At 43.3% G+C, this 67,870-nt stretch overlaps 3 protein-coding genes across 6 annotated transcripts; 1 reads left to right on the top strand and 2 right to left on the bottom strand.

Moving 5' to 3' along the window:
- The first annotated feature begins 7,690 nt into the window (after positions 1 to 7,690).
- On the top strand, positions 7,691 to 54,372 carry LOC131246806 (pentatricopeptide repeat-containing protein At3g07290, mitochondrial). Of its 4 annotated transcripts, none has more exons than XR_009171508.1 (4): positions 7,691 to 7,931; positions 11,894 to 12,324; positions 12,871 to 12,930; positions 53,430 to 54,372. XR_009171508.1 is itself a non-coding variant. In XM_058247220.1 (4 exons), exon 1 carries the CDS (start codon positions 8,552 to 8,554, stop codon positions 11,273 to 11,275), a length of 2,724 nt encoding a protein of 907 aa, XP_058103203.1. In that variant the 5' UTR covers positions 7,938 to 8,551; the 3' UTR covers positions 11,276 to 11,354; positions 11,894 to 12,324; positions 12,871 to 12,930; positions 53,430 to 54,372. The 4 variants fall into 4 exon arrangements, 2 of the variants coding, with proteins under 2 accessions (XP_058103203.1, XP_058103204.1); XR_009171509.1 differs by lacking the exon at positions 7,691 to 7,931 and adding an exon at positions 7,938 to 8,153; XM_058247220.1 differs by lacking the exon at positions 7,691 to 7,931 and adding an exon at positions 7,938 to 11,354.
- On the bottom strand, positions 25,229 to 51,860 carry LOC131246808 (adenosylhomocysteinase 1-like). Its single transcript, XM_058247224.1, has 3 exons — positions 51,074 to 51,860; positions 26,424 to 26,960; positions 25,229 to 25,614 (listed from the first exon to the last, which is right to left on the bottom strand). The coding sequence occupies exons 1-3, from the start codon at positions 51,782 to 51,784 to the stop codon at positions 25,405 to 25,407; spliced, it is 1,458 nt and encodes a 485-aa protein (XP_058103207.1). The 5' UTR covers positions 51,785 to 51,860; the 3' UTR covers positions 25,229 to 25,404.
- An 8,631-nt stretch (positions 54,373 to 63,003) lies between the features above and the next one.
- On the bottom strand, positions 63,004 to 66,476 carry LOC131246807 (adenosylhomocysteinase 1). Its single transcript, XM_058247222.1, has 3 exons — positions 65,529 to 66,476; positions 64,301 to 64,837; positions 63,004 to 63,491 (listed from the first exon to the last, which is right to left on the bottom strand). Exons 1-3 carry the CDS (start codon positions 66,237 to 66,239, stop codon positions 63,282 to 63,284), a joined length of 1,458 nt encoding a protein of 485 aa, XP_058103205.1. The 5' UTR covers positions 66,240 to 66,476; the 3' UTR covers positions 63,004 to 63,281.
- Between the last annotated feature and the right edge of the window lie 1,394 nt (positions 66,477 to 67,870).

Below are 67,870 nucleotides of genomic sequence, written 5' to 3'. Positions count from 1 at the left end.
ATTCCATCCATCTCCTTTGCCGCATATTTAGGTCATTTTGATCAAAAAGATACTTTAAACTCTTGTGATCCGAGTACAGTTCAAACTGCTCACCATAAAGATAATGCCTCCAAATTTTTAAGGCAAACACTACAGCTGCAAGCTCTAAGTCGTGAGTGGGATAATTTTGCTCATGAGATTTCAACTGCCTTGACGCGAATGCTATTGCTTTACCACCTTGCATCAGCACACATCCCAACCCTTGATAAGATGCATCAGTATATACTACAAATATTTCCCCTTCTGCTGGTAAAGAAAGTACTGGGGCTTCTGTTAATCGCTTCTTCAATTCAGAGAAAGCCTGCTCACAACTTTCATTCCATTTAAAAGAAGTGCCCTTCTTGGTCAAGTTAGTCAATGGCCTTGCTAACTTAGAGAATCCCTCAATAAACCTTCTATAATATCCAGCTAATCCGAGAAAACTGCGCACTTCTGTCACATTGGTGGGCTGTTCCCAATTTAACACTGCTTCGACTTTCGATGGATCTACTGACACTCCTTTTTCCGATACCACATGCCCTAAGAACTTTACTTCGTTCTTCCAAAAGTCACATTTTGAAGCTTTGGCATACAACTGATTGTCCTTTAGAGTTTGAAGAGCTATTCGAAGGTGTTCAGCATGATCTTCTTGCGTCTTGGAGTAAATTAAAATATCATCTATGAACACTATCACGAATCGGTCCAAATACGGTTTGAAGACCCTGTTCATGAGGTCCATAAATACTGCTGGAGCGTTCGTTAGTCCGAAGGGCATCACTAGAAATTCATAATGGCCATATCGAGTCCTAAAGGCAGTTTTGGGTACATCATCATCTCTAATCCTCAACTGATGATATCCAGACCGTAGGTCTATCTTTGAAAAATATTTAGCTCCCTTCAACTGATCGAATAAATCATTTATCCTCGGCAACGGGTACCTGTTCTTGATAGTCGCCTTATTAAGTTGACGGTAATCGATGCATAGCCTCAAAGAACCATCCTTCTTTCTTACAAATAATACCGGTGCACCCCACGGCGACGTACTAGCCCTAATGAAGCCTTGGTCTTGGAGCTGCTGAAGTTGCTCTCTTAATTCCCTCAATTCAACAGGTGCCATACGGTATGGTGCTCTGGAGATTGGTGCAGTCCCAGGTACCAGATCGATTGTGAAATCCACATCTCTCTTTGGCGGTAATCCAGGGATATCTTGAAATACTTCTGGAAATTCATTAACAATCAAAATTTGTTCTACTCCTTGAGGTTCAACTTCCGAGATGGCTGACAAACTAACCGGTGCTCCCTTCCTTCGCGTCCCATGAAATTGTAACGGTGCTCGCCCATCGATATTTAATATGACCATTTTCCTAAAACAATCGATCTTTGCCCGATATAAAGATAACCAATCCATCCCCAATATAATATCGTATTCTCGCATCGGCATAACTATGAGATTAGCTGGTAAATTTACGTTCTCGATAGTGATCGGACAGGATTTACAAATCTGACTTAGGTCCACTGAATTACCAAGGGGGTTTGCTACCGTTAACCTTTTATCTAAAGGAGTAGGAGATAACTCAAGCGAGCATAAAAGGCAGTAAGAAATAAATGAATGCGATGCTCCAGAGTCAAATAACGCTCTAGCTAAGGATGAATAAATGACGATGGTACCTTCGACTACATCGCTGCTAGCTTCGATGTCAGGCTGAATAATACCATCTGTTGGCGGTGCTGGATCCTCATATAAGAGTGCGGCATCATCATAAGTCTGGGTCGCTCCATCCTCAGACTGTGCTAGAACATCATAACTTTGAATTGGGCCCTCGTATTGTTGCGCCAAGTTTTCGTACGGCTGTACTGTGTCGTCTCCTGACTGTACTAGAGCGTAGACTCGGCCTTGAGCTTGTGGTCGTGGTGTCTGAACTCCCTGCCTTGACTGCTGGTACTGCTGAGGTTTAACCTGTGGCGGTGGTCTCTGATATACCGATGAAGGTCCTTGCTGTGGTGGCCTCGAGTATGACTGTAGCGGCCTCTGTGGATATGGCTGAGGTGGTCTCGAGGAAGGCTGTGAGGCGGAAGGATGTAGTGGAGGTCGTTGTGACATAAACGGCGGCGTCTGTTGCTGGGGAGGCCTGAAAGACTGATGTAAAGATCCTGACCTTTGTGGATACTGTGTGCGCTGTGGTCTGGAACAAAAACGAGAAGTGTGGCCCTCGAGTCCACAATTATAGCAAAATCCTGAAAATCGTGGTGCAGGAAGTACTGTCGTCGGTCTGGCCATCGATATCGATGTTGTTCTCTGCCTCTTAGCTGCATCTTGCTGGGCTGGAGATATATGTGTTGCAGTTCTAGCACCACTCTTTACGTCCCTCCTCTGATCACGATTCTTCCAGTATTCGTTGATGTCTTTCTCCACTGCTAAAGCACGCTCCAACACTTCGGCATAGGTCTTTTGTACGAAAGGGGCTAATCGGCTACGAATAGAGGCTCTCAGACCTTCTTCAAATTTTTGTGCCTTACGGGTTTCATCGGACACCAGAAAAGTTACAAATCGCGATAGCTCCGTGAACTTAGCATCATACTGGCGCACCGTCATATCACCCTGCTCTAATTTCATGAATTCTCCTGCCTTTTGATTTTTCACATACAAAGGAAAATATTTATCATCAAACTTCTCACAAAATTGAGCCCAGGTCCAGACTTCAACAATCGGGTTCATCCTAATGACTGAGTCCCACCAATGATCTGCCTCCCCTTCTAGCATGTAAATAGCCAATTCCGCTTTCTGGTATTCATCGCACTTCATAACCGTGAATATTTTATCAATCTGTTTCTTCCACACCTCGGCCTCAGATAGGTCAGGCCCACCCTTAAATACAGGCGGCCTCTGTCTTTTGAACCTTTCCAATAAACTTCCTATCCCTTCGTTAGCTACATGAACAGTTTGGGTTTGACCTTGAGCTTGAGTCTGTCTTATCTGATAGCCCACAAGAGCTGTAAGATCACCTATGGCCCTAAGAATTCCACCCATAAGTGACCCATTTTCAGTGGTATCAGGACCAGGAACTCCTGATGTGGCTCCGACATCAATGTTTTGATCCGCCATAATCTACGATTAATTAAACATATAAGCTTAGTGTGTGATAACCAAGGTAGGTTGTACTAACTAAATTGAATTCTGCGTATCATTAATAGAATGCATATTATTTAACATCCATAGAAACATGAAAATTTATTGGATTGTAAGAAAGATTTGATGATATAAAATATTAACTCCTGAAGATTAAGAGAATTCAGACAATAACATATATCAAAATTGTAGTGCAGAATATTCAGATTCTTATGCTACTATTCCCACTAATGATTCTGGTACTTCTAAGTGTCGGATTGATCTAAAAAGTTTTATGAAGATACATATATAAGTCTATTATAATTATATAAAATTTTAGCTTAATACAAAGTCTACAAAAATTTCTAAAATTCGGATAATTAGGTCTGTACAGAAACAAACGATTTCTAACTAGTGTACACATAACTTAATATTGGTAAAGGATAAGTCTATATTTATATTTTTAAATTATTTTTTAATGAAACTATACTTGTTAATATACGACTGAGATTTTGAATCAACTTAAAAGGAGTTTTAATTAATTAGTTATGATTTTTGTAAGTTAAGTAATTTCTGCCTACTATTGCTATCCAATTTAACGTAATATGCTAAAAATCTTTTAAAAATTCCTTTGGGTCTAGATTTAGTTATTAGTTCAGAGTTAAGTCTAAATAAGATTATATATGATGTCAACATAATGTAATGATCCCTAAATTTATATCTCTATTTTTTTTTATCATAAAAGTAAAGGGATTTATGTTTGGGTTACTAATTCTAAGGACAACCCTAGGTCCACAATTTTAATCTAACCTGGCTCTGATACCAAGTTGTCACGCCCCGAAATTCGAGTACCCGAATAAGGTCTTCGGGACCCGAATCTCAAGGTGTGAGTTAAATATAATACATTAATTACAATCCAATTGATTTAATTAAATTCAATCAACACTCAACATCATCTAAAAGGAAATACAACTGAAATGTTTATTTAATTCAACCCTTTCTATATCGAAATTTGAACATAAACTAAACCTAATAACAAAATGCTTTGAATTAAAACTAAACCTGATAAAAAAAAATAAAATAAAATAAAAATAAAGCTAATAGTAGAGACCCGCCTGCTCGTAATATTCCAGCTCTGCACCTGTGCATTTGTTTTAGTAGGATGAGCATAACAGCCCAGTAGGGTCGTTTCTTACCCAAAATTTAACATGTTCAGATAATATCAATTTTTAAAAGAAGGAATCGAAAACAGATAATGGAATTTAACAACAGAATTATGAAATGCAATACATGTAATATTTTCATGAATACGCCTAACATTTGTATTATTTCTTACAACACCGTATCCAAGTGGATGGTCACGTTGCATTAACGCCCATGCACTGGTACCTCATGGTGAGAGACCCATTTATACGTTAGCTAGTCAAACTACTACTCCAGTTGTACTTCTGACGTATGTTCACACACATAATTATATTCATACGCCGTACACAAAGGAGCCTTCAAAGGATCCAATGGGTTCTAGGGTCTTTCACCCAAGGGACACGATTGCCCTACTTGCTGACTTTAGGGTCTCTCACCCAAGGGACACGATCGCCCTACTTGCTAATACAACCATATATACATTTTTTTTTTACAATTTAACTAATCAATAGATAAGCATGAATAACATGAACAATTCTAATATCAACAAAAATAAATGATTAATAATTTAATAAATTCAATTTCTACACTATAATGCAAGTTCTATATGAAGTACATAAATTTGTTAAAATATCAAGTTCTATACGAGCTCCACCCTTGAGTAATAAATCTCACATTGAGTGGCTGGGCCTACTAAAATTCATGGTTACTTTCGCATTCTCAGCTCAAATATTTTTATTTATTTATTTTATTTTTGTGGCCCACCATCAAAAGTTGGTTCGGCAATTTGGACGGTCTGATTACCATACCAACATTTCATGGTGGACGGTTGAGGAGTCACCACCATATTAAAAATGGCAGTAAACTATCATGATATTGTTATTTAATAAAGAGGCAGATTGTGGAAATAAATCCATACAACAAACCGAGTAAATGGTGTATCCCAAAGTAATAATTAAAAATGCAGGTATATGATGAATATATACACTACAGAGCCGGAGGGGTCATGACCACTTGCACAAATCCAAAGCCGTTGGTTGATTTCTAGAATACATGCAGCAACTCCCACCATTCAATTTTTCATGGAAAAATGGGAAAGCTACTCGCGCGAGTAGGATTTGAATCCTACTCGTGGGTCATGTGCCACACAAGACACGTGTGTGATATCTATTCCATTCATTTGAGAGGTCATGTTTTCTATGTTCCCATTACTTGAAATTTAGCAGTTAAACTAAATAGGTGGACCATACTTGCAAGTTGAATAAGGAACGTTGTTAGCTTTCATTCATTCATGGTGCCTAAGAAAATGGACAGACCTTGCTCTTTTATTTATTTATTTATTTATTATATTTATCTGGGCACGTTGAAAATGTGGATTGCATGGTACATTTCTCAGACTTACAGTTGTGTGCTATGTTCCGCATATGGAGAAGAGTAAGATTGTAGTCATACTCGCCTATCCCGCACTAGCAAAGTCCCATTATAATAAGAAGATCTCCAGTTCAACTAGTTGGAAACATTACGGTCCATCAAGTAAATAACTTCTAACCTTTAATTTACAAGTAAAATCTAACCCATTCAATAGGTTTATTATACTAATAGGATCACTTACAAGAAAACACTTACATTCACTCATTAAATGGATAATACTATTTATCAACAGTTATAACTTATTTTCTATTTTTGGTGGATATCCTGACTAGTATATAGGATTGATTTTTCATATAAATGTTCTTCATGTTGTTTTAAACGAATTGAAAGGGTTGGATTTTTAATGAACTTAATATGTCATAAATCTATTGCTAGGTGGACCGAACTTGTGGTCCAGCTTGATGGACTTGAAACATTCTCCATTAAAGTAGTTTCTCATGGTACATCTCCTGACTTTTCATGAGGAGTTATTTGATACTCTGGTGGAGTACGACGATTGACATGCACACACTCTGAAATTGCAAATGAGGCATATGATAACACAAATATAAATCAAAATATAAATTTATTTTGCAAATTTATTTTTATATAGAATTTATAAATCAAAATATAAACTTAGATAATTGGTTTATTTTATTCGGTAAATTTATTTTATTATATATATATAATTATTATTTCAACATTAAATATCAGGAATATATATATAATAAAAATAAAAATAAAATATAAATTCATGAATAAGTAGGATTTCCTACATAAAAATCAACTGATAATAATATTCCAAAAAAAATAAACATAATAATTAACTGAAAATATTAAATCTCAAGAGAGATCACCTACCTTAAAGTTTGACGATCCGCCTCCGCTCTAATCTCCCTCTCTCTTGATCTACAGAGCTTTCTCTTTCCCCCTCTCTCTTGATCTACCCGGTTTACTCTCCCTTTATGATACGATTGAAACTTTGTTTATATCTTTCCTTTCTTTTTAATGGATATGAGGAAAGAGGCGGAAGAGTGGGAGATGTGGGCAGTTTCATTTCGTGGGAGGGTTCGGCGGCCATTACCGTACAAAACGGAAGGAAAGTGGAGAAAGTGGTTTAGCCGTGCGGAAGATATAACTTTCATTTTTATTTTCTTTTAAATTTTTTTTTAAGATATAGTGGGTCCCACTAACAATAATTTAAATCCACTCCGTCCATTATCCCGGCTTGGCCAAGAGAATATATAAGGTAAAAAAAAAATGAGGTTAATCTGAAACTCAGGTGGGCCACACGCAAATGGACGGCGGGGTTAGTTCCCATAAAAAAAATTGGGTTGTTACAACCTACCTCAAAATCGTATAGGGTACGTCAAGTAACTAATTTTAGTTTAGAAGATATTATTGTTAAATGAATCAAGAGAGACATGAAAAAAAGAGAGAAAAAAATTTAAATGCTTATATATATATATATATATATATATATATATATATATATATATATATATAGATAAATATGTACTAAAGAAAATTGTAGGTAGAATAAAGTTTTCCATGTAAAAAAAGAAAAAGAAAAAAAAAGCATAGATTGGTGTTGCAGCAGTCCATATGTGGCTACGGTTATAATCCGTAGCCATAGGGGGCCGCCAAATGGGCATGGCCCCACCGGACAGGCCAACATCGGGGGGGGGTGAGCATCAGCGCTCGTCTTCAAGCACTAGCCGATCAGCTTGAAGGAAAAAGTAGGGGGCATTTTCGACCTTTGGCAAGTCGTCCGTACATCTGGGGCTTATTCTGGTCAGGGAAAAAGGAGTGGCCTAAGCGGGTAAATGGGCCATAAATGGGTCGTACAATGGTAAATTTCTCTTGCCAAAACTCCCTTCATGTGGAATGGGCGGTGCTCCACGCGCGCGGGATTAGGAAACATCCCGACTTCCCCCAATTCCATGCTTTTACCGCCTTCGATTTCATTTTCCCCCTTTTGTTCCCTCTCTCTCTCTCTTCTCTCTCTCTCTCCAACAGAAAAAACGCGATAAATGAAAAGCAGAAAACCGAAATCAAACCAAACAAAAATCCAAGTAAGTCAATCATCGAATAGAAATCTCCCCAAAAGTCCCATTTTCATTCGAAAATCTTTCTGAGTTTTTCGCCAAACACAGTAGGGAAAACGAAATGAAAGTAAACACCATTTTGTTCGCGTTTGGATGTCCAACGGATTTCGCTTGCAATACCTAAAGTGCAACAAAACAGAGTTCAAGTGAATTATCACTTGGTTTTTTTTGTGATTGTTTCTGTTTCAAGTGGGGGCAATCCAACTTTGGCTATTTCACTTGGTTGCACCTTAGGCCGCGTTTGGATGCAATATCGAATCGACTTGCAATAACTGGTTTGATGAAGTGGCGATGGCCCAATTGCAGTTACCTTCTTTAGTATCCATGTTGAGGGGTTCGGCTCGAAATTGCATCTGCTTTGGTTCCAGGTTGGAATTGAAAGGAATTTAACTGCAAATTTGTTCGACCCTGGATATTTCACTTGGTTGCAACTTAGGCTGCGTTTGGATGCGATATCAAAGGAACTGCAATAACTAGTTTGATGAAGTGGCGATGGCCCAATTGCATTTTCTTTAGTATCTGTGTTGAGGTGTTGAGCTTGAATTGCGATCGCGTTAGTTCCAAGTTGGATTGAAAGGAATTTAACTGCAATTTGTGGGCTGCTTTGTTGTTATGAACATGAAAGGGAGGTAATTACAAGTTGGTTGTTTCCTCTATATTGAAGTAAGTATTGCAATTCAATTGAATAGTGCATCCAAATGCAGCCATAGTTATTTCAATCTGAACTGATTGTACATCCAAATGCTGCCTTAATATCTCCTCTTGCATGTTTCCTCACCTACAAAAGCTCCCTTTCACACCCTTCAAACATTCTCTCCCCATGATAGTATTTACTTCGATGCTATCCTCTCCTTCTCTTTCATCTCTTTCTTCTTCTCATGTTGGCAAACAAAACCCAGAACCTGTAACACACATTGTGAATCAAATACACCGTTTGATCAAACGACCCAACTGGAAATATGATGAGAGTTTGAAGCCGCTGGTTTCGCATTTAACACCTGATGCTGCTGTTAAGGTTATAGAGCTTCAGCGTGGGAATACCAATTTGGGTCTTAACTTTTTTAAGTGGGTGTGCAAGCAGTCCACTTATTGTTATGATTTGGATAGCAAGATATGTTTCTTGAAGTTATTAGTTGCTTCAAATCTATTTAGAGTAGCGGAACGGGCAGTAGTTATGACGGTTAAAGAATGTAGTGACAGTGGTAGTGAGGGAGATGAGATTATGAAGCTAATGGATGTGCTTTACGAGCTGCGTGGAGTGGGATTTAGGCTTAGTTACCCATGTTATTGCACTCTTTTGATGTGTTTGGCAAAGTTTGGTAAGGGTCTGGTAGCTTTTTCAGCCTATTCGAGAATGTTGGTAGATGGGCTTGTTCCGGGGTTTGTTGTTTACAAGACCATGATCAATGTGCTTTGTAAGAGCAGTTGTGTTCGGGCAGCTGAAATGTTCCTTTGCTGGATCTTGAAAGCAGGTTTTGATCCGGATACTCATGTTTATACTTCTTTGGTGTTGGGATACTGTAGGGCGGGGGTGCTTTGTGAGGCGTATCGGGTGTTTGAATTGATGTCTGAAGAAGGGTGTCATCCGAATTCTGTTACATACTCAATACTAATTCACGGTCTTTGCAAAGATGGTAAGCTTGAAGAAGCCTTTCAGTTGCAGCGGGAAATGATTGAGAAAGGCCACAAACCAAATGTATATACGTATACAGTCCTCATCAAGGTCATGTGTAGTATTCGATCTATCAATCAGGCATTTTCTTTGCTAGATGAGATGGTTGGAAGTGGATGTAAGCCGAATACCCATACTTATACAATATTAATAGACATGTTATGTAGGGAAAGAAAGCTTGAAGAGGCTTATGGAATGTTCAAGAAAATGCTTGAAGTTGGCTTATTTCCTAGCACGATTACTTACAATGCATTGATAAATGGCTACTGCAAAGAAGGGCGGGTTGCTTCTGCTTTTGAGCTTCTTAGTATGATGGAGAAACAAAACTGCAGGCCTAATATACGGACATACAATGAGCTTATTGATGGGTTGTGCAGAGTGCGGATGGCATACAAAGCGATGTCACTGTTGAGAAGGGTAGTTAATAATGGTCTGCTACCCAACAGCATAACTTATAATATTCTAGTAGATGGATTTTGCAAAGAAGGCCAACTTGATATAGCTTTCAATCTATATAATGTTATGAACTCTGTCTGTCTAGAGCCCGATGAATTCACATTCACGGGCCTTATTGATGGGCTTTGTAAAGAAGGGAAACCGGATGAAGCACATGAACTTTTGAGTGAGATGGTAGAGAAGGGAATTTGTCCCGATGAAGTGACTTTTACTGCTTTAATTGATGGTTTTTGCAAGAATGGGAAGATGGCAAGTGCATTTTCACTACTCGAGAGGATGGCTGAGAGTGGTTGTCCACCCACTACTCATATATTCAACTCATTTATTGATGCTCTTGGCAAAGAAAATAAGCTGCTCGAGGAACACATGATGTTTGGTAAAATGCTGAAGTATGGCTTAGTTCCTTCCGTGGTCACATATACAATACTAATAGATGGGCTTTTCCGTGTGGGAGAGGTTAGCCTATCCTTCGATGTTTTAGAATTGATGAAGCGAGCAGGCTGCCCTCCTAATGTCAATACTTATACTGTCTTGATCGATGGTCTTTGCCGGAATGGAAGAGAGAGGGAGGCGGAGATGCTTTTCCATAGTTTATGTGATTTGGGTGTACTTCCAAATCATGTGACATATACTGTACTGGTGAAAGCACATGTTAAAGCTGGGAAATTGGATCGTGCCTTCGAGATTCTAAATATCATGATTCAAAAGGGTTGCCGACCCAACCATCGCATTTATTGTATGTTGTTGAAAGGATTACTTGTGTCAGGTAAGGGTGTTGAAACGGGAGCAACTCTAGTATGGAATGTAGTGAGTGGATTAGATATAGAAGAGCATGGAGGCAATTGGTATTCCAAACATGTCTTCAGGGAAATAAATATCGAACACGCGCTCGAGCTCAGAGACAGGATTGAGAGGTGTGGCGGGCCTACTGCTGATTTGTACAATGTGTTGGTGATTGGGTTATGCAGGGAAGGAAGAATGACTGAAGCAAATCAAGTAATCCAAGATATGGTGAAAAGAGGGTTCATTCCTGATATGGCTGCTTATGCTTCTATTATCAAAGGATATTGCAACGCGTGTTCTTTTGATCATTGCCTTGAATTTTTGAACCAAATGCTTGAAAATGGTCATGCGCCATCCTTTTCAACGTATTGTGTTGTGATTCAAGGACTTTGTAAAGAAGGGAAAATCCAAGAAGCACGAGCATTGGCTGCCAACCTTTTACTGCACAGTGGTGTCACAGATGATGCTGCATTCACACTGTTGATGGATTTTTTGATGAAGGGAGATGAGCCTGGTGGCTGCCTTGAGCTTCTGAAGCAGATTGAGCAAATGCACCGTAAAGAGAGGCCAATGATCTAGTGACTACGATGTCAGTGGGAGAATCTTTGATATTTGAGATGATTTGAACTTGATTTCATGGCCATGGATTGTCTCGATTGTATGTTTCTTTGTCCATCTTAAGTTGTTGAAAGTGCCAAGTTTTCCATGTTACCCCTTACTCCATGAGCAATTACATGACCCTCTACATGAGGGTTATATACTATCCTTGGGTCATTAATTTGTGCAGATGGGGTTCTTGATCCTGTTATCCAGACATTGATCTAATGGCCCCACCATTCATGGACCATGCCCGAAAATCCCTCTGATAGGAGAATTCTGACCCTTTAATTCATGGCCTGCAACTAAAAAGTTATGAAACAAAACAGCAATCAGTGCGCATTCAATTGGATGGCCAGGATCTTCTAAATGGGGAAAAATTTTGGGAACTGAGCCACCAATGTTGCTATCCATCCAATTAATGGTCTGGAGCACCAAACCATGGCCCCCACCTATTCAGACAGAGGACTCAAGGAAACTGTGCATATCCATATCCTCGGGTTGACAATCATATGATTCCTCTTACTATAGTGAGTAAACACTGATAATGCGTCTTCCTTTCATGACGTTACATAATTCATGGGTGTATTCTTTTGATAGATAAACAATGGCAAAGGATTTAAAGAGACTTGGTGCCTCTGCATATCAGGAACATGACCAAAGAACTATACTCTACATGGTTTTTTGACTCGGTGACTCATCTTGATTAGTTTAGCTTCGAGTTGATTCGCGACTTGCCTGAGTTGGGGGTGATTAAGCCCAACTCGCCCGAGTTGGTGTTGAATCAGTTGGTGACTTGTGGTAACTTGTTCACGCCTGAAACCGAGTCGACATGGGCAAGTCAGATGCAACTCGAACAAGTTGTCAAAACATGATACTCTACCACTGCAACTGCTTTGTGCCAGCAAGTGGATTCGCACCACAGCAGGTTTACATTCATACAGTGGGTTGAAATGTATCGGCGTGTATGCAATGCAATTGTCAAAATATCCTAGATGAGAGATGGATTGACCAGACTTTAGCTCTTTCAGGTGACAATGCGTTTTCTTACTGCACTGCCACATTGATACTCAAGATGTAACTATGAAATGAGGAATAATGTGATTCTTGAGCTGAGAATATGTATAGTAGCCTTGGTTCATTGTGCAAATTTGGGGCCCATGGTTTGGTGTCCCAGATTGTTGATCTTGTGGGGTCCATAATGGGTAGACAATGATTCAAAATCTCCATGATGAAACAAATGATCCTTGCCTGCAAATAGATGATTAAGAAAAGAAACATAGCAGTAGTCTGCTTTCAACTGGAGAAATGTCAAAGATTGGATGGCTAAGGTCTTTTGATCCAGGAGATTAGTGGGCCCCGGCCCATCCACAGGTGCCTTCATTAGATCAACAGTGTGAATCACTGACCATGCACCCCACTTGTACAAACTGCAAACCCAAAGATACAATGCATATCCTCAGGTTGAGGATCATATAGTTCCTCTTCTGAAACAGGTCATGCTAGAACTTGGGTTTTGTTTTTCCCTACCCACTTTCGAAACATTGCTCATTGTTGCCTATTCTACCAAATGACAGATCTTGGATTTCACACGGATTATGAGTTGTTGGTGCCCGACGAGGCCTTCTGATTCGAAGGTATGATCGTACTCCCCCCCCAAACCCCCCCCCCCCCCCACTCTTTGTTTGCAAGAAGAATCTGCCATATGCTTATATTACACAGATCTACACCATTGAAGATTGACAGAGTCCCGTAATCTCACATGAAATTAACATGTATTGGCATGGTGCTCACACCTTCTATTTTGTTCGTGGTGTCTTGTTTTGAACCTTGATGGTTGAAATTCCTATCAGCTCTTATAAAAAGAGATGCTATTGTATGGATCACATCATGGAAGTTCCATGTAGCCCCGTCCTCACAGCACATGTGGCAAACATGTATGATGATCTATACCGTGGATCTGTTGAGCCAGCACGTGGGATAGGCGATATGCCAAAAGCGCGGGGATGGGACTGTACATCACAGCCTCAGCCTGCAGAATGAATGGTTAAAACTGATTGTCCAAATTCAACTTGGAAAACCCACCACCAACTGGATGGCCAGGGTTGTCCAATCACTACTCACACACCTTGTTGTAGGCCACCACATCAATTGTGCTGGTCACCACTGGGGTTGGCAATGGTCTAAGTTTGGGCCTTACAGTGCAAGGCCTAAGCCTAGCATGGGCTTAGCAAAGCAAGCTCAAGCCCGAGACTGAAAATAGTTTGGTTTGGCCTGGGCCTGACCAGGCATGTAAATTGATAAAATCCCTTTTTCCCACTTGAGGTCTCCTAATCTCTCTGGTTCTCAAGTGGGCCACACATGCATGTTTAGAGGAAGAAACTGACAATGTGCATTCAAGATGCATGGTTGCCTAACCGCGGATTGGAATGGCATATTTGTAGGATATAACACATATACATATGAAGCTGGCTAATGCTGGCCAACCCCAAGCCCAGCCCGAAAATTGGTCTGGCCATGGTTGCCTGGCCCAAGACTGGCCAACAGACCAGGCTAATAGGTCTAAGCCCAGTGAAAAGCCGGGCTGGCCTTGGCCCTCCCAGACCATTGTCACCCTTAATCTCTTCACATGTTTGCCACATGTACTGTATGCAGAGAAACTGCAAAGAAATTCTGTGATGCAAGCTGTGTGCGTGTGCGTATTTGTGTGCTTGTGTTGCAATTTGTTTTAATTCAAATGAAAAGAATTTCCATTTTGATCCACATCTGGTTTTAGAATTCACTTGATAGTAGAGCGAACATCAAATTCATGGGATGGAAGAAATTCTTGATTTTGTGTTTATCATACAAGTTTTCATCACTTCCGTCCTTTATTGCTCGACCTCCAGATCAAAGCATATGTTTCTTCTCAGCCCCAAACCATGTTGTCTTCTCGATCCTTCATTTTGCTCTCTTTCTCGATTTCTCTCCTTTCTTTGGTCCATCTTGGTGAGTAATTAGTCAACATCTTCTTAACCATTGATCTTTTCCTGAAATCGAGCGGTTAGGATAGTCTGACCAGCCTGATGTTTGGATATGATCACATTTTTGATGGGAAGCACCTGATGGGCTGCTTAAATCTTCCAAATGTGTGCACTGTTCATGTGCATGCTGTGATGATTCGAGAACTTGACTTAAGAGTCGTCAAGTTGAGTTGAGTCAAAATTCAAAACTCGATAATTAGTAATTTTTTTTTTATAAAGAAAAAGCCTTTCCAAAAAATGTTATTATTTAAAATATAAACAAGAGTTACAAAAAGCATATGCATAACATCTGAAAAAGTTAATAAAAGAGACCTAGCAAAACCCTGAAAATCATGTTTGACTCAACTCGACTTAGTGGAGCTTTCTACTCAGCTCAATTAGTCTTTTAATTCCTCATGACAAGATGGAAACAAGTTTCTCATCTAATCGACTCAAAATGCAGTTGAGTGGATGAGTCGACTAAATGAGTTTTTAAGAAAAAATGCACCACTAATAAGGAAATGCTAAGATTAGCATTTCTCTCAGTTGTATATAACGTTATTTATTTATTTATTTTTCTATAGATGCACAGAATTCAGTTTCCCACACATACAAGAAAGTTCTTGCATACTATTCCCTGCTGTATACATCCTATTTCTAATTACACATAGTCAAAAGCTTGTTCGTTTGGTATCAAGGCATGTGACGGATAAGAAAGTTGTTTCAAAGGCTCGAGTAACTTGTATTTTTCACATTATCTTCGAAGTAAGTATTCGAACTTGAAAAATGTGATTTAAACGAATTCCCATATACCTATCTAGAATATTAAAGGTCCCTATATAATAGCCACAACCTTTCTTTTGGGGTTTTGTTCCACAGAACTACAAGATATTGTGTTCCTAGTATAGGGACATTTGGAATGTTGAATCAATCAATTTGGACCAAGATGTTTCATATCCATTACCATACGGCCATAAAGGCTGATATGTATAGGTAACAGCTGTGATCGTTATGCGATACGGGGGTGAAATGGGGACTTGGTTTTTCGGGACTATATCGGCCATTACGGGGCATAACGACCGTTACTCCTATAACGGTTGAAAATGGCCACTTTTTTTTCTATTTAAGTTCAATTTTCTCTCCATTTTTCACTTTTCTCATTCCAAGAACTCCTAAATCATTCTATAACAAATTTCAACCACTCTTACTATAGTTTTTTAGGATTAAAACTGTAGATCGAAGCAGTTTGAGCGAATAGAAGCTCCGATGACCTTTTTGTTAAAAAAAAAAGAAAAAAGAAAAAAGTGGCATTTATGCCCCCCCCCCCTTTTTTTTTTTTTTTTTTTCGATTTCTAGTTCTAATGTTTGATTGTAATGTGTAAACATTAGAAACATATAACCATGTTTATAAATTCACCAGACAACCCGATACAACACTCTCATTAAAGAGTTGACTGTTATGCTACCATTAACATGTTCTAAACAAAAAATGAATACATATTTGAAATATCTACATTATTTTGGATTTTCAGATTTTTTTTTTTTTTGGCTTTTTTTTTTTTTCCAACTATTATGGGGGTCGTAATAATCGTTACACCCTTATATCGGCTGCTATGGCCGTTACCCGTATTGATAATGGTGGTGAGCGTTATGGCCACCGTTACCAATACAGAATTCCTTGATTTGGACAATCCATTAGGTCCAAGTCTTGCCCACATGTCATGGGTCACCATGCAAAGATCATGTTGGTTAGAGAGTTCTAGCCTTTAGATCAATAGCCTATAAAATTGAAGCTCAAGGTTGTTTGTGGAAAATAGGTCCAATCAATAATCTGAGCCATCTATTTGCTGGGCCCACATGGATTCCTTTTGGGTCTAAAGAATCACTTTCATTAGATGTCCTAACCATCACATTTGTGTCTTTGAAAATAGATGGCAACAAAAAAGAAGGCCAACTTTTGAATGGAAAGAATTATCTAATTGGAGTCCCTTTTTTTTCTTCACAGTGGCCCGTTAGTAACGGACCTAATGGACAGTCTACATCAATGGTTTAGATTGCTCACATGCCTTGACACAACAAGAGCGCCATTTCTTATAGCACGCTGCAAGCACATGAACATTTCTCTTATTTTTCTCTATATATTTTATTATATATTATAGATCGCAGAACACAGGGGCATTTCTCTTATTCGTCTGTGTGTATTTTTTAAACAATATTATTTTGTTCTATTTCTATATTATAAAATCCATTTGTTGGTTTGAAGCCCAACTTACACCCCATTAAATATGATGGTCATTTCAATAGGATTGTCATGATCGCCTTCGGTCATAGTTTGCAAACCAGGTGGGCGTACCTGAGACTTGGCCAAGTCAACCTGTCCCAGACCCCCAGACGATGACCTGGTCACTGGGTTGGGAAAAACCAGGTCTGCACTGGTCAACATGTGATTCGAGCTTGGTTTCTTGAGTTCACCAGGGATTCGGTTGACTAGGCCGACTACAAATGGGTCAGCCTAGTCTCCCTTGGCATTTTGGTAAAAAAAAAAAAAAAAAAAAACAAGAATGATAAAGAAAAGCTAGGTATTCCGTAACGGCCACCATCGTTATCTTTAGAATATAGGCCATAATAGCTGTTATGGTACCCTTTTTTATTGAAAAAAAAAAAAAATCCGAAAAATTTGTATGTGCCCATTACAGTCCTTACAGGGTGCGTAACGGCAGTTAGGGGACATTTTTTTAACATTACAGCTGTTATGACCCCGTAACGTGTCATGGTTGCCACCATTACCTTTATGGCCCCATAACAGCTGTTAGGGCACACCATGAGCTAGAGAGATGCCCATCACCCTTTTTTGTTCTCTCTTTTTACTCATTTCCCTTTCCGTTTCCAGTGAAGAAGAAGAGGGTATGCTTCTTTTTTTAAATTTTATTTGCCATATTTTTCTGAATTTTCATTTTCTCAAAGAAGAAGAACTAATACATTTTTTTTTTCCCTGATTTTATGTATCTTATTTTTCTGTATTACTAGAAGAAGGAGAAAAGAAGAGTTCTCTGTCTGATTTTATATTTTGAATGATTTTTTATGTTTTTGTTTTTTGTGATTTTTTTAGACGAAGGAGAGGAAGTTGTGGTTCTATTTGTTTTTTAAAAATTCATTTTTTGAGCAGCCGGGTCAACTCACTGAGTCCCAGCTGACCCAGACCTGGTAATCGAGTGAGTCCTGAGTCGAGTCCTCCCTAGCAAACTATGCCTTGGGTGATTCAGAGAGATAACTCAGTGACTCCCCTAGCCAACCCTCTTTATACTTTTCCTTTTTAACTTGCTGAATTGCGACCACATGCACGAGTCACTTGGGCAGTTGGGCCAGTCCTGAATAGTTGCAGTTTTTTTTTTTTTTTTTTTTTTTTAAAATTATAATAAATTGCAATTTCTTCACCTCTTGCACACTTCTAATGGATGAAATCAATCTCATTAATCCGATGAGTCAACTCAAGTGACCACCCGAATTTTATCTTTCTTCTCGTCTTGAATCTCTGAAAGTCTGATTGTGCACACAATCCAACTCAATCAGGTACTCGATTGACTATGCACTGAAGCGAACACCTACAGAAGCATGCACACCAAAGGTATTCCGTAAAGGTAACGGTGGCCGTAACATCAACCACTGTTACCTTTATGATAAAGGGCTGTAACAGCCATTACAGCCCCTGTAATGGTTGTTATGCTCTCTCTCTCTCTCTCTGAAAAAATCTAAAAAATCTGTACTGGCCTCGTAATGGACCGTTACAGGCCATTCTGGTCTTTACGGTAGGCATAGTGGGTCATCATGGGCCATTTTTTCCGTTACGGCCATTACAACCCCATAACGTGTAATGGTTGCCGCCGTTATCTTTATGTAACAGCCTTTGTTATCCCATAACGGCCATTATGGCAAACCATGATGCACGCTCACATTTTCAAGCCACCCCAAACACATGGAAACAAACTGACGCTTGTCCATATTGTACAAAGCAATCACTTCACCCACAATTTGGGTTACAAGCAAACAGTACCTAAATCTAAAACACAAACATACAAGCAAAAACTAGCTTTTCCATTAATGAAAAATTCAAATATTATCCAATATATATCCTATAGCATCCTTGTAATTATTCCATAAGCTCATAACCATTGTCCAGGTTGTCTGAGAAGCATCCTCCATGATCTCCGGTAAGACCTTCACCAGTTCTTCGAGCGCCGTCTTTGTCTTCTCCATGAGATCTCCAACTGCAGAGCCAGTCGAACTGATAGACCCCGAAATGGCTTCGATAAGAAGATTGAAAGCAGATGAAATGAGAGAGGAAACTGCATCCATCAGAAGCTCTAAAAGGTATTCAAAAACTGCCTTCACAATATTTGATGCGTACTCAAGTAAGGTGCTGATGCCTTGGCCTGGGGCCCGGAGCCCTTGAATGGCTAGGATTAGAAGGTAGGCTCCACCCTTGAAGATTACAAAGGATACAAGGTCAGTCAATGAACTCAAAGCCCAAAACATGAATTTTATGAGAAAAACCGCCATTTTTGTTTCAGCTTTGCTAGGATTAGAGAAGGATGTGGTTTTTTAGTATAAGCTGCGTTGAAGTCTTACCGTGCAAGAATCAAGTTCGGTGTCAGTTAAGTTATAGTTTATTGAGATGAATTATATGATTCGTGGCCCATGTCTTTGCAGTGTCTATGTGGGTCCAATTCTAATAGGTGGGGCCACTTGTTTCGTAATCCAAACCATTGATCCGTTGTCTCCCATTGCGGATGGACTATGTCCAAAGTGTCTCCTCGATAGGACGATCTTTAACCTTTTGATTTGTGGCCTAGATTGATGGTTAAGAGAAAAATGACAATGGTTGGGTTTCAATTGAAAAGAGGTCCCAAGATTGTTCTTTGCTATCTTCAATGTCGGAGATTTTTTAGGTGGGGTCCATCTGCAGTGGGACACAACAGACCAATGGTTTGGATTCGAAAACTGTGGGGCCACTAGACTGGAAACCCATGTGTCCTATAATTTCTCAATTGGCTGAGGGACCACATGATCATTCACCCAATGATTTCCATTGTATTTTCGGGCCGTTGGTTTGTAAGAGTGGGGCTGTGACTGGGAGATCCAGACCATTGATCCAATGTGGTTCACAGAAGATTAAAAACGTCCTCGATTAGATGGTTGTGACCTGAAAGTAGAGGGGAGACAAGATGAGTCCTTGAACTAGAAAATGGACTAAAGGCCATTGGTAGTATCGTCCACTCCGGGAGGCTTTTGGGGCATGGTCCATCTATTATGTCGCCTGTCTGATCAATGGTCTGGATCACCAAACCATGGGCCCCACTTGTGCAAGTTGAAGGCCTGTGGATACTATGCTATACTCAGGCCGAGTATCATATATATTTCATCTTAGTCTTTCGTAAACGCATGCCTCTTGCTTTGCTAAGTCCACACGCGTGGCAATAAAGCTCACGTACACGCCACACGTGTTATCATGACTAGATAGGTCTGAGATCCAATCCACCCTTCAGAATGGTACCACTATATTTGATGCCCTAGCCAGGAATGATGTTGATCCGCTGGTCCGGTGGGCCACAGTTAGCAAAACAAATGTACGGTTCTGAATAACTTGGATGAACTTTTCTAACCCATCTATTGGTTTCCAATAATGGGGTACACATGTTGATTGCCAGATTTTGTTTTGGGAAAACATGAACAAGGTTGAACAAACGTGATGGATGGATTAGATCTTGCACATGTGTTCCATGCTGGCACATGTGTGGTGTGTACACAACGTGGATTTCCTGCGGAAGGAAGTTCCTGCGCTGGGATGCAAGGTGGGGCCCACTGTGATGTTTGTGAGAAATCTACCCCGTCCATCCGTTTTTCAAGTCATTTTAGGATGTCCTTTAATATAGATGGTCGAGATTCGTTACGCAAAATAAGTCCAATTAACATTTTGATCCATCTATTTGTTAGGTCCCATCATGGATTGCTTATGATTTTAGAGAATCGTTTTTGTTAGGCAATCATAACCATCCCATCCATGGCTTAGAAAAGGGATGGCCGGATAAAATAAGGCCAAATCAAGGATGGATTGGATCATCTCATCAGTGTTGTTTTTGCATGGTAGTCAATAAAATGTGTTCTTGAGTGTATAGACGGTTCAGATCGATTGATTGGACTAAGTAAATGGATGCAATTACTCTGAGAGGACTTGGCCATTTCTGTATTAGGTAGTTGTTTATTATAAAGATTATTTTATAATATATATATAATATATAATTACTGTTAACTAAAATGAGATCAATTCATTTTGAATTGGCACCCAAACAGGCTCTTGGCTGTTTGGGGAGCAAACTATCATTAACATAGCTCTCAATCTCTGATTGACTTATGTCCGGCGCGTACCTGGTCACAAATGGCATGTGTTTTGGGTCACTTCCTATATAAACCGCCTCCATCGGCCACATGGACCATGTCATATTACAAGTGCCCTGGCTCAAGTACATGAGCCGAGTTAGCTCGGTTAGCTCGCTTGATTCGACTCGAAAAAGCTTGGTTCGAAGCTGAATTTGAGCTCGAAAAATTTCGAATTGAGTTCGAGCTTGCCTGAGCTCGACTCAACTCGGATCAAACCCCAAACTGAATCGAACAAGTTCTGTAACTCGGTTACTTTGATATTTATGTTGCTCACTGAGTGTTTGATGAAATGACTCAACGATGTCGGCTGGTGGCAAGGAAGATATGTATATGAAACAAATACTATTTTTTCTTGATTTTGATGTTGCCTACAAGGTGTTTGATGAAATACTTGTAAACAGCTGCTGTTGTTTTACATACAGTAAGAAATTGAAAGTGCACTCCATGTGTTTGTGAAAATGCCACACAGGCTCAATCTCGGCTCGAACTGGCCCGAGTTGTTAACCGAGCCGAGCCAAGCCGATCTGTGTTTGAGCTAGGGTCAGCTAGTGGCCGAGCTGAGTTGAGCTTGGCAAGTTGTGTACACCTCTAAGCATAGCATGCGCTGGAAGGTTTTGTAAGTGCTCCGATCATTGGTGTACCCTGGCATATGTTTTATTTATTTATTTATTTATTTTTACATATACCTCACATATGCACTTGAGCTCATTATCTATGTCGAAATATACTTTGTACCATTCACCCATGGAAAGGGACCCTACTTTGGCATACTTTGATCATGCCATGTTGTAACTTGCAAGGATGGCCCTTTGCTCCTGAGTGGTGGTCGGATTCTCTATGGCACGTTTGGATGCTCAGGCTAAAACGGTACAAATGAATTTTAGATGAGATGATCAAAATAGACAAACCAAAAACTGTCATTTAAAAAAGTTGGCGACTAATCTCTGCACAATCAGGACACACATACGGCAATCCACTCCACCCAAAATTTAGGTCACGTTGCCGATGGAGCACATCTCTAATATCATAGCAATTAAGTAGTTCTTAACCGTTGAATTGATGGCTATCAAATGGATGGCTAGAGGAAAATAGCAAGTCGTCCAAATTCGGATAGACCAAGTGTCCTAATACACCTTGGAGCATTATAATTTATATATCTCCTGTTAATATAATGGTTGAATGAATAAACAAGTAATAGAGCTAACTACAACCCAATTGACTAATACAAAAAAACAACTGATTGAAATAATAATATATGTTCTTTTCTAATTATATAAAAACAATTTCTCTTTATTCTAAGCTGTCCATCTAATCTGACATTGAGACATGACAAAAAATCATTTTCAGCTACTAACCCGGACCTAATAAAAGACTTGTAATCTAAGTCAACTTACAAACTATGGATATAAATGATGCAGTGGGCATGTGTAAAATCTGGGCCATTCATTAGTAGGGCACATCCTGAGGTTTTTGTGGACCAAGTGGGAGAATGTTAAAACCATATAATATAATGGTGTGGCTCATATGTAGTGCATGTGGGCCACACCACGTGATTGAATCTAAGTATGCTATATCCCACTAACAAAAGGAAAATAAATAAATAAATAAATAAATAAAACAAGAGTCCATATTAAAAGTTTGTGTGGCCCACCTGATGATTGACCGGGCAAATGTGCTCTACTAAAATGAATGGCCTGCGACTGGCATGAATACATATTTCTCTACTTGTATTGCATCTGATAACTGCTGAATTTAATCTCATTCCTTGCGAGTGATTTAACAAGGGCCGTGAAGATAATGGGCCCAAATGCTACAATGTGATGTAAAGATACAACCATTCAAATCATCTGTAAAGAAGCCTCAGATTGAGAGTTGAGTTGGTTAGTTTACTGTGGGGCCCACCTTGATGTATGCATTGTATATCTGCGCCCGTTCACCATTAAAAACTTCCTAGGGTCCACTGTAATCTTGATTTATCATCCAATCTGTTGATAAGGTCACACAGACCTGGATGAAACTAAAAAATAAATATCAGCTTCATCCAAAACCTGTGGTCCACAGAAAGTTTTTAACTGTCATTCACCACTGTTTCTTTTGGTATAGTCCACTTGAGATTTGGATCTACTTCATTTTTGGGCTCATGCCATAAAATGATCTGACAAAAATAGATAGACGGCATAGATATAAAACAAATACATCAAGGTGGGCCCCACAGTCAAGGTCCCACCTACATCGTTGGATCTGGGTTGCAGCTAAGCGACATCCAAATCTAGCTGATTCGAATTGACCTGGCTGAGTTCTTTTCTAACCATGAGTAACTCACCGTCCCAAGGTGAGACTTACCCTGGTTGAGTCTATAGGGAATTATTTAATACTCTGGCAGCATATGATGCCTGATGTGCAGCCACTTAGAATTGTACACGTAGCATAGATTAACCCACATTAAACTTACTTTATTGTGAAACCTACCTACTGTATCTAACTTAATGTCCCAAAATAGACCATAGGATATTTTTTTTATCTGAACCATTCAATAAATGTCCACCATTCACCAATCCTATCAAATAAGCCTAAGTTTTGGTTCACGACAGCCTTAAAAAAATGGGACACAACTTTGATAAGTTACTTTAAATATTTTGTGTCACTTGCACAATTTCTAAGTTATTTTCAATATTTTACCAGAGTATTAATGATTTTCTCAAGATCTCAAAGAAAATAAGTAAAAAAAGGTTGGAGTTCATCCAAGTGGGCGGATTGGGTAACCTAGTTAGAGACGGACGGTCCTGTCAGGGCCTCTGTAGGGCCCACCGTAATGTGTATGTTTTATCCACACCGCCCATCCATTTTGATGTATCATTTTGGAACATGAGTCCAATAAGAAGGCAGGTTGAAGGTTCAATTGGACCACACCATAGAAAGTAGTGGGGATTTGAAAGCTCTTCAGGGGCACAAAACTAGTTTTGGATCGAGCTAATGTTTCAATTTCATGTAAGTCCATGTGATCTTACAAGTTAGATGACAAATAAACATAATGGTGGGCCGTAAGAAGGTTTCAACGGTGGGAATTTAATCCCCGCTACTTTACGTGGTTTGGTCCACTTGAGCCTTCAATCATGTTCGATGACAAATAAACATAATAGTGGGCCCTAAGAAGATTTCAACGGTGGGAATTTAATCCCCACTGCTTTACGTGGTTTGGTACACTTGAGCCTTCAATCTGCCTCCCTTTTGGGCTAATACACTAAAATGACAATATATCACAGTGGGTCCCGCAGATCTAACACCTTTTGGGCTAATGCACTAAAATGATCATATATCACGGTGGGTCCACATAACAGGACCGTCAGACAGGTCCTGGTGAGGGTTGTACCCAATCACCGGTGGGATATGGGGGAGGGTTTCCCAAAAGGAATGAAGCTATGAGGTCGTTTGGTACCTTGGATTTACAGGTAAATGGGTGTGTATTTGAGAGGCACCGGTAGGACACTAATTCACCTCCTCACAATACAATTATAGCCGAGTGTATTTGGAAGGCATCGGTAGGAAACTAATTCACCTCACAGTATAATTATAGATGCAAATTTAATGATCCAAACCATCCAATTGTTGAACATCTTAATAGATGGTTAAAAAAATGTCAATGAGTCACTTGTTTGTAATCTTTATAATTGTGGTCCATCCAAGGCTTCAAATTTTCTTATTTTTTGCCAAAGTATATAATTCCATAGGACTTATCACAATTATTCTATCAAATATCAAATGTATATATTAATTTCTGATATAAAAGCTAATTTAATTAATCAAATTTAGGTCTATGAATATGCCAAAGAATTCCAATGCATTGCCAAATACAAGCTCTCAAATAGAAGATTTGGATTACAGTGCATTTCAACCAAACACACCTTGATTCCAATGTAATTGTGATTTAAATTTTAGTGCATTCTAAGTCTAAGCTCCCAAATAGGCCATACATATTTAATTCCAAAGAATAGCAAGTGACACACCTTGATTCTTATGTTATTGTGATTTGGATTCCAGTGCATTCCAAATCTATGCTCCCAAATAGCCATACATATTTAATTCCCAAGAATAGCAAGTGGAACCTGCAACTGCCAAATTACATTCTAAAACTCGGTTTGGTTCAACGACACCTGTATTCTGAACTGCATCTGACATTTTTTTATTTTTAACCGTCTAATAGATGTCCACAAATCTATTTGTTGGGCGACCAAGGTAATTCTGGGTACTCAACACATTTACATATCTAATTGTTAGATAACAAAATATTTTTGGTACATGCATAGTTTAAATTAGATGTCTGCAATTTCTTAATAATTTCTAACCGCCTGCATATCATCCCTAACATTCTACTCGAGTATGAAAGTATTACTCAATGATCAAACCCATTAACAGTACCACAAAAAGCAGTACAGTCGCTAGCACGTGATCAGTTCTCATAAGAGGGAGACAAAAAAAAAAAAACGGGGGTGACACCTGATTGGGGGAGAAGAATCACACAAATATAACACAAAATATCTCAATATCAACTCTACTACATTCTGCTGATGATGAGACGTGGTTTTAATCCCAACGGCAACTCTGGATTACTATATCCTTTCATGCTTTTTTTTTTTTGCGTAGATCTCTCCACCATCTCTCTCTCTGTTTTGTTGCTCAGTACCTGTAGTGAAGAGGCTTGTAAGGGCCCTCAACAGGGACGCTGATGTAGTCGGCCTGCTCCTGAGAAAGCTTGGTTAGCTTAGCTCCAAGCTTGCCAAGGTGGAGTGTCGCCACCTTCTCATCGAGGTGCTTTGGCAGCACATAGACCTTCTTCTCGTACTTGCCCGACGACCTCTCCTTCCACAGCTCCAGCTGTGCTATCACCTGTTCCAATTCCATTTTTCACATTGCACGGTTCAGAACACACCCTATTTACAACCCCCATCTGCATGGGCAATTTCTCCTTGCGAATCATTTCCAACCATCCATCACGTGGACAGACAGAAAATGGTTCACAGCGCTCCTAATAAGTGGCCTACTTAAAATTCAATCATTTAATATGGAGAGTGAAGAACCCAGTAGATGGACAGTCCTGATTGATAGATCATCCCACCACACATACTATGGAGATATGGCCCATACAGTAGTCCACTTCTACTGGATCAGTGATATCAAGCACAGCATTCTCCGTGGGTGGGGGACCAATATGTGTGATTTTGAAACATAAGCCATCTATTTCAGGCCCGCTAAATGGACAGCCCAGGTTGATAAATCATCCTGCCATGTATACTGTGGAGAGATGGCTCGATGGTGTTACTCTTTTACTGAATCGATCATCTCTACACAGCATTCTGGACTGGTGGGGAAAGCCTGTCACAGATGAACATGGTTGGAAGGAGCTACAATTCCACCAGATAATCCTAGCCACATGATGTGGGCCTGCAGATAGATGGTTAATAGATCTAACCAATAATCCATATGCAATGGATAGTTGTAATTGTTCAATGGGATAGTTATAATTGTTCAGTGGGGGCATGTTATTAGTTCACAGATACATGCCGGGAGCCACTGGACTGGATCACTGAAAAGGGCGGTCCATCAATCAATGGACAGGATGCTGGTGGGCAAACAGAACACCACTGATCTGAATCAACATTGAATTTTTAAAAAGAAAAAAAGATCTGTTCTTTTACCTGGTTGGTGAAGGAGCACGACATGACAAAGCTAGGGTGGCCAGTGCCACACCCAAGGTTCATGAGGCAGCCCTCAGCAAGGACGATGATGCCAACCTTGGTTTCAGGGAAGACCCACCGGTCCGTCTGTGGCTTGATGGTGATGCGCTTGACGCCAGGGTACGTCTCCAGCCCCAGCATGTCGATCTCATTGTCAAAGTGCCCAATGTTGCACACGATGGCATTGTTCTTCATCTTCTTCATGTGGTCCACCATGATGATGTCCTTGTTACCAGTTGTCGTCACAAAGATGTCTGCCTCTGAGACCACGTCCTCAAGAGTCAAAACAGGGATGCCTTCCATCAGGGCCTGGAGAGCGCAGATGGGGTCAATCTCGGTGACGATCACACGGGCACCAGCCTGCTTGAGGGCAGCAGCACAGCCCTTGCCGACATCTCCGTACCCACAGACTACAGCAACCTTGCCGGCAATCATGACATCGGTGGCCCTCATCAAACCATCAGGGAGGGAGTGGCGGCATCCATACATGTTATCGAACTGATAAAGAAATATAGAAATAGCAAACACTATCAAAGATCGGCCAGCAGTGGCTTCAGATCTCAACCAATGTAATTGCAGTGACTTTCTAAACTAACCAAAATCAAGCAGTAAAATCATAGCATTTCATAGTAAGATCCTGATAATATGAAGCGTGAATCTCCAGATCTAACCACAATTAGAGTAGCCAGCTACATTATCAGCAACCCAAATCCCGCTTGCACAGAAAATTTCTGAATAGGCACATGATCTATAGGCACAAGATTCAAATGTTGTTCTTCGTCTCCACTCAATTGGATCCGAAATGTAAATGGATCTGATCTGGACCGTTCATTGGGTGGCCCAACGTTAGACGGGCCCATCCAATCACAGGACTTTAGCCCATCAAATCTGGACTATCAACTGGATCTATGATACACCACTAAATGGCCAACCAAATGAACGGAACAGATACGATCCAAACACGCTAGGCCAGCAAGTCCGGATCAAGTGCTTTAAAGCTTCATTCCCAACTTAAAAGCATCAAGAACCCTAGATCTGCATCTCAGAACCTTAGAAAACCCTAGATCTAGAAGGATACTCAAAGCAAGCAACTTTACAGATCTCAAACAGATCAGAAGAGCAAAAGAAAAAAGGAAAAAAAAAAAAAATCCCTAAATCCGGGGGCTGTAAGCTGTTGAGGTCAAAATCTGGACCGCCCTCTCGGTATGGCGAACCCTGACCCTGTATAAGGATTGAGCAAAGGAGAACCTGACTTAGCAGGGGACCCTCCGATGCTTAAGTCAGGTCAAGGGAATCTAGGTCTAAATTGAATATAGAGAAAGGGGGCAAGATATCGCGTAACTGTATCAATGGAGTCCCCTCATATTTATACCTACGTGTTGAGTGATCTGCATCTCTCAATCTCGGCACGATTTACTTGATCAGTTGGATACTATGATCGTGGAGATTTCGACTGCAATCCAGGGATTATGTAGCGTATCGTGTCTTAGAGGAGCGTATTCGCGGGTGGGATATCCGATCATTTCCGCTTAAGGCAGTTTCTTAGTTAGGCGTTCGGAACGTACACGTATAGCCTCGGCCTCGGATCTAAGTCAGGAACAAAGGTACTCTCGACCCCAAGCCTCGGACCTTGACTAGTGAATAGGTATGACTTTTGTCGGGTTATCAAGCGAGACGGCTAGAGGCCGAGGCTTCGGCTCGGACCGAGGGTGGACATGGGCCCCTCCCTTGTTCACCAGTCATACACCTCCGAGGTCTCTTCTCCGAGCTCCGAGGTAGGTAGCGGACTTGATTCATTTGAGTTGGATTTCCCCATAACAGAAGTCCCTTACTCTTTCAGTCCGAGTCCGGACTTAGAGAGTAAATGTATGGGGAAATGAGACGACACCCTCGTATCTCTACTGTCGATTGAGATGATCGGTGCATAATTAATGCGATTAGCCATTCTCCGATCTCGCATGTGGCGTAACGGTTGCGTCTCTTTAGTTTCCATCCTATCAGTAGAGGACACGTGGCGACGGTTACATCTTGCAGACGGTGGGGTGAAGAGAATGACGCCACGTGTGCCAGAGGATCGGAGAGACGCCTGCATTATTAAATGCTAGGAGGATTCTCACCTTGAAGCACGGGCTCGAACGTATCATATCCTTCCACGTGTCTTGTGGCGCTGATGCTAAGTCGCATCAGCCCTTGGTACGATCGCTAGTAATGATAGCGTTGAGCGATGAGGCGGCTATATAAACCCTTCCTCCCCCCGTTCTCCTAATTTTCGGCATTCCATTTTTCCTTATTCCTCCTTTTCGAATTGCCTTCTGCCGAAAATCGCCTTCGTCGAAAATCGCCCTCGCCGGGAATCGCCCTTCGTCGAAAATCGCCCTTCACCGGAAATCGCTCTTGCCAGGAATCACCCTTCGCCAGACAGAGGATTCTCGACCGTTGGGGGAGGGGGGGAGATTTAATCTAGAAGAGGACATTGGAGCAGGAATAACTTCCCCGTGGGACATCGGCTACATCACTGTGAGTCTTCCAACACTTAGCACATTTTTTTTTTTATGTCGAGCGACTCTGACGAGATGAGTTCGGTCCGGGGAGCTGGTTCGGAGGATGAACGAGAGACCACCGCTTCGGGATCCGGAGAGTCTTAAGGCCACTTTGAGGCCGTACCCCTTCATAACCCAGCTCTAGCCGAAGGATCCACGAGTCAGAGGGCCAAGAGTCGTGGCAAAGGAGCGAAGATGGCTCTCTGTGACCCCGCAGGGCGGTCGAAAGCAGGCCCCAGGGGAGGTAGAGCTAAGCCAATAATCCCTGGGGGATCGATTATGATTGAGTCTCAAATGACTCAGATCCGCGAAAATTATCAGATCTCCAGTTCAGTCCACATCCGAGCCCCAGCCTCTACGGACCAAGCCGGGTCTCCGGCTGAGGGAGAGATCGCCATCTTCGTCTGTGCCCTCCAGTGTGGGCTTCAATTCCCCCTCCATCATTTCTTGTGTGAGCTAACAACGTAGCTGAGAATCGCGCCGAGGCAGCTGGTCCCAAACTCTTGGAGGACTCTGGCCTCTACCTTCATCTTCTAGCATCAGGCATGGAACTAGAGACTGACGCCAGGGGAATTTTTGTTCCTGTACATGGCCAAATATGATACCATGGACAAGGCTTGGTAGTACTTCTCGGCTAGGCCCCCATGTATCTCAGGCCTGATAACGCAGCTTCCCTCTTCCAATAAAGATTAGAAGAGGAAGTGATTCTGGGCCTCGGGCGAATGGGAGGCCCCAGCCTCTGAATTGGGTTGGCTACAAACGCGAGTCCCCACCAAGTTCGCCAATCCAGGTTGTCGGACTTTCCTTTTAATTGTATTGCGTATTCAGTTCTTTCTTGTGCCCAGTCTTATTATTTGTTTCTTCTTACAGTTCAACCGAATGGGGCTCCAGATCTCTTTGCCTTTCAAAAGTGTCAGGTCGACTGGGTTCGAGTGATCCCTGCGGATCGACGTACTTGGTTCGGGCTCATTAACCCTGAGAGTCTAGTATCGTCTGGCTTCTGTGGAGTTCAGCCCACTCTCTTCGCCCTAGGTAAGCGGGGTTAGAGATATCAGAGATTAGTTGGCTGGTCACATTGGATTGATTTTTGTTCCCTCCTTTTTTTGCAGGGATGGAGGTTGGTGGTTCGAAGAGGAGAAGGCCTCCGCGTCCCCCGATGGACGTTGTCCTCTCCTCCGAACCCAGGACGCAGGCGGTGTCGAAGAAGAGGAAGGCTCCTGAGGCCGAACCCGAGGCAATTCCAGTTGTAGGCCTGGATGGGATCGCACCTGCTATAGCTCCACCAGAAACTGCTCCTGCAATTGCACCGACAATTGTTCCAACCCCTGTTTCTGGGGCCCTAAAGGTTGGAGCTCTTGCCCGAGTCGGGGCCTCGGATGTTGGAGTTCTTGCCCGAGTCGGGGCCTCGGAGGTTGGAGCTCCTGCCCGAGTCGAGGCCATCACCATTTCGTCGCCTTCTGTTGAAGAGCAAGTCCCCAAGGCAGGTCTTTCTGGGCCCTGGAGGGAGGTAGTAGGGGAGACCCTCGGCGAAGTAGCCTCTTCGAGACCCACGATCCCCCTTGCTGAGGCTGAGCTCATGCTGGGGCACGCCAAGGTCCTGGTCGTGCATGCGAATACACCTGAGGCGGCTGCCCAGGCTTCCGCGGCTAGCGGAGTTAGAGGAACTTCCGCACCTCCTTCAGGGGTCCCGCCTCTCAGTTTTCACATGGCTCAACTGGTTCCTTAGGAAGCTAAGCATGCACCCGAGGCGTTGATTACCGACATCCTCTCCTGCTGTAGCTCCCTGAAAATTGGGAGCCGGGTAGAAGTCCAACTCCCGAGTTCCAACGCATCACTTATGCAACATAGAAAATGATGATTAATGTTGTCCATATTAGTGCATTAAACATGAGTGGGATCATACCAAAACAACATATCCTACTCCAGAGATAGTTAAATTATGCAAGCGGAAGACTGTAATAGATGGATATAAAACATATAAGTCATGGTACATCTCCAGAGTATAAACACCTCCCAGGTGAAATATTACAAATACTGTTTTAAGTTACAAAATGTCAAAAATGTGAGAGTCCTCTACAAGTGTAACCCTGAAGCCCCGTCGATCAGAACGGTATATATGAACCCGCCTGAATACTGCACATACGAGAAAGCATCTTCCTCGTCTTCGAAATCTGGCTTTGTCTCGCCAGTCGGGCCTCCATCTGCAACTAAGACAGAGTCTGGTTGGTATTTAAAACACCATCCCGTAACGTGGGAGTGAGTGATCAACTCAGTGGAACAATAAAGCAAAGGTTAACATGTTCTCAATTCAGTCAAGCAGTAATGATAAAGCAATACAATCGAACATCCCTAAGTACTCTGATTAATGCAGGAATGGTATGTATAAATGATGCATGCCCTCGCCTGCACTCCCTCAGCGATCTTCATCTAACGGTCGCGCATGTCAGTCACTTCCTCGTGCTCTCTACACATCGCTAAAAGGCACATGTAATGCGGTGCATGAGTATGATTACCAAGTTCTTATTAGTCCTTTTCAAATAGCAGGATTGAGAAGCTAAGGTATCTCCCTTATATCAATTTCCAAATGGTGATCTATTCTAGGGTCATTAGTCCTAGTAAATCTCATACAATGTTACGGTTCTAGGTCACTGCAAAGGGCTCGTCACCTTATCAGTGCAGGCCTAGTTTGTACTCTTGTTACTATGGAAAGGCTCATCACCTTTACATAATCTTAGCGTACACTTGAGGTCACTACAAAGGGCTCGTCACCTTATTAGTGTAGGCCGATAGCTCGAATACATTGTCCCATACCACCGTATTCGGCTTACGAGGCTGTGTTGCTCACTGGACACTATGGGGAGGCTCGTCATCCCAGTGTAGGCCGACAGCTCGACCACGGTGTCCCATACCACCATGCCCGGCTCATGAGTCCTAGCGGATTGAGGTATCAAGGTTAAAGGGGTTTTCACTGGTGAGTTTAGTACCTTAGATTCAAGCAGTAGCGTACATACATAGTGAACATATATCGGGTCAATTGGGTTACTTGACGAGCTCGACTAGTATGAGCGCATGTTGAGTTGATCGACATGAAGTGCGTAAGCACTCCGTGTGGCCTAACCATTACCGACATCTCAAGTACGGCTCAGATTCATCGAACACATCCTCTGTGGCGAAACAACCTTAGCCACCTATTCAGTGCCTATTACCGATTGCCTGGACTATACCGTAGTCCCAAGTACATTCAATTATAACAGATAATCTTATAAGATAATCAGAGCAGTAATGGATCACACATTCCAATCATACAAGCATATGAGCATTCGATAGATTTCAACTTAAACATGAATTCACACATATGCAGTCCCTAAGTAAAACGAACAAAGAACATAAGTTACATGGAGGAAATTATACACATTATTAAGGTAGTTGAGAATCTCATCTCAACACCTATGTAAAGTAAAATTTACTACATACCCGTGCATTCAGACATTTCTACAAATACTTAAACTACGTGTTCCAACATACATGACGTCTGTTGGTGATAACACGTATTAGGACAAATCCTTTTACTAAGGAGTTGTCACGTATACATCTACCATGTCTACAACAGTTAATCATGGCAAACGCGAATCCGAATTCCATACTCATGCAATCATATCAACAAACACAAGAATACACTATATTAACATAGTTCATAAATATGTGTAAAGTGCGGGAAACAACGTGTCTAAGCATTTGATAGCAATTCAAGTCAGTCATAAATCATTAACCGACATTGAAAGCCTTGAAAACCATAACCTATACGTTTATAGTCCGCATCTTTCATCGGTAGACTCGTAGTGAACTCAGTTTTACAGGCTAAGTCTTATCTACGGCACCACAATAGCCTATAACAGGGAATATGTTAGCTAATTCATCTATTACGCTAGTCAAAAACCCTAAGGCAAGTTAGGGTTAGGTTTTCTTACTCAAGTACGGAGTCAGATTCGCCTGTATAGCGATACAAGAATGGCGGTTGAGTGCGTGGAGTAGCGAGATCGAATCCCAAGAAGAATATTCAACTCACTCTCTCACTTTTTCTTTTTCCTTTCTCTTTTCTCTATTCTCTTTCTTAGGATTTTAGAATTCGTATGGAATATGAGAGAGAGAGAGAGTTTAAGGTCCTTATATAGGCCCAGGACTGATGGAAATGGCCCCAGGGCCAAGGTATACTTAGGTTATATCAAAAGGGTGTCTGTTTCAGCCTAACAGAGTACTTCTGGTGGCCCTTTTTTCACGTGCGGTCGGACTTAAGCTCCCTGACATTGGATCTAGGTCAGGCTGAGTTTTCGTTTCGATCGGGTTTACAGATCAGTCGTGGCGGACCAGTTTCAGTTCAACGGTCACGGTCACTCGATCAGGGCCACAAGTACATGCCCATGTATGGGACATTTTTCCTGATTCGAGGGTGTATTTGGGTCATATTCTGACGGTCTGGATCCTTGTATTTGGCGCGCAAGCGACTCAACTCAGATTACTTAAATTTAGATTTTATTTCTAAGGATATCCACGTTTCTCACACACTTTGCTCCAGGCTCAAGTTGTGCATTTCTAGACACAATTAAGACTTAATTTTTGAGGGGGTTATCAAGTCCAGTAATGCGGTCATAACTGTATAGTTTTGCGGTCATCGGACTTTCGATGTGCGGTCCAGGTTCGATATGGAGTTTCGATATGCTCCCGAGAGCAACCGGGTTTAGGGATGGATTCTAGATTTCAGGGTAATGTAGCGTCAATGATTCTGCACATTTTGGATCTTGCAGATCATATTTAAAGTGATTAGTGCTAATTTCATAAGTACTCTAGTTTAGAACTTGCTAGTATTAACCTAATTTCTAAAGGTTTTGGTCCTGGGTGATTCTGCTTGAGGTGGTACTCGGGTCCTTGTATGGATTTTTTCGAGACGTTACAATCTACCCCCCTTAAAGAAAAAATTTCATCCTCAAAATTAATACCTTTTCGTATTCTTCGAGAATCTGAGGGTAGTTCTTTCGAACCTCAGCTTCTGTCTCCCAAGTAGCCTCTTTTTTCGTGTGATGCGTCCACAACACTTTCACAAGTGGAATAACTTTGCTCAACAACACCTGCTCCTTCCTGTCTAGGATACGCGTCGGTCACAGTATATATGTAGCGTCCTCGCTCAACTGTACTTGCTCCCATCTGATAATGTGGAAAGGATCGGGAACGTATTTCTTCAGTATAGATACATGAAATACGTTATGCACGCCCGCAAGTGGTGTGGGCAAAGAAAGGCGGTACGCCACCGCCCCCACTCAATTAAGTATCTGGAATGGGCCAATGAATCGAGGCGTAAGCTTCCCCTTCTTACCAAACCGAAGAACTCCCTTCATAAGGAAAACTCTGAGGAACACATGGTCTCCGACCTCGAACTCTAGTGGTCGCCGCCTCTTATCGGCGTAGCTCTTCTGTCTGCTTTACGCTGTCAGAAGTCGGCGCCTGATAATGTTGACTTTCTCTAAAGTCACCTGAACTAACTCCGGGCCAATCAAGCTCTTCTCGCCAACCTCTGCCCAGCAATGCGGTGCCCTACATGGACGTCCATAAAGTGCCTCGTAAGGAACCATGCCAATACTCGCCTGGAAGCTGTTATTATAAGCGAACTCTGCATAAGGAAGACAGTCATCCCAACTGTCCTTGAAATCCAGCACACAGGCTCCCAACATATCTTCCAGAATCTGATTCACCCGTTCCGTCTGCCCGTCAGTCTGTGGGTGGAACGCGGTATTGAACTTCAACTTTACACCCATCACTTTCTGGATGCGAGTCCAGAAAATGGATGCAAATCGCGTGTCTCAGTTCGACACGATCTCCAAAGGAATCTCATGCAGACGTATGATCTCCTTGATGTACAGTCTGGCCAACTCGTCTGCAGAGTTCGAAACTCTGATAGGGAGGAAATGAGCCGATTTCGTCAACCGGTCCACGATCACCCAAATAGAGTCATAAACCTTCCTCGTCTTCGGTAGCCCTGAGATGAAATCCATGGAGATGAAGTCCTTCCATTCAACTATGGGCATGGGCTGAAGCAAACCAGGAGGTCGGCGATGTTCTGCCTTGACCTGCTGGCACGTGAGGCAACGTAATACATAATCTGCTATGTGGGCCTTCATGTTGTCCCACCAGTATGACCTTTTTACGTCGCAATACGTCTTCGTATTGCCTGGATGCATAGCCATCCTTGAATCGTGAGCAGCCTCAAGAACTTCCTTTCTCAAGTCAGGGAGGATCGGGACGCATAGGCGGCCAAGGTAACGTGCCAACTCTCCACTCTGAGTCCTCATCTGCCCTAACCTGCCCTCTCATCTTCGCCAATAGCTCATTGTCTGTCTGAGCTGCGATAATCCTGTCATCAATGAGGGGCCGTACTCGAATATGTGCGATGCCCTCATACGGCTCCTCCACCATGAGTTTCTGCTCAAAGTCTCGTACGAACTCTACCATGTCCCACTTTGCTACCATCAACAGAGCCGCAAATGCCAATGCCTTCTTGCGGCTCAGTGCGTCTGCCACAAGGTTGGCCTTACCGGGATGGTAAGAAACCTTAAACTTGAAGTCCTTCAAGGTTTCCACCCATCGCCGCTGCCTCATATTTAGGTCCTGCTGAGTGAATATGTATCTGAGGCTCTTGTGGTCGCAAAAGAGCTCGAACTCCTCTTCGTAGAGGTAATGTCTCCAGATCTTCAAAGCAAAGATGACGACAGCTAATTCCAGGTCGTGCGTAGGGTAGTTTTCCTCGTGTTTCCTCAACTGTCGCGATAGGTAGGCAATAACCCTGTCCTTCTGCATCAAAACACCGCCCAAACCGTTGCAAGACGCGTCCGTGTATATCGTATACTTAACCCCTTACTCTGGCAATACTAGCACAGGGGCGGACGTCAACTTGTCTTTTAACTCCTGAAAAGCTACTTCTACCTTTTCATTTCAGGCGAACTTCAGATCTTTCCATGTCAACTAAGACAAAGGTCTGCTATCTTTGAGAAATCCCGAATGAATCGTCGATAGTAACCTGCGAGACCAAGAAAACTTCTCACCTGCTCCCAGTCCTGAACTGCGGCTACCTTGGCAAGGTCCATAGCTATCCCTTCCCTGAACACCACGTGTCCCAGGAACTTGACTTCCTCTTTCCAGAAGTCGCACTTCTTGTACTGGGCGAACAACTGGTTCTTCCTTAGAGTATCCAAGACTGCTTGCAGGTGTTCCTCATGCTCTTCCCGACTCTTAGAGTATATCAGGATATCATCAATAAACACGATGACGAATCGGAATAGAAATGGCCGAAATACTCTGTTCATCAGGTCCATGAACATGGCTGGTGCGTTCGTAAGGCCGAACGACATTATGAGAAACTCATAGTGTCCAAAATTGGTCCTGAAGGCCGTCTTCTGCACGTCCTCATCCCTGACGCGCAACTGGTGATACCCCGACTGCAAGTTAATCTTCGAGAAATACCTTGCCCCCTTCAACTGATCAAACAGGTTATTTATCCTGGGCAAATGACACTTGTTATTTACCGTCACTTGGTTTAATCTGCGATAATCAATACATAATCGTAGAGATCTATCCTTCTTCTTTACGAACAACACGGGTGCTCCCCATGGGGACACGCTGGGTCGTATAAAGCCTGCATCAAACAGATCATCGATCTGTTTCCTCAGCTCCTCCATCTCACACGGAGCTATGCGATAGGTCGAAAGAGACACAGGTGTCGTATCAGGCACTAGATCGATCGTAAAATTGATTTCGCGCTGAGGGGGTAGTCCAGGTATCTTCCTGAATACGTCTGAGAACTCTTGGACCACAGGAGTATCCTCAAGCGCTGGACCATAAGCGTCCTCCAGTATGGAAGCATAACAATCAATGCGATAGGGCCAACTGACCTGCACTGGGAAATTAAAGGTTGTGCCATCTGGTCCATAGGCTGTCACCACTCTACAATCGCAGTCGATCTCTACCTTTATCTCTGTGAGCCAATCCAACCGAGAATGACATCATAATGATGTAATGGGGTGACAATCAAGTCGAGGAGCGCTGTCCTGCTCCCTACATCTATCGAACACCCCTTACAGATCTTGGTAGCGTCCGAGAAAGTTCCTGTGGCGGTAAGGATTCTCACCCCAACCATAGGACTAGTTTCCAACCTTAGCCGCTTGACTACTGCGCACGATATGATAGAGACAGTGGACTCGGTGTCCACTAATAAGAAGACTGGAGTACCTTAAATATGTGCCGTAACATTAAAAGCCATAAGTGGCATAGGTGCTGCCTCTGATGCTTTAGTTGTAAGTGAGTGCACTCGAGTCTGCTGAAAACGATTAGGTTGAGGTACCATAAGCCATTGAGGTGGCCTAGATCGAGGTACGGGTGGCCGAAATAATGGATGAGCTGGTGCCGAGCATAGAGGTGATGCCGATATAACCTGGGAAAGCTGACGGTTGATCCTCTGGGGTGGTGAGAAGCCGTTACCTCTCATCCTGGTGAAGCAGTTTACCTCCGTGTGGCCTGACCTCTTGCAGTATGCACACCACATATCAGATCGCCTCATAGGGGCAGGTGGAGCCATCAGTCTCAGCGGTGAATCTGCCCGTGGCCTCTTTCCGATGAATGGTCTGCTTGGAATCTCTGGTCGCGGCCTAGGAGCCATTGATGCTCGCATATGAGAATGCATGTTCCCATTCTGCTCAGCTCTCATGGATATGCTCACTAGCTCAGCATAGCTAGGTATGCTAGCGCAACATATCTTTGAGCGAATATCTGGTCGCAGGCCCTCAGAAAAACACCGCATACGCATCGGCTCATCTGTCAGAATCAACGGGGCATATCTGCCCAACTCCGTAAACCTGTTCTCATACTCTGCCACTGTCATCGCTCCCTGTCGGAGGAGAAAGAACTCACTCTCCTTCTCGTGGCGATAGGTGATGGGATAGTATTTCTCATGGAAGTGGGTCTCAAAATCTACCCACGTCCATATATGTCCAACCACAACAGTACGGAGGACACTATCCCACCATAAGCTGGCCTCCTTCTCGAACATGAAGGTGACCAACTCCACCTGCTCGGGCTCTGTGCAGTGTAGCGGCTTTAGCATCTTAAAGATGCTGTCAAGCCAATACTCGGCCTCCTCAGGTCTGTGAGTACCCGCAAAGGTAGGGGGCCGTAAGCGATGGAATCGCTCAAAGTAGCCGCTGGCACCTGCATTCCCAGCAGAGGGCGTAAATGGAGCAGGCGAAGCCACACCCATGCTCTGGGTAAAAATTTTCGCCATGGTGGCCAAAAACTGCTGCTGCTGCTACTGCTGCATCAATAACATCATCTGCTCCAACCTATTAGTAGGGGGAGCCGACTGAGGTACAGATGGCGTCGAGGAGGGCGCACGGTTCTACTCTAGAACCGGTGGTACAACAGGTGTAGGCCCATTGGTGGGGTAAGTGGCCGGCTGAGAGTCCGGTAAGGTGTCAGAGGGAGACGGGCCCGAACTGGGGTCTATATGGCTATCGGTTAGGGGAGGCACCCCGTCAGATGAATCGCTAAGAGTGAGCCGTGCCGTACTCCGTGTGGCCTTAGGTGACATTCCCTATATACAACATAGGGTGCAACTCAGGTCAGATTCAACATGCCCATAACCTCAACCATACAGCATTTACATACAGTTTAAGGAAACTTCATGCATTTCATTTACCAAAATTGTCACAATTACATGAGATACGACATTACATGGATCATAACAGGAAACGCATATGAGTTATTACAAGCAAGGCTGCAAACAGTAGAGTAACTACCAAACACAAACACACTTCCTACCTACTATACTACTAGGTCCATCAACATTTAAACGCAAACATTTTAAAACAGCAACAAAATAAACTACAGGGCAAAGGCATGGATGACTAGACCTCCGAGTCTGGCGACGGAGGAGAGGCGCCCTTATCCTGCAGGCAGCACATGATAGCTTTCAAGGTGCGAGTTACCTTCTTAAACTTGTGGTTCACGAGGGCCTGGGTATGAATGATCTCCTGTCGCAGGGTAGCCTGACCCTCCTCAAGTCGAACTAAATGGGCTTCCCTAGCAGCCCGATCAGGGTTATGCTTTGTTGCCGTAGGAGGGGAGCTCTCATCCGTGTCCTGAGCCTCCACTTCTTCTTCCTGTTCTTCTTCTATCTCCTCTCTGCTTTCCTCCTCACTGGCCGTCTCGTCCTCACTCTCATCGAGTCGGACTTGCCACTGTCGTGGCCCAATTTTCATCTGATTGAGAGTAGTTTCGTTGATGTAATGGGTCGGCACCGGCACTTCCGCCCCAAGTCTATAGCCAAACTCACGTGTAATCTTGCATATGAGTCGGCCGAATGTGAGCGAATCAGACGCTCTAGTGGAGCGTGCGGTAAGAACTATCTGCCGCAGAACGTGCGTAGGCACACACAACTTTTCTCCCTGCCCCACCTGGTATAGGAAATCTACCATCAGACGGGTGCACTCGCTGCGGTTGCTCCACCTAGGGTACACGTTGTACGTGAAGATGTGGTGGAGTAGGCGAAAGTCGTCAGTCATATTGGCTGCTAAGAGGCTGTTGTTCGGATTCCAGCGGGCTAGTTGTCCTCAAAGGAATCACGTGCAACGATCCCTTTCACGTTCACTCTTCAAATTCTTTTTGCTTGCATGTACTTTGCCAAGCGGCATCTTCATAAGCCGAACTATTAACCCAACATCAATTGTGGCCTCCCGATCTCCACCTACTGGGATCTTGAACTGCAAGGGCTCCAACGTAGGCTCTAGAATGTGGGCGTAGAAGGCTCGGACTGTGCCCACATTTGCGCGGTACTCACCCTCGAACACAAGACCCCACCCGGCCTCGATCAGGCGGTCCATCACCAGATATTGCCCAAAGAACCTCTCATCCACATGAGCTTCAAAGAGGACCCTACGACCCTAAAATCTCCCATGAGACATATCCGTCAGGGGAATCCTTTTGAGGGGAGCCTTGAGATTAAGCTCCCACTTGGTCCTTATCTCATGATCGACACTTGCATTAGTGGCGGCGCCTCTAGGCCTCCTTGAACGAGTAGGGCGACTAGGCTTGGCCTCATCCGTAGGAGTCCTCTTCTTCCCCATGAGAGAAAGAAGCGTGAAAATCGAGAAAATGGCCGTCACAAGCTCGAATAGAGCCATTGGAGTGGAATGATAGGTGGAAAAAGGAGGAGTCGTTAAACTTGAAGGTATGTGGGACACAAATGAGGGATTTGTGCACTTAAATCGAAGGAAAAGAGAGAGATAGGAGAGGGTTTTGATGGGAAACGGTGGAAGGGTGTATGTGTTGAAGGAAAATGATGAAATGGGTGGATGAAGGGAAGATTTGAGAAAGAAACAAAGGTTTTTAAGGAAAAAGGAGAGCTTAGAGGGGTAGGTTATGAAGGGTGGGTGTGTTTGGAGGGTTTAAAATCATCCCAACACACATCAGTGGGCTATATAGCGCCCTAGGAGCGTTGGCCCGAACCGGCCCGCCCGGCCAGGCCCGCCGGCCGACGAGGCCTTGCGGAACCGATGATGTCCTCGCCGGTCTCTGGACATTCTGGAGATGCCTCACCGGTGGGGCAAGGTCCTCCTGCCCCCTGGACTCTATAAACATGTGAGACCCACTCAGGGTCCCCCTGAAAATGTTCCGTTTGGCCCCCGACTCCGTTTTGAGTCGTTTCGGGTCATTTTGAGTGCTTTCTGATATAACTTCATACTTTCTCAGTTGTTGAAGGCTGGGATTGGGTAAATCATGGTCTAAACTCGTCGATTGACGGTCTAGGGATGATCCGAGGTCATCTCAAGTGATGTCGGATGTGTACGGACCCGATCTCAGCGATCGTTTTCTGTAAATTTCGCCAATTGGTGAAACTGGAAATTCTAAGCTTGTCTCTACATTTTTCTCACACCCACCTAGGTTTAAATGCGTCAGGGTATGTCGTGTGACCATAACCCAGGTCCGGTTTAATCCAAATCATGCTCTGATACCAACTTATAACGCCCTGAAAATCAAGAGCCGGGTAGAAGGCCAACTCCCAAGTTCCAACGCATCACTTATGCAACATAGAAAATGATGATTAATGTTGTCCATATTAGTGCATTAAACATGAGTGGGATCATACCAAAACAACATATCCTACTCCAGAGACAATTAAATTACGTAAGCGAAAAACTGTAATAGATGGATATAACATATCTCACTTTCTTTCTTTTCTCCTTCTCTTTTCTCTATTCTCTTTCTTAGGATTTTAGAATTCGTATAGAATATGAGAGAGAGTGTTCAAGGTCCTTATATAGGCCTAAGACTGATGGAAATGGTTCTAGGGCTAAGGTATACTTAGGCGTAACCTTGAAATCCTCATTCTTTCGAAAGCCTAAGAACAGATTACATCTGTAGAGTTTCCGGTGTCGATCAGGATGCGGTATACCTTGTGGTTGGCTATGGTCATAGTAACCACTAGGGTGTCGTCATGTGGATACTGGATTTCGCGCGCATCGTCTTCCGAGAAGGTCATATTCCACGGCCTGACCCGGAGTTCTTTGCTTGGCCGCTTGGTGAAGTGGATGTAGTGTTCCGGATCAAACTTTCGAGAACGGGCTTTTCGAGCCCTGTTCGAATCTCCTCCACTGGATGAGCCCTCGAAGATGGTACGAATTTCGGCTGGCTCTTCCGTTGTGTTATTCGGCTGCTCTCGCTCTTCTTTCTGAGCGGTTCTCTCTTCCTTGGTATATCGACGCAGGTGACCCTTAAGAATAAATGTCTCGATCTCATATCTGAGATCCACACAATCGGCTGTGTTGTGAGCGTGATCTCGATGGAAACGGCAGTACTTACGTTTGTCTCGATGATCCGAATCGGCCTTCATACAAACAGACCAATTAAGAAGCTTGTGCCCTCTGATGTCCAGTAGGATTTGCTCGGCAGATGTGTTGAAGGAGGTGTAGGAACGAAATTTACCCTCTGGTTTTCTGATCGGACAGCGATCGCGAGGAGCGCGGTCATCTGGTCCTTTGCTGGATGGCTGAGGTTCTTTATTCCTTGGTCTTTTCCCCTTGCCAGCCGGCTTTGTCACTTGAATATTTTTGTGAGCGTTGGAGAATTCCTCGGTGTTAGTATACTTTTGAGCTCTGGCGATGAGGTCAGCTAACGTCTTTGGGGGATTCTTTCCAATGGAGAAGGTGAACTTTCCCTCTTTCAGACCACTGAACATGGCAGAGTGTCATCTTGTCGTCATAGTCTTCTACCTGTAATGCTTCCTCATTGAAGCGAGCGATGTAGTCCTTCAATGACTCCTTAGGCTCTTGCTTGATGGTGAATAGATCAGTATTCGGCTTCCGACTCTTCTTACCACTTATGAACTGAGAAAGAAATGATCTGCTAAGTTTTGCGAAGGAACCGATCCCGGGATGCTACAAGGAGGATTTTGTACGCGTTTGATTCGTAATAAGCATAACCAAAGGCATAACCCACAAACAACAACCAAAACTCCATCACATTTCCACTATAATCAAAAACTTTACAAGTACAATGAGCATAAGGGAAATACAATGAATATAGACCAAAACTCCAAAAGAAGATCAGCCACGCGTCCAAGCCTCAGCGCTGCTGCGATCCAACGTCACCTGCACGCAACGGTCGTGCATAAGCTTATAGAAAGCTTAGAGGGTGGTGAAAGTGTATGCTCAAGGTGATAATGTAGTCATGCAGTATCAGAGTAATGCGGAACATGCTGATGAATGCTAAGAATCCCATTAGCCGTTCAAGGCCATGCGGTGCAAAGAATGATGTCGGCCATACCAAGGCCATGCAATGCAAAATGCAAGTCAAGCATACAAATCCTCAACTAAGTCCACAGTCAATACGGCTCAAATCGGGATATCACCGGGTCTAATACGCTCCAAAGCCGATTGCCGCCTCATCGCGCGCAATAAGGTGAGTGGAAAAGACCTCACTATCCGCCGCCAATATCGGTCTCGGCTCGTCAATAGCGGACCCATTCCTCGAGCCGGTCGAACTCACCTAGCATTGCCCCTACTCTCGGGCGAGGTAAGGCCGCACCCCCTTCCAACCGACCACGACACGGCTGGAAAGCGCAACCGCTTGGTAATCGGCACTCAGCGCTCATCACCCACTCGGCCTAGACGTTGGAGCAACCTCCGGTACCATAAGGGTTTAGGGACTTTCACCCAGGATATCTATCGCACCCCATGTAGAACAAGATTTCCTGTATCCAATCCTGCCAACCACTATACGCCTGTGGAGGCTACGGTCCCGATGTCGCTAGGGCGTAAGAACTATACCACACAATGCGAATGCATGAATCACACTATTCACTCAAATCTCGCGCGTATCGTGCGCTCATGTAGGGCAACACCTCCTGAGCTCCTAAACAATCGCCCGAAGGCTATGCTATGATCACCATTTCTCATATCAAGCATACGTATGATGCATATGATTATGAATCATGGAATTAAATATGTCATATGGGGTGGATGATGCTCATAATGAAGACGGCCTAGACGGCCTACATATTACACATATGGGCCTATCAGGCTCAAGGGAAAGTCATAATGCGGACATTTAACCACACTACACTTACAATGTGGACGCCAAACCAACATTGCTCCCAAGGCACGATCGCCACAAATATCATTTCATAAGTTATTTTGGGATCACACATTGCAATGGACCTTGTGTACATCCTTGGGCCCTTAAATACATCAAATTAGCCAAGTCATATGGGCCTTATATTCATTAAGTGGGCCACACCAATGGGCCTTATGTACATTGCAATGGGTTATAACCCGGGGGCTTCAGAACATATCAAATAGGCCTAAGCTTATGGGCCTTACACGTGTCAAATGGGCCTCGACAGTTGGGCTCCATATGTACATCAAATGGGTCTACTCACCTGGGCCTTATATGTATCAAATGGGCCTCACCAATTGGGCCCCATGTGCACATCAAATGGGCCTCAACTCATTGGCCCCATTACATCAAATGGGCCTCGACCCATGGGCCCCTAATACATTAAATGGCCTCGACCCATGGGCCTCTAATACATTGAATGGGCCTCGACCCATGGGCCTTTTATATACATCAAAGTGGGCCTCAACCATGGGTCACAAGTACTGAGGTGGGCCTCAATCACGGGCCTCCACATTAGTAAAAAAAATATATACATATAATATAGTATATAATATGTATATAGTATATAATATATATACATAATACATGTATATAATATTATATGAAATATAATATTATATATATATATATATATATACACACACGCGCACACATCACAGTGGGCCCACACACTCATCACAGTGGGCCCACACACGTCACAGTGGGTCCACGTCCACCGTCCAGGCGGACGGTGGGAATGAAGCACATACATCAATGTGGGCTCCATGTGGGGCCCACCATAGTGTTTATATCCCATCCGGACCGTTGATAAGGTCCAGCAGACCTAGATGAAGGGTGAAAATAATTTTCACCCTGATCCGAAACTTCTGTGGGCCCAAAAAGGGTTTCAAAGGTAAATGTTCAATTCCACTGTTTCACACGATGTGGGCCACCTGAGTCTTGGAGCAGGCTGATTTTTGAGATGGGCCCACTTCAGAGAGTGGGCCACCTGATGAACGGATTAGATGACATATAAACATCAACGTGGGGCCCACGGCTGCAGCCGTGGGTGGCTGTACGGCGGCCAGTTCTGACACAGCAGCTGCTGCTGCTGTGTTCGCTGTTATTTTTTTTTTTTTGATTTTTTGAAAATCTAAGGATTTTACAGGTGGGGTCCACATTCAGTGAATCCACACCGTCCAGTGTCCTTCTACGGCTCACTACGAGCAAAACAAGTCCAATATTGGACGTATTTCGCCGTATAGACAGTCAGGGAAGGTTTCAATGGTGAAAACCATCATTTGATATGGTGTGGCCCACCAGAACCCCGGATTGACTTTATTTTTTTTGGTTCAACGCATGAAAGGGGGTTGACAAGGGAATGGACGGCGTGGATTGAATACATGCATTAAGGTGGGGCCTACATGAATGGACCACCCCACTTGGAAACAAGGTAACACATATATATATATTTCATCCAGTGGCGTCCAGCATCCCTGGACGTTGCACACGCATGGAAGCCTTGCTCAAGTGGGCCACCTCATGGTGAGTGGTGTGTGTACAACACCTAAAAGGTGGGCCCCACTTCTAGATATTTTGGATAGAAACACATACTTCATAGTGGGGTCCATTCAAGTGGGCCACATAACCTCATTAACATAAAAATAAAAATAAAAATAAAAATAAAATAAAAGGAAGGGAGATAGAGAGTGAGACCGTGTGATGGAGGGACCCCGGCACTATGGGCCCTCCCTTGCACTAAATCATACATCAAGTGGGTCCCATTACACATGGGTCTATAAAAATTAGATCCAACGGTGGAGATCCCTTCTCCACTAAATTAAATGGTCTAGATGACCCTAAGCATGTAAAGAAATAAACATCATGATGGGGTCCCTGGAGAATGGCCCCATCATGGAATGATCATGATGATCCAAGTGGGCCATCGGCCACATTTTAGGGTCCACAGTGAGATCCAAACCATTGATCGGTTGGCCTCACTTGGCCCATCTTAAAAATATCAAAATCTATCCTATCAAAACACCCACCGCTAGATCTTCTTGCTCCCTTGGCTTCCTTAGCTCCTTGTACTACCCTTTGATGGAGGAAGATGGGAAATGGATGGTTGAGATGAGAGATGAAGGGGTGGGAAAGGTGGACCTCACAAATGAAGTTTTCTCACCATGGGGACCTCATGGTGCTCTCTCTTGGATTTGGATTTTTTGAAAAAAAAAATGAATAAGAGAGATAGTTGTAATGGGAGAGAGAGAGAGAGAAAGAGATGGGTGATGGAGTGATGGGGGATGGTTTGGGTTGAAAATTGTGAAAAGGTGTATGGTTGTTGTTGAAATTTGGAAAAGAGGAGTGGTGAGGTGGAAAGAATGGTGGACTTTTGAAAAAGGTGGAGATGGGTTGTTGTACTTAGGGTATGGGATGCTTTAATGGTTGATTGATGGGACTAATAGTAGAGATTCCCTCGAAATCCGCAACGCGCGGTGTTTCTTCGGAATAAACGCTGATCGGCATCTTCTTGCCTGGGTATCGGTTCGGTGCGCAAGTCACGGCGTTGGAACCGCGGCGACGACGCGGTCGCTATGATATAACTTTCAGACCACTGAACATGGCAGAGTGTCATCTTGTCGTCATAGTCTTCTACCTGTAATGCTTCCTCATTGAAGCGAGCGATGTAGTCCTTCAATGACTCCTTAGGCTCTTGCTTGATGGTGAATAGATCAGTATTCGGCTTCCGACTCTTCTTACCACTTATGAACTGAGAAAGAAATGATCTGCTAAGTTTTGCGAAGGAACCAATGGAATTGGGTTTGAGCTGATGGTACCAACTCCGAGCGGATCCTGTGAGTGTGATTGAGAACCCTTGCACATCATCGCATCCGTTGCTATCTGGATTTGCATCTAGGAACGATAAGCCTCCACGTGCTCAGATGGGTCACCAGATCCAAAGTATTGGATGACGGAAGGTATCCGGAATCTCTGTGGCATCACCTCGCTCATTATCACCGAGGTGAAGGAAGGCTCGGTCTCTTCCATCATTACTTGAACGGCGACGGGAACTGACGACGGTTGCTGCTTCTTTTCTAGTGTTAGAATCTTGTTGTTGAGCTCTGCAAACCGTGTCTCCAACAGATCTTTGTTTTCCACCACCATCTCTTGTGTGTTTTCTACTTCGGGAGTTCTCCTCCCCCTCTTCCTTTTTAACTCATGTCGGAGATCCGTTGGTGTCAGGGCCGAGGTGACCGAGGGATTCGTAGGAACTTGAGTCGCTGTGTTCAGAGGCGGAACTCGGATTTGGGTCGGGGGAGGGTTTTGAACCGAAGCTGGCCCCCTAGCGGGTTGACGATAAGGCCCCTCGGGTGTAACGCCCTGAAAATCGGGGGTCGTGTATATACTCGACTCCCGAGTTCCCGGGGTCACTTATAGTTGGTTTTCATTAATATGCAATCTAGTCTAAATGCGCAGCTTGAAATCTCCTGGAACATGAAGTGCATCCACACAAGTCCACTGAAATGAAAGAGACTAAATACAAATATATATATATATATACATGCCCAAAAGAATGAATGGGTCGCACATGACGCTCCCTAGTAAAATTGCAAAAGAATAATAAGTCCAAAAGGAATAGAACTGAGCCCCCCGCTCAGCGATCCAATCCCGCTTCTCAAGCTGGCGGAGAACCGTCCATCAACTGGAAGTAGGACGGCTCGTCCTCCTCCTCGAAGCTTGCCTTACCAGGCTCCTCAAGCCCTGAGTCACCTGCATTTATGAACGGGTCTGGTTGGTATTTTAAAACACTGTCCTAGAGTGGGAGTGAGTGATCAACTCAGTGGGTGCTATTAGTCTCAAGTTATAATAGACATTAATTATAATATGAACTTAATGAAAAGTAGTCAATCATAAACACTTAGCTAATCTTATTAATGTGCATGCATGATAAATGATATGATGCATGCCCTCTCCACAACACTCCCTCGAGCGACTCCATCTAATGATCGCATATGACAACACTCTCTCAAAGTGACCTCGACTTTCGAGTCACCACCCTAACTAATGCGATGCAATGCGATCGTGTTAGCCGAGTTATTAGTTAAGTTCATTCATCCAGTAGGTTGGGGAATCTGATACACCTTACGTATTAATGCCCTAAACTGGTTGCGGGGCCAATCCCCCAAACGCGTGGGGCCGAGACCCCATGGTCCTTGATCCCGTCGGGTTCATCATCCCCGACTTCAAGCACATGAGGAGTGCTGAGAGAAAGGGATCGCTCGTGGTCACTACAGGGAGGCGTGACACCCCAGCGTAGGCCGACAGCTCGGACACAGTGTCCCATTCTACCATGCCCGGCTCATGAAGCTGTGGACCAGATGCAATCGGTTATTGGTGGGCCACTTACGGTTGTAGCGTGTTCCAGGTTCCATACAGGTGTAAGCAAACAGGATTAACAAACAAGGTTGGGCAGACAGTAGGCTAGACCGCACGAGTCAGGCGAGCGTGAGATGAGCGACATCGGGCACAAGGGACCTATGCAGTCGAACTACAGTCACCCGAACACACCCGCCCAAACCCACGGATCTAACCCTAGCATAGTCCTACCAATGGGACTACCATCTCTCCTCATGTTCCTGACCAACCCAAGAGTGTGAGGATAATCCATAACCTACCAACTATCCAGGTTATCAACTAATATATCAATGTCATGTCCTCATGCATCTCAACCATACAAAAAAAATATTCCTACCAAGCAAGCAACATTATTAAGAAACAAGGTGCGTGTGAGTGTGTGGGTTCGTGAGGAAGTTAAGCACTTCCTCCATCTTAAGAAATCACGAGCACAAGGGTAATAAATCATACACGCAATGAAGCACCACATATGAGGGAAAGGAATCAAGCAAACATGAACATACTATCATCCATACTCAATATCATGTGAGAGGCAAGATCAACACCAAATTTGAGAGTTAAGCATACACATCCATACAATTCCAACAAACACATGATTCCTAGGGTCTCTCTAGAATTTCAAATATAACATCCAAGCAATTAAAATCATTAAGCTCATACTAAAATTGGTGCTAGGCCACCTAAGAATAATAGTCCGCACCTATGGATCGTTGGAGGTTCGAAAAATGACCTAGGAATGAGGGCTTTTAGGTCGACCGGCCGGAATCCCTAGAACAAACCTTTGCATGTTAGAGTTCCATGATAATCTCTTCTTAATACATGGACCTTCAAGAAGAAGGGGTGAAGGATCTTACCTAGACGTCCTACGGACGATTGTTGAGGTTATGGTGTAGAGTTTCCCTTGGGGAAAGGATAAAGAGTTGAAAGGGTTGATTCCCTTGGGCCCCACCGCGATCTAAGGTCCACCTTAGCTCTCATTCACTCTCTCTTTCTCCTCTTTGCTCTCCCTTTACTCCCTTAGCAATGGTAATAGTGGTGGGAGTTATGAGATAAGAGTTAAAGATTTTTTCCCTAGACTTGGGCCCCTGACCTTAAGTTTTCACAATTTCTTAAAATAGTCCTTTAGGACTCCCTATTGGTGTTGGGGTGGCCCTAATACCCATTTGGCTACCAAATTTGGTGTGTAGGTGCCTTATGGCCCAATGAGGGACCATATAAATTTAGGAACAAATGGACGAACGGTGATGGGGTTTGAGTAAACGGTTCCGATCTTTAAATGGTCCTGTGGGGTCCATTCATGGGATTGGAGCAGTCCTGGTGGCCCTCTGGCCATGAAACTTATAAGATAGGTGCTCCATGGCCTGATGAAGGGCCATGCAAAATTTAGAAACGATCGGATATGGGGTTTGGTCGCACGGGTCTGATTTATGATCAACGGTCACCATGCCACGATCGGGTCCCAGATTTTGTGGATGGGGGAAGGACAATATATTAGGCCTTCACCAAAAATTTAAAAGAAAACCGATGGCTGAAAAGCCCGGAGTCTTAGTTTCATTTACCAATGCCAGATTTCAACTCTGGCCTTGGGTGGGTTGACAAGTGCTGCTGGAACGGCAAGGATAATTAACTTCTGGGTATCTGATGAGTCCGTGGTCCGCAATGGACCACAAGCCTAGTTAGATCTATAGTTCCCTAAATTTTTATAATTTTTCGACCTACCTGCGTCGCTGTATAGCCCGTACGGGCTGATGCTAAGTGTATCTAGCCATTTGGCTTGGTGGCCCGCACTAGGCCCTATCATGACCTGTTTGGTCTACTCTAATGGGCTAATCCTAGGTTAATTTAACTTGTGGTACCCCACCACGAGTGGTTTAAACGAATGGTCCAGCGAAAAATCATACGTGACGGCCTAGGACACTGTGCTAGTTGGACGGGATGTTACATCGGGTCTCATACTCCTCGGCGCGGAATGAGTTTCCACAACTGGATCAATTAGCTCAGGAACAGGGTTTTCCTGAATAGGATGTGGTTGCAGCTCCTGTCACTGCTTCATCTGGTTAATTTTGTCGTGCAAGTCTTGTGTTTCGCTTTGTATAGCTCGATACTTGCATGCCCGATTGCGAGAATGCTGGGAAGACCCTACAGCTGATTTGGCGTGAAGTAGCGAAAAGGAACGGGTCTGATCATTTTGCTCCGGTTCCGCAGCTACCACTTTCTTCTTTCCTCTTGCCATTATGCTTAAGAATAGGAATCTGACCTTTCGTATTAGATTCCCACAGATGACGCCAAAAAATGTTGAGGTCAAAATCTGGACCACCCCCCCTCGGTATAGCGAACCTCTGGTGAACCTTGACCCTATACAAGGAGTGAGCAAATGAGACCCTGACTAAGCCGGGGGACCCTCCGATACCTAAGTCAGGTCAGGGGAATCTAGGTCTAAATTGAATGTAGAGAGAGGGGGTGAGATATTGTGTATCTGTATCAATGGAGTCCCATTGTATTTATACCTGCGTGTTGAGTGATCTGCGTCCGTCAATCTCGGCACGATTTACTCAATCAGTTGGATATTGTGATCGTGGAGATTTCGACCGTAATCTAGGGATTATGTAGCGTATCGTGTCTTAGAAAAGCGTATCCGTGGGTGGGATATCCGGTCATGTCCGCGTAAGGCAGTTTCTTAGTTAGGCGTTTGGAGCGTACACGTATAGACTTGGCCTCGGATCTAAGTCGGGAACTAAGGTACTTCTGACCCTCAAGCCTCGGACCTTGACTAGTGAATAGATATGACTTTTGTTGTGTTATCAAACAAGATGGCTAGAGGCTGAGGCTGAGGCTCAGACAGACGGTGGACACGGCCCCCCCTTGTTTACCAGTCATACACCTCCGAGGTCTCTTCTCCGAGCTCCGAGGTAGGTAGTGGACTTGATTTGTTTGAGTTGGATTTCCCAATAACACAAGCAATACCTTGCGCTTGGTGACGGAGTCATTGACATTGATCGCGGGGAAGAGCAGTGTCCCGTTGGCCTCCATCTGATACAGCCTCTTCACGCCCGTCGTCGTCTCCTCCGAGACACCGACAAGTCTCTCCTTCATCCGGTGGAACCTCTTCGGGTTCGACTTCAGCCCGTCCTTGATCAGGCCAAGCACGATCTGGAACTCGGCGTTGTCGGTCGAAGTGGGGTCCGGAATCTTCCCCGTCTTCTCGAACTCCTCCTCGGCCTTCACACCCTCATGGATCAGGAGAGTCGCATCGCCACCATCATCAACGATGAGATCGGGCCCACCGCCCGGGCCCCAGTCAAGGGCCCGCTCGGTGCACCACCAGTACTCCTGGAGGGTCTCGCCTTTCCAGGCGAAGACAGCAGCACTATCGCGAGCGATAGCGGCAGCGGCGTGGTCCTGCGTGGAGAAGATGTTGCAGGAGCACCAGCGGACCTCGGCGCCGAGGGCGGTGAGGGTCTCGATCAGGACTGCAGTCCGGATCGTCATGTGGAGAGACCCAGAGATTCGGGCGCCCTTGAACGGCTGTGATGGGCCGAACTCCGTTCGGCAGGACATGAGGCCCGGCATCTCCACCTCGGCCAGCTCGATCTCGAGGCGACCGAAGTCCGCCTGCGACATGTCCTTGACCTTGTATTCACGGCCTGAGGACATCTTCTCAGCGATTAGATCCATGGCTTCTTCTCTCTCACACAGAAAAAGATAAGAGGAGACGGTGGAATGGGAACGGGGAAGAGAAGAGGATGGAGTGAGGGTTTTACAAGTAGGGTGAAGAGAATGGACGGTGGAGATGTTTCACGGTGGGTGGTTGGAGGACGTGGACGGTTTCTAGATCTGGTGAATCCTGGCCGTTAGACGACTGTAACTGCTTGCCTTTTACCGAGCGACGAGCCGGAGACTCTGGCTGCTTGCTTTGCTTTTTAGATATTTTCCGAGAGAAATACTTCAATACTCTGGCAGACTGTGGCTGATGATACTCAGTCAGTTTTAAATTACTGAAAAACTGCATACTCAATGCATGAGTCAACTCAAGTGACCACCCGAATTTTATCTTTCCTCTCATCTTGAATCTCTGAAGGTCTGATTATGCACCCAAGCCAACCCCTACTGAAGCATGCACACCAAGGGCGTGTTTGGGCAGTGGGATTAGAAGGGATTAAGTGGGATGGGATTCATCTTGCCAATTCCACTCCATGTTCGGGAAGAGTGGGAAAGCTTGGAATTAGATGAGATGGAATTGCATTGGGTCCCATGCCAATTTCACTCAAATTTAGCAAGTTGTGTAGGTCCTGCCATGATGTGTGGGCTATATCCACACTGTCGACTTATTTTTTGAGATTATTTTAGAGCATGGGCCAAAAAATCAGGTAAATCTAAAGCTCAAGTGGACCCCGCCATAAAAAGCAACGGGGATTGAATACTTACCGTTGAAAACTTCTTTGGGGCCACATAAGTTTTGGATCTACTTCATTTTTAGACACATGCCAAAAAATGAGATTACAAAACAAATTAACGATTTAGATATAACACGTGTGTTACTCTCATTAATTTCAAATGATGGTGGGTATGTATATTCAATGTACCACCGTATTACCAGCAAAGCATGGATTTAATTTTATCGCACGAGTACGGGGACAATCCTTGCCATGGGTAATAATTATGTTTTTTGAATATCATCCCATAATTATATTTTTTAATCCCATCCCACTTAATCCCACCGCTCAAATAAGCTCCGAGATATTCCATAATGGTAACGGTGGCCATAACAGTCACCACCATTATCTTTACTATATGGGTTGTAATGGCTACTATAGCCTCATTAATGGCTGTTAAGGTGGGTGTGTGTGTGTAGAGAGAGAGAGAGAGAGAGAGATCTGAAAAATCTGTACCAGCCATGTAATGGACGGCGGCCTTGTAATGGACTGTTACAGCCGTTCCGACCTTTACAGCAGCCGTAGTGGGCTGTTACGGGCCATTTTATCCTTCACAGCCATTACAACCTCATAACATGTAATGGTTGCTTTCGCTATCTTCACATAACGGCCTTTGTTATCCCGTAACGGCCGTTATGGCAAACCATGATGCACACTCACATTTTCAAGCCACTCAAAACACATGGAAACAAGCTGATGCTTATCCATTTTGTACAAAGCAATCACTTCACCTGCAATTTGGGTTGCAAGCAAACAGTACCTAAATCTAAAACACAAACATACAAGCAAAAACTAGCTTTTCCATTAATGAAAAGTTCAAATATTATCCAATATAAATCCTATAGCATCCTCGTAATTATTCCATAAGCTCATAACCATTGTACCAGGTTGTCTGAGAAGCATCCTCCATGACCTCCGGTAAGACCTTCACAGTTCTTCAAGCGCCGTCTTCGTCTTCTCTGCGAGATCTCCAACTGCAGAGCCAGTCGAACTGATAGACCCCGAAATGGCTTCGATAAGAAGATCAAAAGCAGATGAAATGAGAGAGGAAATTGCATCCATCAGAAGCTCTAAAAGGTACTCAAAAACTGCGTTCACAATATTCCGTGTGTATTCAAGTAAGGGGCTGATGCCTTTGCCCGGTGCCTGGATTCCTTGAATGGCTAGGATTAGAAGGTAAGCTCCACCCTTGAAGATTACAAAAGATACAAGGTCAGTCAATGAACTCAAAGGCCAAAAGATGAATTTTATGGGAAAAACTGCTATTTTTCTTTCAGCTTTGCGAGGATTAGAGAAGGATGTGGTTTTTTAGTACAAGCTGCGTTGAAGTCTTACCGTGCAGAATCAATTTCGGTTTCAGTTAAGTTATAGTTTATTGAGATGAATTATATGATTCGTGGCCCATGTCTTTGCAGTGTCTATGTGGGTCCAATTCTAATAGGTGGGGCCACTTGTTTCGTAATCCAGACCATTGATCTGTTGTATCCCATTGCGGATGGACTATATCCAAAGTTTCTCCTCAGATAGGACGATCTTTAACCTTTTGATTTGTGGCCGAGATTGATGGTTAAGAGAAAAATGACAATGGTTGGGTTTCAATTGAAAAGAGGTCCCAAGATTGTTCTTTGCTATCTTCAATGTGGGAGATTTTTTAGGTGGGGTCCATCTGCGCAGCGGGACACAACAGACCAATGGTTTAGATTCGAAAACTGTGGGGCCACTAGACTGGAAACCCATGTGTCCTATAATTTCTCAATTGGCTGAGGGACCACATGATCATTCAGATGATTTCCATTGTATTTTTGGGCCGTTGGTTTGTAAGTGTGGGGCTGTGACTGGGAGATCCAGACCATTGATCCAATGTGGTTCACAGAAGATTAAAAACATCCTCGATTAGATGGTTGTGACCTGAAAGTAGAGGGGAGACAAGATGAGTCCTTGAACTAGAAAATGGACTAAAGGCCATTGGTAGTATCGTCCACTCCCGGAGGCTTTTGGGGCATGGTCCATCTACTATGTCGCCTGTCTGATCAATGGTCTGGATCACCAAACCATGGGCCCCAGTTGTGCAAGCTGAAGGCCTGTGGATACTATGCTATACTCAGGCCGAGTATCATATATATTTCTTCTTTGTCTTTCGTAAACGCATGCCTCTTGCTTTGCTAAGCCCACACGCGTGGCAATAAAGCCTACGTACACGCCACACGTGTTATCATGGCTAGATAGGTCCTAGATCCAATCCACCCTTCAGAATGGTACCACTATATTTGATGCCCTAGCCAGGAATGATGTTAATCCGCTGGTCCGGTGGGCCACATTTAGCAAAACAAATGTACGGTTCTGAATAACTTGGATGAACTTTTCTAACCCATCCAATGGTTTTCAACAATGGGGTCCACATGTTGATTGGACCAGATTTTGTTTTGGGAAAACATGAACAAGGTTGAACAAACCTGATACATGTGTTCCATGCTGGCATATGCGTGGTGTGTACAGGAACGTGGATCTCCTGCAGAAGGAAGTTCCTGCACTGGGATGCATGGTGGGGCTCACTGATGTTTGTGAGAAATCTACCCCGTCCATCCGTTTTTCAAGTCATTTTAGGATGTCCTTTAATATAGATGGTTGAGATTCGTTACGCAAAATAAGTCCAATTAACATTTTGATCCATCTATTTATTAGGCCCATCATGGATTGCTTATGATTTTAGAGGATCGTTTTTGTTAGGCAATCATAACCATTCCATCCATGGCTTAGAAAAGGGATGGCCGGATAAAATAAGGCCAAATCAAGGATGGATTGGATCATCTCATCAGTGTTGTTTTTGCATGGTAGTCAATAAAATGTGTTCTTGAGTGTATAGACGGTTCAGATCGATTGATTGGACTAAGTAAATGTATTAGGTAGTTGTTTATTATAAAGATTATTTTATAATATATATATTAATGATTTTCTCAAGATCTCAAAGAAAATAAGTAAAAAAAGGTTGAAGTTCATCCAAGCCATGGTGCAATGGCTGCAGCACCTCTTTAGATTCAAACCATAACTTACATATGCACACACAAACTCAGTTTGGGTAAGATAAGCCACTGCATACCAAGCGCAAGATAGAAACACCTCTTGAGTGAGCAACTGGTCTTTGTGCTTCCTATATTATGAGGGGCCCACTGTTTTTACCGCTGTGATTGATTTGCTCTGACCAAATTTTCAGATTGGACTTTATTTATCAAAATGGGAAATGGGTGTCTGCAGAGAGATGTAAATATCAATTCCAATCTCTAATAGCATAAGGGCTTGTCATGAATATGAATACCGATATCGTATTAGTTGATATGGCTGTCTCGTTTCCGTGTCGACATGACAATATGGGATACCGGGTCATATTGGCCTGATATGAAACACTAACCTGTATTGGCTCGTATCAATTGATATTGGGCATATCAGCACTGATAGAGGCTAATACGCACATAAAAGCAAGCTTAAAAAATCATTTTAAATTACATCTATATCTGTTTTTGGATCAAAATAAATGATTCAACAAATCGAAGCGAATTTGACCATTATGGAAAAAATCAGAAAGAATGATAAACCTTTACTTTCTTTTTTATTTTTCATTTTTACAAAAAAATGTATTTCAATGTAATGAACCCTAATTCACCAAATCATGCTTGATTTATTTATGGCTTATTTAGTTAACCTTCAACAAATCAAATCGATGGACAACATTCTCATCAAAGAATGATTTGACACATCATTGAATACATAGTCAAAACACACAAAAAAATAATAAAATTTTAGATATTTTATTTTTCTAATATTTTTTACTTAAAAAAATTTATGACAAAAACGCGACACCGTATCGTATCATTTTTCCACTAAACTGATACACCGACCTATGCTGACAATTAAAATCATGAAACTTGCATGTTCCAAAGGCATAAAATTCACTATAAGAGTTTGCCCAAGTCTCTCAAAATAAGATTTTTAGACTTTTGGGTCATGCATGTAGGTTATATAAGATACATGGTTGACTTGATTGAAATTTCAATTTTTTCATTTAACTTGGATGAAAATAACTTGATGTTCTCATTTGAATTTTAGTATCTGCATTTTAATTTTATACATTCGGCTTGTGCAAGTGATTATGGGCCGGGTCAGGATAATCATAGGCACATAAAATGACCTGGGGCTACACATGAACAAAGCTTTTGATTGCTTTTTGGACATGGGCTGGATTTGATCAAGCCTAGAGGATTTTGGGCTTGTTTTTGGAACATGGGCTGGAGTTGATTTAACCTAGGGTGTTTTGGGCTAGGATTGAGCAGCATGAAGCCTTTCCCAGCTTTGAACAGGGCTTGGGCTCAAGTCCATTTTTGCCGAGTATTGCCCAATCCAGTTAGGGCTGACCCAAGAGCCTTATTCTTGGCTCAAAGTGCTTGACATGCCATGCTACAAATATTGCACATAGTTTAGGCCAACCTGGTTCAAGTCTACTTTGGCCTATGCTTGGCCGTTGATATTTGTAAGATCTTACAAATATGATATTCTAATGCTTGATTAAGCAGCCATGTATCTAGAATGTAAATCGTTGATTTTTATTCCTTGAAGTATCTTCCTTTTTTTTTTGCATGTATGGCCCACTCGATTATCAGATAGATTAGTAATATTTAAGTGGGAAATAGGGATTTTATCAATATTTGAGCTGGGCCAGACCTAACAAATTCTTTAGAGCATCCCAAGCTTGGTTTGGCTAGTGCATTGGGCCTTACCTGTCGCCCGTGCTTGCCACTCCTACTTATCCAAGAGCGTATTTGGTTGCACTAAATATCATGAAATTTTATATATTTGGGGCACGAAAATGCGTGTGGTACCTTAAGGAGTTTTTATTTCCATAGTAAATACTTGAGAAATAGGTCATTATTACTCATTGGGCTTCTTGTATTTTCACTTTGAAAATAGATGAGTATTTTCACTTTGCAAATCAGTTCAATAGGGCTAGATTAAATTTGTGAGCCCAACATGATGTATGTGACATATCCATGCTGTCCTTTTACCAAAACATTTTAGGTAGATCTAAAGCTCAAGTGGCCCACATCACAAGAAACAGCTGCTCGGCATGAACTTTACTCTCCTCTTTGATTTTAGCATTAAAAAAGCAAAAATGCCACGTGCTGCGTTACGACTAGTGTTGGAACTGAATCCAGATCTTCTGCCTGCCACAAACAGGTTTTTTCTGTTTTCTTGCATGGTGATTGGCCACATAGAACATTTAATACTGCATTCAATGTTATTTGTGATGATGTGGATCAATTACATTGCAACAAACAGGTCTTTTCTGTTTGTGCCAAGAGGATCCAGATTAGTTGAAATTACGTTGCTAAATAATAATTTAGAAAACAAACATCCTCCCAATGAAGGTGGAGAAGAACTGTGGAAAAGAGGGAAAGGAAAGTAAAAAATAGATGACTAGATTTCAATTATGGTTTATTCCATCTATAAAAATAATAGAGACTCCTCAACCGTACATATGGCATAGTAGTGAGGCAATCCACACCATCCAAATTGTTAACCTATTGGTAATAATAAGATGATGGTCACCAGCTAGAGGCAGACGAGTGGAGTAGAGAGATGGAGGAGGAGGAGGAGCTCGAAGCCAGACGGTTCTACTGTTTGGACGAGTGGAGGACAGAGAGAGAAGAGGAGGAGCTCGAAGCCGGATTAAGGGATGTTGAAATCGGGTTGGGTGCGGTGGCCGGCTGCTAGGGTTAGGGTTAGGGTAGAAAGGGAAATGCATATATATACTTGGTCGGGATTCAGATCAAGGTGGGTCTAATCGATCCGAACCCAACCCTGGCATTCGATTCAGGTCGAGTTGGACGAGTCGGATCCGCCGGATCAAGTCAGGTCCTGCCTAGCTCTATCACCAGCTAACAAGTAAATGGATTTCATGTACAGAAATCAGAAACTATGGGTTTCCATATCCTGTGGTGGGTGCAGATGGGGAGCTAGAGCTTTCATCATCAACCCTCAGTTACTCGACAACAGGATTAAAAAAGAAAAAAAGAAAAACATACACAGGCCTCACTCACCACAAGTATGCATGGATGATCCCATGTTCCATTTGCTCAAAACCATCAAATCAAGGGGGCCCTACACTGGAAGAGAGGTGGGTTAGGAATCTTTTAATTTGCTCCCCATCATCAATCTTTGGCTTCCCAACCGTTCATCTGAATGGTGTGAGAGAGATATGTGATGGAAAACAGCTTAACCCTCAGATGGGTCACCTCAAAAAATTTATGCCCATACGGCCCACCTGAGATTTAGAATACCGTAATTTTTGGGACATGCTGGGAAGACACATCAGATAAAAGAGATTGGATGCCATGTAAACACCGGAGGCGATTGCGTGATGTATAATAATACAGCACCGGTGTTGGGTACTGCGTACACATGGCAAAATTCTATAGGCCTCACCCTGATGTGTGTGTTTGAACCGCACTGTCCATTCATTTTACTAAATCATTTTAGGGAATGAAACCAAAAGTCAGGTAAATCCAAAGTACAGGTGGATGGGCCCAAAAAGTAGGTAGATCTAAAGCTCAAGTGGAATACAACATAGGTGTTGTGTCTTTTTTTAAATCGATGTTGAGATGGCCAATTAGAAAGGGACATGTCATTGCATTGAAAATGTATAGCATGCCAAAAACTTTTAAATATGTTTAGAGCATTTTTTTTACGAAATTACAGCTAGCGATGATCCGATGATACACGTCATATGATGATAGGGCATAGCCAAAAAGCCCGGAGGAAAGTGGTCTAGCGAAAAAAGTGATTAAGGACACGTGTCAAGAGGAGAAGAAAGGATATGAAAGACCAACGTAACTAGGGCTGAAAATCCGGCGGGTTGGGTCGTGTTGGTGCTCAACCTTAGCCCAACCTAAGGTTCCTATACCTCAACCCTAACCCATCCCAATCCAACCTCAGGCTGGGAATTATCAAACCAAGCCAACCCAAGTGGGCTCAGTTAGGTTAGTTGGGTTGGTTGGGTGGATACATGCTAATATTTTCATTATTACATTAGTCTAGTATATTTTCAACATACGTTTTTTCTACCTATGATTTTATTAATTATATATGTAATTATTTATCGTAGAGAATTTCATTTTTTCTAAACAAACAAGCTAAATATATAGGACAACTACTCCATTAAAAGTCATGTTATGTCACACGCAATTTATTTGGTAGAGAGAAATCTGGCATATCTTGTTAGCTTGATTCATCGGAAATAACATAGACTAATGAAACCCAATGGCACTGGAATTTCATGTGCCTTCAACACATACAATCCACACTCGATTATAATATATATATATATATATATCGATCGGGTTCAAATTAGGTCGTGCAACCCGAGACCCCAACCCAAGCCCAACCTGACTTTTATCGGGTCGGTGTTTGTATAGCCCAAACTTGAGACAGAACTTGATACATCCCGCCCGAGCCCAGCCCAATGTCGGGTCAGTCACAGGTCGGTTGAGTTGAACCCGCCCGACTTTCAGCCCTAAACGTAACAACAAATCAATTACCATAACGGTTGGATGAAGAGGAAAACGCTTGAGAGATAGTTGCCGAAGAGATAAATAAATAGCAAGGAATCTAATAAAGCAAGTCATCTCACACTAACCCAATTGAATAAATCAAAATATCTTTCCTTATTATAGTGTAGCTCTATCCTAAAAGTAATAATAATTCAGTAGCATTAATCTTAGTTGTAATCTAGCAATAATAATTTTTAGCTGTAATCCAAGCCTACACATTTACACGGGACTATTCTCAATTTCAATATAATCGATTCATCTTTCAGGAAGGTATCTTGCAGTTGCTTCTTATGACTGATCGTAAGTATTTTCTTTTTGTTTGACCGTTTAATGCGTAACCCATCTTCAAAGGAAAAACTCACTCTCCGATCATTACATGATCATACTAAAACTATATTTCGAGTGGCTGAATAGCCAACCGATATTCTCAAGCCTCAGTTATATATACGATTGCATTCGTTGTATTTGTCTATCTTGACACTTAGGGTGAAGTTGTTTGGTTTGAATTAAGCCGTACAATTGAAACATGCCCATACACACCACATGTGATTAAAACAAACCAAGTGCCAACAATAGGAAATAGTTGGGATTGAATGCCTACCATCCAAAACTTTTTGAAGGCCACAGGTTTTGGATTAAGTTGATAATTGTGTTTTTCCATCATGGCGGTCCCTATGGGCGTCTTCCCGTAGTAGCGTGGTCCACTTGAGCTTTGTAACTGCCTTATTTAATTGTGGGTCCTACACGAAATAATGACAGGTGTTCGATCCCAACTGTTTCATGTGGTGTGGCCTATCAAAGTTTTGGATGATGATTTTTGAGTTCAATGGTTAAAATGAGTCCAGGTACTTCATTGACGGGCCGGATGGAACTAGTGCAAGTTCCACCCATGTGGCTGTCGGTTTGCAAATGTAAACCCAGTAAGTGGTATGTGCTAGCCAATGGTGGTGGGGTCAGCATATATTATCCTTTTTCTTCCTAAAGCTGTGCCACTATCTGCAGTACAGGGTTATCAGCCACAATATAAAGTGACAACGCATGTGCCGCTTGCCTGATGGGCGGACCTACCTTCTCTGAACGGTGGGGCGAATGGGGTAACCTAGCTAGAGACGGTTATTTCAGCCCCAGGATAAAATGGCAATGCATGTGCGGCTTGCCTGATGGGCGGACCTACCTTCTCTGTACAGTGGGGCGGATTGGGTAACCTAGCTTGAGACGGACGGTCCTGTCAGGGCCTCTGTAGGGCCTACCGTGATGTGTATGTTTTATCCACACCGCCCATCCATTTTGATGGATCATTTTAGAGCATGAGTCCAATAAGAAGGCAGGTTGAATGTTAAAGTGGACCACACCACAGAAAGTAGTGGGGATTTGAAAGTTCTTCAGGGGCACAAAAGTAGTTTTGGATCGAGCTAATGTTTCAAGTTCACGTAGGTCCATGTGATCTTACGAACAAGTTAGATGACAAATAAACATAATGGTGGGCCGTAAGAAGGTTTCAATGGTGGGAATTTAATCCCCGCTACTTTACGTGATTTGGTCCACTTGAGCATTCCATCATGTTCGATGACAAATACACATAATAGTGGGCCCTAAGAAGGTTTCAACGGTGGGAATTTAATCCCCGCTGCTTTACGTGGTTTGGTCCACTTGGGCCTTCAATCTGCCTCCCTTTTGGGCTAATACACTAAAATGACCATATATCACAGTGGGTCCCGCAGATCTAACACCTTTTGAGCTAATGCACTAAAATGATCATATATCACGGTAGGTCCACATAACAGGACCGTCAGACAGGTCCTGGTGAGGGTTGTACCCAATCACCGGTGGGATATGGGTGAGGGTTTCCCCAAAGGAATGAAGCTATGAGGTCGTTTGGTACCTTGGATTTACAGGTAAATGGGTGTTTTGGGGAGCCACCGGTAGGACACTAATTCACCTCCTCACAATACAATTATAGCCGAGTGTATTTGGAAGGCATCGGTGGGAAACTAATTCACCTCGCAGGATAATTATAGATGCAAATATAATGATCCAAACCATCCAATTGTTGAACATCTTAGTTAAAAAATGTCAATGAGTCACTTGTTAGTAACCCTTATAATTGTGGCCCATCGAAGGTTTAAAATTTTCTCATTTTTTACCAAAGTGTATAATTCCACGGGACAAGTCACAATTATTCTATCAAATATCACATGTATATATTAATTTCCAATATGAAAGCAAATTTAACTAAACAAATTTAGGCCTATGAATATACCATAGAATTCCAATGCATTACCGATACAAGCTCCTGAACAGAAGATTTGGATTACAGTGCGATTCAACGAAACACACCTTGAATCTAATGTAATTGTGATTTGGATTTTAGTGCATTCTAAATCTAAGCTCCCAAACAGGCCATACATATTTAATTCCCAAGAATAGCTAGTGGAACCTGCAACCGCCAAATTACACTCCAAAACTCAGTTTGGTTCAACGACACTTGTATTCTGAACTGCATCGGACATTTTTTTATTTTTAACCGTCTAATAGATGTCCACAGATCTATTTGTTGGGCGACCAAGGTAATTCTGGGTATTCAACACATTTACATATCTAATTGTTAGATAACAAAATATTTTTGGTACATGCATAGTTTAAATTAGATGTCTGCAATTTCTTAATAATTTCTAACCGCCTGCATATCATCCCTAACATTCTACTCGAGTATGAAAATATTACTCAATGATCAAACGCATTAACAGTACCACAAAAAGCAGTACAGTCGCTGGCACGTGATCAGTTCTCATAAGAGGGAGACAAAAAAAAGAAGGGGGGTGACACCTGATTGGGGGAGAAGAATCACACAAATATAACACAATATCTCAATATCAACTCTACTACATTCTGCTGATGATGAGACGTGGTTTTAATCCCAACGGCATCTCTGGATTACTATATCCTTTCATGCCTCCCCTCTTTTAATCCCTTCTTATTTGAAAAAAGAAAACAAAAACAAATTCTCTCCACAACCCCATCATCAAAAAAAAAACCTAACCACACGATCAAGGAAAACAAAAAAGACATACAGAGATAAATGGCAATGCCATTTTTTTTTTTGCGTAGATCTCTCCACCATCTCTCTCTCTGTTTTGTTGCTCAGTACCTGTAGTGAAAGGGCTTGTATGGGCCCTCAACAGGGACGCTGATGTAGTCAGCCTGCTCCTGAGAAAGCTTGGTTAGCTTAGCTCCAAGCTTACCAAGGTGGAGCGCCGCCACCTTCTCATCCAGGTGCTTCGGCAGCACATAGACCTTCTTCTCGTACTTGCCCGACGACCTCTCCTTCCACAGCTCCAGCTGTGCTATCACCTGTTCCAATTCCATTTTTCACATTGCAAGGTTCAGAACACACCCTATTTACAACTCCCATCTGCATGGGCAATTTCTCCCTGCGAATCATTTCCGACCATCCATCACGTGGACAGACAGAAAATGGTTCACAGCTCTCCTAATAAGTGGCCCAGTTAAAATTCAATCATTTAATATGGAGAGTGAAGAACCCAGTAGATGGACGGTCCTGATTGATAGATCATCCCACCACACATACTATGGAGATATGGCCCATACAGTAGTCCACTTGTACTGGATCAATGATATCGAGCACAGCATTCTCCGTGGGTGGGGTACCAATATGTGTGATTTTGAAACATAAGCCATCCATTTTAGGCCCACTAAATGGACAGCCCAGGTTGATAAATCATCCTGCCATGTATACCGTGGAGAGATGGCTCGATGGTGTTACTCTTTTACTGAATCGATCATCTCTACACAGCATTCTGGACTGATGGGGAAAGCCTCTCACAGATGAACATGGTTGGAAGGAGCTACAATTCCACCAGATAATCCTAGCCACATGATGTGAGCCTGCAGATGGATGGTTAATAGATCTAACCAATGATCCATATGCAATGGATAGTTGTAATTGTTCAATGGGATAGCTATAATTGTTCAGTGGGGGACTGTTCTTAGTTTACAGATACATACCGGGAGCCACTGGACTGGATCACTTAAAAGGGCGGTCCACAAATCAATGGACAGGATGCGGGTGGGCAAACAGAACACCACTGATCTGAATCAACATTGAATTTTTAAAAAGAAAAAAAGCCCTGTTCTTTTACCTGGTTGGTGAAGGAGCACGACATGACAAAGCTAGGGTGGCCAGTGGCACACCCAAGGTTCATGAGGCGGCCCTCAGCAAGGACGATGATGCCGACCTTGGTTTCAGGGAAGACCCACCGGTCTGTCTGTGGCTTGATGGTGATGCGCTTGATGCCAGGGTACGTCTCCAGCCCCAGCATGTCGATCTCATTGTCAAAGTGCCCAATGTTGCACACGATGGCATTGTTCTTCATCTTCTTCATGTGGTCCACCATGATGATGTCCTTGTTACCAGTCGTCGTCACAAAGATGTCTGCCTCTGAGACCACGTCCTCAAGAGTCAAAACAGGGATGCCTTCCATCAGGGCCTGGAGGGCGCAGATGGGGTCGATCTCAGTGACGATCACACGGGCACCAGCCTGCTTGAGGGCAGCAGCACAGCCCTTGCCAACATCTCCATACCCACAGACTACAGCAACCTTGCCGGCAATCATGACATCGGTGGCCCTCATCAAACCATCAGGGAGGGAGTGGCGGCATCCATACAGGTTATCAAACTGATAAATAAGTATAGAAATAGCAAACACTATCAAAGATCGGCCAGCAGTGGCTTCAGATCTCAACCAATGTAATCGCAGTGACCTTCTAAACTAACCAAAATCAAGCAGTAAAATCATAGCATTTCATAGTAAGATCCTGATAATTTGATGCGTGAATCTCCAGATCTAACCACAATTAGAGTAGCCAGCTACAATATCAGCAACCCAAATCCCGCTTGCATAGAAAATTTCTGAATAGGCACATGATCTATAGGCACAATATTCAAATGTTGTTCTTCGTCTCCACTCGATTGGATCCGAAATGTAAATGGATCTGATCTGGACCGTTCATTGGGTGGCTCAAAGTTAGACGGCCCATCCAATCACAGGACTTTAGCCCATCAAATCTGGACCACCAACTGGATCTACTATACACCACTAAATGGCCAACCAAATGAACGGAACAGATACGAGCCAAACATGCTAGGCCAGCAAGTCCGGATCAAGTGCTTTAAAGCTTCATCCCCATCTTAAAAGCATCAAGAACCATAGATCTGCATCTCAGAACCCTAGAAAACCCTAGATCTGAGTCATAAAACCCTAGATCTAGAAGGATACTCAAAGCAAGCAACTTTACAGATCTCAAACAGATCAGAAGAGCAAAAGAAAAAAAAATAAAAATCCCTAGATCTGGGGATGCAAGCAATACCTTGCTCTTGGTGACGGAGTCATTGACATTGATCGCGGGGAAGAGCAGTGTCCCGTTGACCTCCATCTGATACAGCCTCTTCACGCCCGTCGTCGTCTCCTCCGAGACACCGACAAGTCTCTCCTTCATCCGGTGGAACCTCTTCGGGTTCGACTTCAGCCCGTCCTTGATCAGGCCAAGCACGATCTGGAACTCGGCGTTGTCGGTCGAGGCGGGGTCCGGAATCTTCCCCGTCTTCTCGAACTCCTCCTCGGCCTTCACACCTTCATGGATCAGGAGAGTTGCATCGCCACCATCATCAACGATGAGATCGGGCCCACCGCCCGGGCCCCAGTCAAGGGCCCGCTCGGTGCACCACCAGTATTCCTGGAGGGTCTCGCCTTTCCAGGCGAAGACAGCAGCACTATCGCGAGCGATGGCGGCAGCGGCGTGGTCCTGCGTGGAGAAGATGTTGCAGGAACACCAGCGGACCTCGGCGCCGAGGGCGGTGAGGGTCTCGATCAGGACTGCGGTCTGGATCGTCATGTGGAGGGACCCAGAGATTCGGGCGCCCTTGAACGGCTGTGATGGGCCGAACTCCGTTCGGCAGGACATGAGGCCCGGCATCTCCACCTCGGCCAGCTCGATCTCGAGGCGACCGAAGTCCGCCTGCGACATGTCCTTGACCTTGTATTCACGGCCTGAGGACGTCTTCTCAGCGATCAGATCCATGGCTTCTTCTCTCTCACACAGAAAAAGATAAAGAGGAGATGGTGGAATGGGAACGGGGAAGAGAAGAGGATGGAGTGAGGGTTTTATAAGTAGGGTGAAGAGAATGGACGGTGGAGATGTTTCACGGTGGGTGGTTGGAGGACATGGATGGTTTCTAGATCTGGTGAATCCTGGCCGTTAGATGCGGAGATGCGAGGACTCGGATTGGAAAGGGTGTCGTGCGTTTGTTGGCTGTCCGACGACTGTAGCTGCTTTCTTTTTACCGAGCGACGAGCCGGAGACTCTGGCTGCTTGCTTTGCTTTTTAGATATTTTCCAAGAGAAATACTTCAATACTCTGGCAGTCTGTGGCTGATGATACTCAGTCAGTTATAAATTACTGAAAAACTGCATACTCAATACATGAGTATTTTAAAATAAACTATCCGAATTATAGCTAAAATTTCAGATGTAACAAGATCCAAATATTAATTTTATTTAATTAATTAAATATTAGATTTATGGCCATTTATTAGACGGTTAAAAATGAAACATATCTAATGGTTTATGTTGATGCAAATATCTGGTCGTCCCTCGGTATACCTTCGGGTACCTGCACAGGAAGAAGACAAAAGAGACCCTGGTTAGGGTAGGGGACCCTCCGATGCCAAAGTCAGGTTAGGGATCTAGGTCTTATTGTATTGAGAGAGTTCAGGATAGAGTTTTTTGCGTACCTTTCATCCTTAGAGTCTCTTCTATTTATAAGAGGAGAAGGATCCCACCGTACCGGGATTCTTTCCCGATCTTTTGGAGATTTGATTTAGGTGGTATTTTGTTTATGGATATTTCCTGATCCCAAGATTTATGGGATCGGGGATCCTTCTACAAAATTCTCGGGACGGTGTTTAAGATTACACCGTCTCTCCTTTGCTTGACTCGGTCTCAACAGATCCGTAATCTTGGCTGGCTCACATAGGATACTTTTTACCTACTATCGGACGAAACTGGGTCGGTTCAGTGCCGATGTTTTCCTTCTATCCAATAGCCGATACTACAACCAACTATACATGGGTTGTTTTTATAGTCGGTCAGGCGGCTTTCTGATTTAGGACCTTTAACAGGTCTTTTTAGACGTTGCTGCCTCATTAACTAAGTCAGCTTGATGCGTCCTATACCTGCCTAAGGCTCTTGACTCTCAACTTCAGTCGGAATTCACTTCCTACAAATCCGAACAAGTCTCTCCTTTGGCTTTATCATGCTCGATCCAAACTGTAGGCTCGGATCCTTCGGTTGGTTTTAGTGGAGTTGGTACATTCCATAATCGAGTCTCCGGACTTGTCATATTTTTTTCCCCAACAGTAAGCCCCCTACTCCTTGTGTCAGTTACACCGGCACTAAGGAGTACTGTATTGCAGACCGAGGTTATGATGGGGTATTTATTACTTCTTGTGTCATTCTTGATGTGCGACGGATCGTTACTCGAGGTCGCACGAGCGGACAGCCGTCGAATCGTTTCGTCCACTTATGAGCGTCGGACACGTGGCGGAGGCGTTACTTGCTTTAGTCGACGTGCGCCACGCGTCGGGCGGGGGAGTCGAAAGAGGCGTCGATTTGACTCCTTCTTAAATGCTGCTGCCACGTGGCTCGACTATT

Source organism: Magnolia sinica, chromosome 5 (assembly GCF_029962835.1).
Source record: "Magnolia sinica isolate HGM2019 chromosome 5, MsV1, whole genome shotgun sequence".
Lineage (NCBI taxonomy): Eukaryota > Viridiplantae > Streptophyta > Magnoliopsida > Magnoliales > Magnoliaceae > Magnolia > Magnolia sinica.
Note: the sequence above shows the minus strand (reverse complement) of the source record. Positions and strands in the feature narration are given on the sequence as shown.

Bases quoted from the DNA above. Each gene is read 5' to 3' on its own strand.
- LOC131246806 (XM_058247220.1), top strand. From the start codon at position 8,552: ATGTTTCCTCACCTACAAAAGCTCCCTTTCACACCCTTCAAACATTCT.
- LOC131246808 (XM_058247224.1), bottom strand. From the start codon at position 51,784: ATGGATCTAATCGCTGAGAAGATGTCCTCAGGCCGTGAATACAAGGTC. The intron at 26,961-51,073 runs GTATTGCTTGTG...TTTCTTTATCAG, and splicing joins ACTCCGTCACCAAGCGCAAG to TTCGATAACATGTATGGATG. The intron at 25,615-26,423 runs GTAAAAGAACAG...GAATTGGAACAG, and splicing joins CGTGCTCCTTCACCAACCAG to GTGATAGCACAGCTGGAGCT.
- LOC131246807 (XM_058247222.1), bottom strand. From the start codon at position 66,239: ATGGATCTGATCGCTGAGAAGACGTCCTCAGGCCGTGAATACAAGGTC. The intron at 64,838-65,528 runs GTATTGCTTGCA...CTTATTTATCAG, and splicing joins ACTCCGTCACCAAGAGCAAG to TTTGATAACCTGTATGGATG. The intron at 63,492-64,300 runs GTAAAAGAACAG...GAATTGGAACAG, and splicing joins CGTGCTCCTTCACCAACCAG to GTGATAGCACAGCTGGAGCT.